At 43.5% G+C, this 72,089-nt stretch overlaps 1 long non-coding RNA gene and 1 pseudogene across 1 annotated transcript; both read left to right on the forward strand.

Moving 5' to 3' along the window:
- Positions 1-7,184: 7,184 nt before the first annotated feature.
- Positions 7,185-40,714, forward strand: LOC144762035 (uncharacterized). The gene is made up of 3 exons (XR_013596013.1): positions 7,185-7,294; positions 22,852-22,995; positions 40,181-40,714. It is a non-coding gene; the product is annotated as an uncharacterized LOC144762035 (long non-coding RNA).
- A 157-nt stretch (positions 40,715-40,871) lies between these two features.
- Positions 40,872-42,331, forward strand: LOC144762999 (basigin pseudogene; annotated as a pseudogene).
- Positions 42,332-72,089: the final 29,758 nt, after the last annotated feature.

Raw genomic sequence — 72,089 nt, forward strand, 5'->3', positions numbered from 1 at the left:
CTCAACCAAATTCTTCAAGCTCCCTCAGGAAAGCAGGAACAGACCGCTGGGGGAGGTGAGCGTCGCCAGGATATCGTCGGCATATAAGCTAACTGTATGTTGTTCCCCCCAAACAGAATTCCAGAAATCTGAGGGTTGTCCCGGATGCGCTGCTCTAGGGGTTCGACATACAACCCAAAGAGCAGAGGGGATAGGGGACACCCCTGCCTTAAACCCCATCAGATCTCAAAAGGTTTGGAGCACAATCCGCTGACCCGGATAGTCGCCCTAGGTCTATCATAACTACTCGCCACCCAGGCCTGGAAGCGCTCTCCCACCCCGAAGTGGGCTAATACAGTATCCAAGAACCCCCAATCCACACAATCGAAAGCTTTCTCACATCGATCGAAAGCAGAGAAGCGTCTCATCCTACATAATGGGCCTTGTCGATTAGATGCAGGATTCTTTTGGTATTGTCACTGCTTTGTCTGTTAGGGACAAAGCCGGACTGGTCAGGCTCGATTATACCCGGGAGGAGCGGGCTCTATCTCGCTGCTAAAACCCCTGTGAATAATTTCAGGTCTAAGTTCAGGAGGGAGATCGGCCTATATGCCGTGCATTGTGTAGGATCCTTCCCAGGCTTAGGAAGGACAACAACGTCAGCATCCAACATGTCCGCCGGGATCGAACCCGGCCCCCTAAAGGAATTGAACAAGCGCCACAGGCGCCAGAATTTAACAGAAGGTCTTGTAAAAGCCCACTGAGAACCCGTCGGGCCAGGAGATTTCTGCGGTTTGAGGTGTGCTATCGCGGAAATCACTTCGTCCACCCTGATGGGGGCATCCAGCGTCGCCGCCCCAGAAGCATTAAGAGCCGTAACTGCAGCTCGGCCAAGGTAGTCTACCCCTGCTCCGACTACAGTGGGGTCCAAGCTGTACAAAGAGGTTTAGAACGTCCAAAAGGCCTCCGCAATCTGTTCATCCCATTCAACCCTCATCCCGTCGGGGGTATGGACCGCCGCTACCTTGGAGCGCTCTGCCCGTGCCCGTAACTTGCTAGCAAGGAGCCTCCCGGTCTTGTCTACACCTATATATAATAGGAGTGCTTGAGCCGGAGGTCGATGTATTCCGCCCGGTGGAGGTCAAAACTCGCCAGCTGATCTCTGGCTGCTTTGAGTTGTCGCCACATATGCGGGGCCCCGGTCCTGCTGTGGACACGAGTTCCAACACCTTAGCTGCCAACTCCTCCCATTTTTCTTTACGCGCACGGTTGTCAACTACCGGAATTGCAATAAGCTCCTCTCACACTACTGCCTTCAGGGCGCCCCAAAGTGTTGACAACGGAGCGTCACCCTTGTCATTAGACTCTAAGTAATCAGTCAGGCATTTCTGCACCCGTCGGCAAACGTCCGGCCTTCTGTGAGTCACCGAGCGCCAGTCGATAGTCAGAGTAATCGCATCATGGTCCGACAGTGCCGCGGGGGTGATGTCTACAGATCTGACCAGGACGTGGAGCTTGGAGGACCCTATAAAGTAGTCCAGGCAAGCATAGGTATGGCGGACATGGGAGTAAAAGGAGTATTGTGTGCTATGGGGATGGGCAGCCCTCCAGATATCTACCAGTCCCCTATCTCGGAGCCAATTCACCCCATCCCTGGAAAGAGCCCCAGTGGCCCACTGTCTATGCCCCGACCTGTCCCTGTCCAGGTCCATGACTATGTTGAGGTCTCCCCCTAATAAGACCCGCCTGTCTTGATGTCGCAGTGTATCCGAGGGGGAGTCTAAGAGAAATGGCTCCTGTCCAGAGTTAGGGGCATAAATGGAACCAATAACCGTGTAAGCATCACCAACCCAAAACCTGTGGACCAACAGCCTACCTTTCACCTCCGCCACCTTATCCCCCACCATCCCCTGAAAGTGTCGGGCAAGACTCGCTTGTCCGGTCCGGATGAATAAAATTGCTGAGGAAAGGCTCTGGATCGCATTCTATGCCAATCGATAGGCAGTAAGTGTGTCTCCTGTAGTAGACAAATAGTTGGCCCCCGATTGTTCTAAGTACCTAAAAATTGCCTGCCTCTTAATTGGATTATTCAACCCCTTTACATTAAGTGATAAAACCTGTGTCATCAGACAGAATGAGGGTCAAGTGCTAGTGTAAAAGGTTGCCCGGCAGGGAAAGAAGCTGCAAGATGCACCCTCAGGGGACCCTTTGGTGCAAAGGATCCATGGTACTCAATGTCCAACACCTGCTCCCCTAGTGCACACCGGTTACACCCTCCCCCTGCTCTCCCAATACCAACACCGCCCCCCCTCCCTCCCCCTTGACCCCCCTGACCAATCCCTCCCTCCTCCCTAACCCAAACAGAGCCACCCCACCCCAATACAACACCCCCACCCCCGCTCCCCCCTCCCTAACCCCAACAGAACTACCCCAACCCAGCATCATAGTCCAGCGCCTGACCTCTCCAGATGCCGGCAAACAGAACATAGACATAAAGAGGGGTCCACGCGGAGTCCAGGCATCCCCGCTCCCACCCTCCCCAGCTAAAGCACAGTGCCGTATACACCCCGTGAACTGTCACCACGTCACTCCACAGGTGAGGTATCATGCTTCACCGCCTCTAGGGCGGCTTCTCGCTCCTGGGTCGATGTGAGAGTGTCCAGTTTCATCGCAGTTTTTGGAGACCAGCCCTCCCTTGATGCCCGCTGTGTGGGAGCAGGAGAGGACTCGCGGCTCGGCCCCTCGATGCCCAACAGTTCGCAGGTTTCTTGAAGAGATCGCAACTGCTGCAGCTTGCCATTCCACTTGAAACTTATACGAAAGAGATGGCCCCAGGAGTAAGGCACCCCCTTGGCCTTTAAAAAGGACGTTGCCACCTTAAAAGCCTTCAGTTTTTGTAATGTTATAGAGGCAAGATCCTGGTAGAGAGCTACCGCGTGACCCCGATATTGAAGAGACTGTTTCTTCCTGGCTTCCCTCAGGATACGTTCTTTCAACACAAAGTCAGGTAGGAAAGCCAGAACATCCAGTGCCGGAGCTGGCGCTTTCCTTCCCAAGCCTACTCGGTGCACCCGGTCAATGCGAATGTCAAAATCTGCATCCTCGCCCAGAATGTCTCGAAAGAGGCCTTGTAAGTAGCCCACCATGTCCGACCCTTCTTTTCGCGATGGGACACCCCTGACGCGAATGTTGTTACGTCTGGACTTGTTTTCTAGGTCCTCCGTGTGGGCTTGAAGGTCCAGTTGCTGGTCCTTTAGGCGAATAATCTCCTGTTGTATGGATTCAATTTCCTCACTGGTAGAGTGTGCACTCTCTTCCACCGCTGCGACCCGTTCTCCCAGACCGTCAACGTCGCGGTGGATTTCCTTTACCTCCCCTGACACTTCTTGCTTCAAAGACCGAAAGTCATCAAGGAGGGTATTGAATAAGGTCTCAAGGAACTCCCTCGTAACGGGGGACTCCGTGGGCGACAAGACCTGCTGGGACCGAGCGTTCATCGGAGGCGCACCGCCAGCATCGGCTGCCGAAGGTGATTTGCAGAGCATCTCCTTAAGTGATCTCTCCCCTTTCTTCTGTGTAGTTGCCATGGTGAACCAGAGGCGCGGGAGGCGGAAGGCCCACCGGTTTGTATTGCTGCAAGGGTGGTGCTCCAGGGTTCACGCCGTCGGCGCAAGTCAATATGTGGCCGGACACACTATGCCCGCGTTGTGGCCGATGGCCTTCCCCGCCAAACTCTGCGCTGCGAAAGACCTCCAAGCTAATGCATGGTCACCACAGGGGTCAAAAGTGCCGCTAGCACGCTCCGCCAACACGCATGCAACCTCCGCGCCGGGCCCCAAGCCCAGGAGCCCTGGCGCCTATGCTCAGTCCAGCCTACCGGTGCTATGCTTTGTGAGTGTCCTGCCGCCCCAGTGTCCACGGCCATCGGGCATAAGTGGTGCTGGTCCAGGGTGCAGCCCAAGCACAAGGTTCATTGCCCCCCCCGGGGCCGTAAAGCTGTCACTGCACACCCCCAGTTCCTTATGCCTGCGAACCTCTGCTTGGGACGGGATCACAGGGTGGGCTGGCCTAGGTGCCCCAGTATCAGCTCCCGCTCTGTCACCAGCAGGGCCCTCCGGCAGCCCCGCTCGTGTACACCAGGCTCCTCTCACCTCCACGACAGCCGCCCCCCTCCATCCTCAGTTCTCTGCCTGCTGCTGCCTCCAAAGTGTAGAGCCGGGCCCAGCGCCTAGTTGCTTCCAGGGGGCGGGACTGGGACTCCAACCAGGCCTGGGTGCACAGGCCCAAGCCCCGGTCCTCGAGTTTCGCAACCCTGGACGCGGGCCTCCTCACTGCCACCAGCCGCGCTCCGGGCCGCCACCACACCTCACTGCCGCCGCTCCAGGCTTCCATGCCTCCTCGAGGGCCGTCGCAGTCTGCCCTATACTTCCTGCTTGCTGCCGCCTCCTGGGTGAAGAGCCAGACCCGACGTCTATAGGCGTCCAGTGTTCACGTCTGGGCCACTAACCAGGCCCGGGTCTGTAGGCCCAGACCCAGAGCCTTGATTTTTGCGACCCCAGCTGCGGGCCTCATCCTTGCCGCCAGTCAGGCTCCGGGGTCACATCCGCACCTTGCCACAGCCGCTCAAATCAGCAGATGTCTTCCAGCCTCCAGTAATTGGCCGCGCCGGCTCACCTCCCTAATCTGGCCCACCCGGGGACCAGGCACTCCGTCACCGGCCCCCAGCTCAGGCCGCCGCCATTTCGCGGCCGTCAGCAATGATCCGCCACCTCCAAGCGCCCAGCGACCAGGGAGCCCCGGGAACGGCACCAGCTCTCACCCCCCTCTCCTGCGCAGCCCCCGGGCTCGGGTTGCTGCACAACCTGGGTGTTAGAGCGCAAAAGGGGCCAGAATAGTGCGCGCAGAGCGGGGAGCCTCAAGGATCTGCAACCTGCTAGCTCGCCATCTTGGCCACGACCCCATAGTTTTTTAACATAAGTTTAACTATACCTATAACTATAATTGATGAATTTTCATAGTTTTGTTGTAAAGCCATGCATGGTAAAGGCATATGTATAGTAAAGGCTTGCATGGTTAAGGAAATGTGTGGTAAATGCATTGTGTGGTAAAGGGCGTGTGGTAAATGCATGCGCTGTAATTACATAAACCCACAGATGTTCAGTCTCTGAAGTTCACTTTGCAGTTATCATTGCCCATTCACTGTCTCCTGTGGTGTGGAGGAAGGGTGCTGCAGTGTCCAGCTTTACTCACATCCGATGTTTGATACCTCTGCAGGACACAACTTTAAAGATAAAGCATTAGCACACTTACAAAGAAGACACCGTCTGCTGTTCAGGCAGCACATGTAGATCATAACGCAGGAGTGTTTATCCTTTGGTTGACCATGCTGGAATCCCCGGAATTTCAATGAAAGCATCGTTTAAAGGGGGCAGAGCTGGAAAGACGAAGAAAAATTGTGGAGGTGAAAGCAAAGGTGCTATAGTATGCAAGGCATAGGGACTTGAAATTGAAACAAACTTAAATGTAATCCTATGTAATGTGACAGAAAAATGTAACTTCTTTAAACCCTGTGGTGGCCATCAAGAAGCTACTCCAAGGGGTCTCAAAGTTAACAAAAATGAATGTGTGCAAAAACCCAACTAGATATGATCAGATTGTTCTATGAAATTACAGCATCTAAGGTGAGAAGTGAAAGAATCTTACTGAGGCTGGAATTGAGAATACAGCAGATCCATTGTGAAATTGTTTCTGAATTTGAAGAAAATAAATTGTACTTTACAAGAAGTACCAAAATAAAAAGGTTCTGAAAGGTAGTGGCATTTGATAGCGTACAAATCGGGTACAAAGTCTCCACAAACAGACGTAACTATACCTGGTATCATCTGGAGCGATTATGTGAGAGAACTATAGGCACCCTATACTGCTGAGAGTAGTTCACTCTGAAACTTGCATGTTTGATGATACCGGGCCCGAAGAATATGTTAATCACTCTAGTAAATCAAATGCCCAATGTTCTGATCATTATAAAACATAATAAATATTGGGGTAAACTATTCTTGCCTGGTTCAAAGAATCTTTTTTGTTGGTTTGTAGAAAGGAAGTATGTTGCTACCTCTATGTGACAAGCAGTGGCTAACACAGTAGAGGTCTAGCTTTGGCCGCTTGTCTGATGGTTCATTATTCAGTATTACAAACATATGAAACAAAAACAAAAGGAAAAACATGCCACCACTTAATTGTGATGACCATGTTCTTGTAACAAGCAGTCGAGTAAAAAAAATTGATAAAAACATATTATTGCATATGGCAATTTTATTTAAAAAATGGCATACAGTATGAGGATATTGCAAGCCATGGAGAAGTTCCATGGTCATACAGACAAATGAGACCAAAGGCAGAGTTCCTTAATAAGGTGATGGAGCTCTGAAGTGACTTTCTATATCCTTCTCATGTACAGCCGGGCGGTACTTTTCTAATGTTCAATACAGGGCCACACGATCACCTTTCCCATAAGCCACTTACATTTTGGTGTGTAGCTCTTTTATATGAAAGTGAAAGCATTTTTGCACATATAAAGAACCCTTCCATGTAATTACGGTAATAAAACGTGTTTTATTTCATTTATTTATTTAATCAGAATAGTGTTCATTGCGCTGCTGAATCTATTTATTTTACTGAGCCTAAAGCTCCAGTCCCAACTCATTGGAAGCTATAGAAAATAAGCAGTTTTTATGTACATACTGTTTAACTTCTTGAATGATTTTGACAGAGGTTGCAAAAGCAGTGCCAGGGGTCGCAAGGAGAAAGTCGATTCTTTGTGGTTGATGGCCCCTGGTGCAATAGTCCTGTGCTGTTCTGATCATAACTCAACTGTTCTGACTGTGTCAATATGTTCAATATGTTCTAGAACTGATGGAGCACACTGACCAGCAACAGCACATAGCTCATAAACTTGTCAGCATTTATTTCACAATCAAATCCTTTGAGGCAGTTCCAAAGTCACATATTGTAGTCAAACATTTATTTTGTTTCTAACTAGGGGGGGGGAGCAAAGGCACCCAGTTTGGCTGGGAGTGTGTATGATGGTGTAGCATGTGATAGGTATAGTTCTGACATGCCCTTGGCTGGTGTACATTCTGTCTTTGGTAGCGTTATCCTTCCCTCCTTCTCAACTCATGTAATTCTATAAATCCCAGACACCCGTGAAGACGGGATTCAGAAATTGCTGCCCGGACCATCATGAAGACTGCAGGTGTCATCTTGCTCCTTGTTGCCCTCCTTGGGCTCTGGGAGTCAATTCCAGTGGTTGAAGGAGGTGAGTAGAAATGGATCAGGCCCTCAGCATCTGACTGCCCAATTCATCTGAGGGGTCGTTGCTGTGTCTCTTTCTGGAGAATCACTGCAGAAATACCTGAATAGTCGTGCATTGTGTGAGAGAGACACTACAGTGACTGTCAAGTCTGTAAATTGTTGGGAAGGGATGAGTTGGGAGAGTGAGTGTAAATTACAAATGGGTGTAAACTACATCTATTAAAGTGTTTTCCCTCAGGGGTTTAAAGTTTCTATGGTTTCTATGGTTTCTTCTAAGAAGACTCTCTCACTCAAAGGTCATTGTATGTTGATTATTTGATAGGTCTCAGGGGGTCCTCTTCACGTTTTGCAGTGAGGAAAGGTGAGCCACTGCTTTCCTTTATGCCAATGATGTGTGAATTACTACTTAAAGATTCCTCCAGGATCAAGCTAAGCAGGGATTGGCTGAATCCTTTACTGTTTCAAAAGATTTCACTTCGACACATCCAGCAACGCCAAAGTATTTCAGAATAAAACTAGAGAATTATCGACTGGAATTAACTGGCAACATCAATGTCAGTGATGACATTCTGGTACACTCCAAAACACTACACAAACATTACACTTGACCTAAGTGTGGTGTTTGAAAGACTAAGTGAATGTGGCTCACACTAAACTAAAAGAATTCCTGAAGTGGAACATCAATTTCTTTGTCTACTAGTGTTCAAAAGACAGAGTTGCCCATGATTTGGTGAAACTGGAAAACATCAAGTCAGAGAGCACCCCCACCCACCTAAGTATCTGAGGTTAACAGCATTCTTGGTCTGGTAGCAGTTTATGGAAGCTTCATCAGAAATGTTTCCTCCCTGATGGGACCTAACAAAGTCAAAAATTTCAGGGCCTGGAGTGAAACTCAGCAAGCAGCACGCAGCAAACATCGATGTTCTAAATCTCTGAAAAAAAATTATCGACTGCAAAAATATCAACTCCAATACATTAACAGGTAAGTACAAAAATATTGAAATTAAAAATATAAATGTAAAAAATATCAATCTAAAAATATATATATAATAATATATAGTAAATATATTAAATATGTAACACAATTAATTACATGTAATATACAGTTTAATTAAATATAACAAAGAAACTTAATTAAAAAAACATATACACGCAGACTCATACAAATGTATACATATACATATATTTACTTACAAATAATTTACTAACTGTCATCTTTATTAAATTTGTAAACTTTAAAATTATATTAAAAAAAGAATATATATTTATACCAATAATTTTAAAAAAACGAACATTCTACAATAATTTAAAACATTAAACTATTAAAAAAGATTTAAACTTACATTTCCCAATACAATATGCACAACAGTAGTGAAAGTTTTGAATAGCAGAATCGTTACATTTACTATTTCAACTTCAGTGAGTGCAATAATAGGGAAAGTGTTGGATAGCAGAGGGATACAAATTACTATTCCCACTCCAGTGATAGCAACAGTAGGGAAAGTGTTGAATAGCAGAGGGGTAAAAATTACTATTCCCACTCCAAAGAATGCAACTGTATGGAAAATGTTGTGTTGCGGAGGGGTAAAAATTAGTATTCACACTCCAGTGAGTACAACAGAAGGAAAAGTATTGAATAGCAGAGGGGTACAATTTACTATTCCCACTGCATTAAGTGCAAAAGTAGGGTAAGTGTAGGATAGTGGAGGTATTCAATTTACTATTCCAACTCCAGTGAGTGCAACAGTAGGGAAAATTTGGGATAGCCGAGGGGTATAAATTACTATTCCAACTCCAGTGAATGGAACAGTAGGGAAAGGGTTGGATACAGGATGGGTACAAATACTATTCCCACTCCAGCGAGTGCAACAGTAGGGAATGTGCTAGATAGCGGAGGGGCAAAAATTACGATTCCCATTCCAAAGAGTGCAACAGTATGGAAAATGTTATATTGCGGAGGAGTAAAATTCCCACTCCAGTGAGTGCAACAGTAGGGAATGTGCTGGATAGCGGAGTGGCAAAAATTACTATTCCCACTCCAAAGAGTCCAATAGTAGGGAAAGTGTTGAATAGCGGAGGGGTAAATATTTCTATTCCCACTCCAGTGAGTGCAAAAGTAGGGTAAGTGTTGGATAGCAAAGTAAATATATTTACTATTCAACTCCAGTTAGTGCAACAGTAGGGAAAATATTGGATAGCGGAGGAGTAAAACTTACTATTCCCACTCCAGTGAGTGCAACAGTAGGGAAAGTGTTTGATACCAGAGGTGTAAAAATTAGTTTTAGCAGGCCAGTGGGTGCAACAGTAAGGAAAGTGCTGGATAGTGGAGGTGTTATAATTACTATTTAAAGTGCTGGATAGCAGGGAGTTAAACATTATATTCCCACTCCAGTGATTGCAACATTAGGGAAAGTTATGGATTGTAGAGAAACGAAAATTATTAATAACACAAACAATTGAAAAAAAAACCAGATTACAACATTTTAAAGATCATAAAATAAATAAAAAATATTGTACAAATAAAAAACAATATATTAAACATATAAAAACATAATATAATAATAATTTTACATATAACAAAAACCTACAAATAATATCTAAAATAAATTAAAAAATACATGTATAAATGATCATTATTTAAAAGTAGTAAATATTAACCAGTTCCATGCTGCCGTCGGCCGTTGGACGTCGCGCGAGCTACCTCCCTGGTGCTGCGCACGTCCAACGGCCGACGCGGCCTCTCCCACCCTTTAGAACACCAGCACTGCGGCGGAAAAACCGCCGCGGTTAAGGTGTTAAGTAAAACAAAATTATTTCAAAAATAAATGTATTTTGTTATTTCATACCCCATAACAATATACCAATAACAAAACACTTCAACATTTTTAATACATTTATTTCCAAATTTAAAAAAATCGTATTAATAAATAAAAAATAATAAACATTCATTGAGTACACATGCTTTAACTCTATAATATACACCACACACTTAAATAAACTATAAAATACTAAAACACAATTAAATATTATTCTTTTGTTTAAACTATTACTATTAACAACTATGAATGAATTAATTAAACATTTATTTAATACTCACCATTTACCTCTTTAAAAAGTGAAAAAACACACACAAAATTAAAAATAACACAAAATAAATATCAAATATTTAACATTAATTAACAACTATATAATAATTATTTAAACACAAAATACATACCACCCTTTACTCCTATAAACACCCCTGCACACACCTAAAATTAATTACACAATTACCATAATTAATTACTAATTATTTCATTACAATTATTTATTAACAACATATTGAGTCATCCATCATCATAAACTAAATCACTTCCCACCGTTCCCACCCTTTAAACCTATAAACACAACAACACACACCTAAAATCAGTTACACAATTACCATAATAAACTGCAAATTACCTAATTAAATTTAATTTACAACCATTTATGAATTAATTAATATTACATTATTTTACACATTTATCAGTATAACATCTCAATTAAAAAATAATATTAAATAAAAAATATTCAATAAATGTATTATAGTTACATTACTTCCCACCCTATTCCCCTATAAACCCACAACCTGCTACAGAAATAAAAATGCAAAATTCTAAGAAAAAAATATTAATAACTACTAAGAATAATAAATTAATTTCATATAATTAAATTACTTCCCACCCTGTTCCCCTATAAACTGACAACCCGCTACAGTGCTAAAAATGCAAAAATCAAACAAAAAACAATTAATAGATACTAAAAATTTAACACATATATTAAAAACAAATCTTATACAAAAACCATACATCACATACATGTAAAATGTATTAATAGACCTCTATATTTTTGCAAACGATATTTTACACTTCGATATTTTTGACATCGATATCTAAATTAGATAATCTTTCCCATGATAATTTGTATGTCTTAATTTCTGACCCACAATATTTTTAACTGTATATTTATGTAATTCGATATTTTTTATTCCATGTTCTGTCTCTTCACCGCTCTGTCAACTGAGATAACTCTCAAGAGCATTAACCCATCAAAGAATATAGAGTTATCAGTCAACAGAGGCTCATCAGGGTTGGGAGCAGAAATCTCTCAGGGGCAGTTGTAGGGAGCGTTTCCACCGGTAATCTGGGCAACCTGTGTCTCTACTCCGATTGAACACAGTTATACCAGCTTAAAAAGTAGGAGATTGTGATACCCTGGTGGTGTAATCACTTCCACCTGCATCTTAATGGACATTCTCATAGGGTCAACATACACCACAAGATACTAATTCTCCTGTCCTGTGGGTTATTCTCTTAACCACCTCCTCAAAATGTATTAATGTGCTGAAAGAATATTCTTTTTCTGTAATCAACTAAGTAGGACTCAGATCCCCATAGACTACTTGTTGAGACATCCTTGGTCAGTAAAATACCATGAGATGAAAGATGCTGCAGAAATGAAAGAATATTTCAGTTGAGTGTCTCGTAGTCCAATGTCGCTTAAAGACTTTCAAATCACTAACACAATGATTTTTTGCAGTTTGCCATCCATGAAACTGAAAAAGTAACTGGAGACTTCTGGTATCAGACAATATACCTGAAAGCCATAAGCACACTGCAGACTCAGTGGTTGCTATACAATGTAAAACATAAGCTATCAGTTTAGTTGGGGGCTGTCTTCTGTAAGGCATGCGCCGACTCATTCCTCAGGCCCTGATCCAGTGAATTGTGAGCAGCAAGAGAAAAGAGGAAAGTCTAGTTCCCCAGCTTAAACTAAATTGTGGAGAAATTTTGGGACTTTAGTCTTCATTACCAAGTGCCTAGTGTTCCCGATATGCCACACCCCGTCATTACTGAATAAATCCAACGTTATCCATTGGAGACAGCCCATGCACACTTTGAGACTCTTCTGGATGGTCATCATCATCTTGTGATCATTGGCTAAGTATCATGAGGGAGAGTTTGTGCGATCCATGGTAGCCGAAGAGCTGATTCAGAAAATGGGAGAAAATTAAGGCTAACCACAAGGGATGAAAGATCTAAGAACTGATAACTCACTAACATTTGAAAGACAAGATTTATCAAGGTACCTTGCCTCTTCAAAAAACAAGTGTTTTATGATTAGTGCTTAATTGCTACAGGCAAACGGGGAAGCTCAACACTTCTTTAAAACCCATTGCAAGGCCATATTAATTTCTCACAAGGGGGAACAGAGCAAACAGTGGGCCCTCTTTGTCTTCCTTAGAGGTTTAGATTGGTCCCACATGCCACAATTTGATGACATGTGGGGGTCAATGAACAATCTACATCTAGTAGGACGGCCAAGAATTCTACCATTTGTACAGGAGATCTAGTGCTAATGAGAGTTTGCCTTACTGGTAGCAAGTTTTGAAGTAGGCCAGTGCAAAGATAGTGCATCATATTTTCATATTTTAAGAAGTTCAGGAGTGAGGTGCAAGAAGAAAATTAGTGATTTTGTCTGTCTTCCAGGAGAGTATGAAACAACGTTTATTCAGTTATTCCTAACCATAAAGTCCAGAGCTTACGTACAAAAATACATTAAAACTCCATGTAGAGACTAAAATCACAATTTGTAAGAACACAGAAAGCCCTACAACTGTTAAAATATGTGAAAAGTAGCAGTTTATTTGATGGTAAAAATTGATTATAGGAATATTACAAAACTCCAAATCATAGTTTCTTTCTAGTGTGTCCTGCACTGGTCAGTTCCCAAGATCCTAGGACTACCAACCAGTATTTTAAATTATGCGCATTTAGGGCTGAGCAAATCGTTCCTAGCTTTTGAAACATATTGTCAGATGTTATAGTGTAAAGTGGCGGGTTTGCGAGTCATTTAGTCATAGTCATAGTCAAAATCTTTATTCGGTTATTCATACAAAAACAACCATAAAAGCACAATTTAATAAAAACACAAGTAAAATCAGATATCTAAAAGTCACATATCCAGAGTTTACAATCCCGTTAATCAGATACAACATTAATAACAGTTCGAAGCAATTAACCCTCCATGCTATTTCTAAATTTTATTGCCAATTTTAAGAAGCCAATTACAGATAAAGTGCATTCGTGAGTTAGCAGCTGTAAATAGCAAAGTGCAGGTCTAACTTGGTTAAAATTCAGTTTTTTAAGAGGAGGCTTAAGATAAAACCTCCGAGGTATATCATAAAAAGGACAAATAAATAAAAAGTGTACCAGATCCTGCGAAGACATGTTGTCGCAGCCGCAGGGTGGTACCACTTGACCTCGGTGGCTGCATTTTGGGACGGCTAGCAATAGGTGGAAAAAGTCCAGACGGAACCTGCTTAACAAAAAACGATCAAAGCCCGACATCGGCCAGGACAAATAGTGTTCCATAATTGGTGTGGATTTCAGAACAACATAATTCCAGACACTGCATTTATTTAGTTCCACCTCCTCACGGTACAGATGCTGTGAGAGGGAAACATTTTTCCTCACATACTGTGAGTCATTTATATTTATTGACCCTGGCTTGGCCTGTCCTTGCTTCAAAGTGAAGTGTGCAAGTCCGCTCTTCGGAGAAGTTGGTTTACCAGATTTAAAAAGTTTACACCTCAACATACCAGAGAAATTGAGGCACCACCCAACTAGCCAAATACTGCTTGCCTGCAGGTTTGAATGTTCAAATTTAGGAAGGTTGGCTTGAGGAGTGTCTTCTTTTAGACCATGACTGTTGGGCTCGTACACACGAGGTGACTGGTTGACTCCAAATTGTGGCAGCATAAATGTCAATTTAGATCTTGCTTCCTGCCCTTCCTTGCTGGGAGCAAGTCTTTTGAAGTAAAAAAAAAACAAGATTATAAAGCATGAAACTCCATTTGAAGGAAGGATGAAAATGTGCAGTGACTTATGCTTGTGGCTTCATGTTATTATAGCAATTCATCACTGGCCAGGCATACCGACGCTTTGCAAGTATGTTCTTATTATGTAAGGGCGACTTCTTTGATGAAGATTTGCTTATCCGGGCGAATGCTGTTTGTACCATCTTGCTATCACATGCTCCTTGTATCCCGATTTCTACTAATGCTTTCCTCAGAAAAAGACCCCACAATTTGGATTGCTTTTTCTCAATTTCTCAAGCCAACGTAGATTGTTCAAGGATACTCTCTCTAAAGCATGGAGTGTCCAGCACAGTTTCACAAAGGTGTGCATGTTTTGGAATTTCTGACTTTGAAGACAGAATTCCAGACACACCTGGGCTGGGGAGTATGCTTTCGGCAGACTGAACACTGCTTTGTAAGCCTTTGCTTGTAGCTCAGTTGAAATGGCTATCTCCTGCAAGATTTCCAGACCGTACGCCAGTGATTGCAATTGATTGGGCTACCATCACAGCCAAGAGATGAAGGGCAACTCCATTTCTTTTTCAAGAACTTGAAAGTGAAGATTAAAGACTGGGATTGTGCTTGTACTGCAGTAATATGGTTAGTGACCAACTGTTGGTGCCCCAAAGGGATAATCCAGTACTTGGAAGAGTGGACAGACTCGTTCCCCCCTTGTTAAACCACTTGTACTTGCAATCCACTTGACGCTCTTCTTTGGTTTTGCACAAGTTTAGCTCTAGCTATTGTTGCTCAATATAGCTTGATAGAGTGTTGATCAATCTTTGCATGCCGATTGGTCCATGGATCAGGACAAATATGTCGTCTGCGTATTGCAGGCATAGTATTTTCTCATTTTCCATTATTGGTAGATGGCTAGCTACTTTTTCAGATAGCTATTCAGGTCGGCTATTTGTTGAACAAACCCAGAGCCAGAACACATCCCTGTTTCAATTAGTTTTGATGTTATTTTGAAGTCCCTCTACTGTTGTCTCCAAATGTTACCTGTGCCCAAGTGTCACTGTATAATGCTATGATTGCATTTAGGATCTTCCCTGGCATGCCCCTTTTTTCCAGTTTAGCACAAAGCAAGTCCCTCAGCACTCAGTCAAATGGCAATTTGAGATCTATGAAACAGGCAAACAGCTGGGTTTTCCTCCTTATTGCGTTTTCCATCAAAATGGCCAATGTTGCTAGGTTTGTTGTTGTTGCCATACAGAGCCTGAAACCGGTTTGGGTTATCCACTGTCTCTCCTTCATCATCTGTTGTTGGAATTATTTGTTCATATCAATCAAACAGGGATGACAGGGGGAGGAAAGGCAATATAGGGCAGCCCCCCACTCAACAACTATGAAACAAAAAGCCCTAATCAGCCTGCATGGTTAAAGTCACAAAGCCCTGTAACTACTGGGGCCATATCTTTTATTGGCTCACCTAGGTAAAATTAATCAATGTTGTGTTACAGGTCAGACCATACCTTCAAACGTAAAAACCGTGTACAGCTACACCCACAAAGAAAATATGTGAGAAAGCAAGGAAAGTACCTCACGGACGTAACACCCAAGGGGGTTCCCGGTTTGATAATTACCGGTATACCCACTTCTCATCATCGGTTACTTTCCTTGCTGAGAGGATGAAGTATGTGCAAAAAGGATGTGCTCAAGAGAGAATCGATAGAGACAGATAAGGAGTGTACACATCCACAACCTTGTAGGAAAGAAAAAGGTGTTTAGAAAGAAATACCAAGTACCTACACCCAACAACCAACAAATATAAAACAAGTGAGGTTTGGCTGGCTGGGTAGATTTTATTCTGGTGCTGCCAAACTTCACTATTAAAAAATGGTTAGGTTAATACCATTGATTCATTGTAACTGGACCGACATGTTTCATTGCCTTGTCATTGGCAACTTCGTCAGGGTACGTAGTTGGGTCTCAATTCTCAATCCTCCGTATTTTAGTGAGGACCTGTACACAGACAAACATAAAATAGAGCGCAGCAGTGGTCACTAGGTGCGTCAATAGAGGGAGGTCTATTCTGAGCCAAACTCAACCACCCAGTCAGTGCAGGTAGCTGCAAGGCGCTTTGTTTACCTTTTGCTCGACTGTGGTAATCGTACCATCGAGCATCAAAAGACAACGTGTCAAAGATCACGTGTCCGTCGTGGAAACTCCTAGAAGTGAGTAACCTATGTAGGGAGCAGATAAAAAACACAGTTGGTTCACCGTACTACAATCAGCCCTGAGTCAAGTATGTTATATGGGTGTGCTCCTGAAATAAATTCCAAATGTGAACCCCCTGCTTGTGTCACCGCTACAAGCTGCAAGTCAATGGAGTGTACAGCAATGACACAAGGTACAGTGGTGGGAAAACGTGGGAGCTTGGTGATGTTATATTGCCAGTACTCCATGGTCTTAGGTTTCTAAAGCGGCGGGTAGCTGCTTAGTAATCATTGCGTTGTCAAAAGTGATCAGTTACTACCCGTGCATAAGTGCCTCAAACTTCCCATCATGGTTCAGGAGGACACAGAGGCTTACCTCCAACATGGATCATATAAATAAATGAACCCCCAGCCCATGCGGTGCATCAGTCAAGAGCCCCAGTAACACGGAAACATCCTACCGTTCTAGCGGGGTTTTGGATCGACTTAAAAATGCTCCCATTGCCAGCTACCAATTCTTTGTTCAACCACCAGCCTCTTTTGGTGTCTATTTGCAAGGTCGACACTTCTTTTTGTTGGCTTTCAGGAGAGTGATTCCTAAAGTTTTCATCACTTGCACACCAACGTTGGCCAAATATGCAACCTCATCAGGGATGTCACAGGAGGCATGTCTTGGGCTCCAGCTGTGTCATACTGTCCTTTAAAAGGGGTAGTGCATCTACTGTTGATATTCTTTGAGAAACACTCCTTCCACATGGCTGTTCTGTGGAGCCCCCACAAACACTAGCAAAGACGAATTCGGAAAAGGAAGAGCAAGGCACATTTGTAGACATATTTGCATGACATCAAAATGGACTATTTTGATGTGAGTAAAAGCAAATACCTGATTGTGGATGTCAGCCTGGTTGAGTTAGAAGAGAAGTGGAAAGGCATCAGCTTTGCCAGGTGTGTCTTAAAAGCGATGGAACAAGTGGGTTGTGGCACTTTTCAGATTCATGTCTCTTGCCAGCCTTACAGAGTGGTGACTGATCACCAATTAGTGATTTAAGTCTATGTATTATGTAGGAGAAAAATTTGCATTTATATTTACAAGAACCCAGGATGTCATGAATGCCAACTGACCTCCTCCTATAATTATGTGGATCTTTATCTATATATTAAATGCTGGACTTTGTATGCTGCTATAGACAATGGCACTGTTTATACTGCATTGTAATCTATATTTCTATCTTTTAGTTTACTGTGTGTTTTCTGTACAGGAACTGTTCATGGTTTGCAGTGTGATGTGTTAGGTTAAGAACTTTTGAATTTTGCCTGTAACATATCCTAAGGCGTGTGCTCGAAGCTCATAGGTTGAGTGGAGTTGAAATCCTCTGAGCCTGTATCGCTGGTTTTGTTGCAAACAGCAGTACTTGTTTTGTCACTGAATATGTATATGCTTGATTATCCCTTGGTGCGAGTTCAGAGTTATGTTTGATTTCTGCTCGTGCCAATGGCATTCCCTGTGTTTTGTCATAAATGCAGGATTGCACTGTTGAGCCCTCACTGTTTGTGTGTTTTATCTTCTTATTCAAACACGAAAGAGGGGCGAGGGTCAGATCAGTTTAAACTCTACCACCCCAGACCCCCAAGAACCTCAAATATACGCACATGAGGGGTGTATAGAGTAACATAAATGAAATATACAAACAGAGAGGGCCCCAATAGGGCAAATCACTCTATTTGAGAAAACTGCCCTCACTCACATACCAAGGTATGTGACATGCTTCATCATCGGGCCTGCTTACAATATGCCCTGGTGTATCCCACACAGGGCGGAGCATGAGGGAGGGGGAAAAAAATTAATTTCTCTTAACACGACATATAGTCAGGACAAGTAGACATAGACAACACGTGAAAATTATGCAAACACCAAGTGATCACAACCAAAAAGTGCGACGAAAAGTGCAGTATGAGGAGTGATTAAAACTGATTAAAGGTGTCAACCAGAATGCAACCTTTATTAAACTTTTCTTGACACCCCTACCAGGATTAAAAAATGAAAGAGGATGGGAAAAAGCCTCAAAGAGATAATTAGGAACCTCAAGGCTTCCCTCCTACCACTGCCAGAGTCAACATGTTTCGACCACTCTGTATGCGCCTATAAGGTCACTCCGGTCTTCTTCAGGACCGTCTCATTCAGTGCCACACTGGGTTCCTCCGTACTTCGGATAATAGTACCCCAAGAGGGGGGTAGGTCTAATCGATCCGTACCTCTCCTGTATTATGTGTGAGGAGTGTCCCCTCAAATGCGGGAGAACATTCACTATAGCAGAAAGAGAAGATGGTGCAACCCCTTATTAGTATATACATACTCTTTCTTTCATTATCTTCATGTCACATCCATTATGTACCCTTTAGAGCTCATTGTCTAGTGTTGAGCCAGAGACCCCGATAACGTATTATACACGGAATCCTGCTCAACTTGTCACTTGTCCATGTATAACCAGATATATACAAGAAACAATTCCTTGCACTTATCCATGTCCCTGTAACAGCGTAATCACTCGTACCTAGTACCTAGCCCCACTCCATGTTCGGGGGACCATCTTTAAACTACAACCTACCACTCTTACTGTTTAGGTGCCCCCGCTCTAGGTGGTATATATTATATAGTTCACTTACCGAGTTTATATATATTACAAACTCCAACTGGTGTCCGGTGAGAAGGACGCCAAGGAGCACAATCTGAAAAATAAATGCGGGTGAAGATGTTACCTTTAAAAAACTCCACCTCTCGATGTGCACCTTCTGTTAGAGATGTCAAGGCTGCTGTTTAGCATTGCGGTGCCTACATCGGGTCTTTGCAATCACCTGCGCTGTAAGCGCTCACCCCCTAGAGCCCTCTCCTTACCGTTCCGTAGGCCCGTCCTGGCTTAATCACCCACAAACCGTGACACCGCGCAGATAATACGCGCCGTGTCTCTCTGTTCAATAAATGTCGGAAACCTGTTTGGGCATCCCACGTGACCGCGCCAATGACGTCGTCACGTTGTACGCTCTCCCTCCCACTCGTACTTGGTCCCATGGGAAATGTAGTTTACTCAAAGTGTACTGTTACGCGTTCAGAGTTCGAGACTCCTGTCGCGCTGTATAATTGGATAAAAAATTATATATTTCACATTTTACATATTCCTGTAGTAGACCCTGATCTGACAATGATAATTGGTAAAGGGTCCCGAACACAAACAGCTGTAGGAGCTTACTAATAACGCCGATCTGTGGAAGGGGAACACTCGCTCAGGGACCGGGCATACCCCAGGCATCATATCGGCCTATTGATTAGTGATGAGTGATACAACGAAGCTCCTGAATATGCTCTATCCGTAGGGGGTAATAATATCTAAAATACAGGTTGAATATCTGCCGTTTTAGCAGGGTGTACCCCCTATACAGTGCTTCACTGTTGACTCACTCACGTTTTTATTAACACCCCAGGGTCCTATATGTGGGTGTTCGGGTTAGTTGTCAGATAGACCGAAAAAACCACTCAGAATTATGGGGAGGACATGATACTGAGATAATCAAATGTCATGGAAGCCTCCATTTAACATTAGGGGCTAATCGTCATTCTCAACTCAATTTGTTAGGTGATGGAACTAGAACGCCTGATTTATTAGTGGCAATCTACTGTCTGCTCAGTGCCTGCCATGGGATGTCATCAATAAGTCCTACCAAATGACTTTTTAATCGATACACCCATCTTTGCTCCCGCCGGAGCATGAGATTTTGATCATCTGTTTGGTATCTACCTAGTTGGATTTTTTTTATGACGGTCCACTCCAAGTCATCTATGCCATGTCCTTATTCCTGAAAGTGAGCTCTGAGTCGAGTGTTGGTCTTTCCACATCTTATTATACTGCGGTGTTCTGTAATTCTCATGTGCACTTTTCTACTTGTCATCCCCACGTACCTTCGTTGGCATGGGCATGTAATCAAGTATATCACTCCCTGGGAATTACAGTTGGTATGGGATCTCTGTTCCCAGGGAGTGCGAAGGCCAAGGCCAATGGTTTTAGAGTTGCGTGTGAGGTGACAGACGCTGCATGAGCCGCACCTAGTGTGACCAGTCAATCTTGGTAAACCAGGTAGTATGTTGGTTTCCCTCATTCCCCCAGATCCCTGGGTCTGGTATGTACCAGGAGATCCTTCAGGTTTTGACTGCGCCTAAATGAAAAAAGTGGTGTTTCAATGTTCATCCGCCCAGTATTAAGTATTTTTCAATTCTGCAGGACTAGGCGTTTAATATTGTGTGAAGCCGTATTAAAGGTTGACACAAATACTGGCTTTTTCATTTCAGATCTAACATTTTTTGTGAGTAGTAACTCACGATTGGCATTGAGGGCCCTTTTCTTAGCCTTTTTGATTACTTTTTGTGGATAACCCCGTTGTTGTAGTTTCACAGACAACACTTCTGATTCGGCCACAAAATCCTCCCTATCCGAACAATTACGACGGATACGGAAGAATTGTCCCACTGGTAAATTCTCCCGTAGGGAGCGAGGATGGAAGCTCCCAAAATCCAATAACGAATTCTTGTCCGTCGGTTTATGGAAGACCTTGGTCTTTAAGGTGCCATTAGAGGGTTCAATCACTAGGTCCAAAAATGGTAAATGGGTTTTAGAGACTGTCGAAGTGAAATGGAGGAACGGATTCTGGGCGTTGAGCCACTCCAAAATGTGGTCAACAGATGTTTTCTTGCCCCAAATAGAGTGATTTGCCCTCTCTGTTTTATCTTCTTCCCTTTGCTTCATTTGTATTTATGGAAGCTATCCTAATCCTTCACTTCCAGTACAAATACCGGAAGTTGTCTCAGCATCTGCCCTCTGTTGAAGTTGCTGCCAGCATGCTAAGGTAGTAAGCTTGCCTTCTGCACACAAGCTCTGCTATTGTTGTGGTCAAAGCACAGGCAGCACATGAGCAGAGGCCAGAGGGGCTTAGCATGCAGCTCAGCAGAAGTGCGGAAGTGTGCCACACTTTCAGGGCCCTCCTGATTCCAGACCACCCAGAAGACTCTGACAGACTTGGTATGGTGAGGAAAATTGGACAGTCTCCAGGAAAATTATAACTAATAGAAAGAAGGGAAATCAAGGCGGACCCGGGAATGACCCGGGAATGATGTCTGAGAAGCTCAGATGGCACTTGTACATGGAGTTACCCCTGGCAGGAAGGACCATATGGGCAGGGTTCCTATATATACTTTGCCAAGAAGACTGCATGATAGTCAAATAAATCGCACTTTCTGAAGGTAAGGCACATGATAGCGACTAACAGGGGACATGTCTCCCCTGACATCTGGATTTCAGCCCGGCACACGAAGGGGGCAGAGTCAAAGGCAGGAAGCAAGATCATTGGACCATAGCAGACCTATTCAACAAAGTAACAATCGCAGGAATGTAAACACATGTAAGTTATGGAGTAACAAGAGGAAATATTCCTTCTCGAAACATTGGATACAACACCTCCTGAACAACACAGCAGCGACCAACTTGGGTTTGATCAATTCATCACCATCCACTTGGTTAACAAAGGACTGACTTTTGTTGGTCAGGAGTGCACAAGACCATTACCAAATAGTGAGGCTACTCGACAAGTGGTAGCATTTCTAGATATGGAAAGAGGCATGGGCACATGAGTGGAGGAGAGTAATAACACACAATAAAACAGTGGCATACAGTATCTTTGAAATAAAATTATGATGTGGTAGTACACTACACCAGATAAAATACACAGGGTGTTCCCAGGAAGCACAAATACATGTTGGAGAGGATGTGAGCCCACCTACACAACTGGTGGAATTGACCCAAGGTGTAAATATAGGTGAAATAAGACCTGGCCACCATATAATATAAGGGGATTCCCAAATCCAAGAGACACAACTGCCAGTATTAGGAATTATGCCTAAGACAAGGTAAGCAGTGAATTGAGGAGTTGGAAACTACTAGATACCACGGGAGGGGTGAAAGGATTAGATGGGATGGAAGAGCATTAATTGATTTTATATGGAAAATATTTGCACAAGACATTCGATATCACTCTGGACAATGGAAAAGTGAGGAGTGGTGACTACTCTCGTGATTGTGAAGATGAAGTAAGAAATGAAATGTTGATTCCACTGTACTCGTTACATTGACAACAAAAAGTACAAATAAAAAAGATGTTGAATTATAAAGCATTCTACAAATATAATATTGCATTGTACTGTTTGAACTGGTGACAGGGGTGTGTCTAGCTGAGAGTGTGATGTGTGTGTCTTGTGATATACACATCTCTTCAATTACTACGCTAGTAATTTCAATCAGGGTAGTAAATGAATAAGTCGCTCTTTAGTAAGGAGGCCTATAGGATGCTTTGCTACTGAAAAAGTATGTGTGAGGACATTGTTCAGTTTTCTAGTAAAGTTCCCAGTTGGTGATTTTGTTCTTAATGGTGATTCTTGATTTGCATCATTGACTCATCTGATATGTGGTAAATGTTGTTTTACAGTGAGGCCTGGTAAGTGTCCAAGGTCTTTCTGCCCGAATTTCCTGATTGCGAATTATAAATGCCAATCGGACTATGTGTGCGAGGAACCCCAGAAGTGCTGCCGGGTCTTCTGTGACTACGCATGTGCTAATCCTGTGTAATAAGGTATAGTACTTGTAAAGGTTTGTCTATGAACAGAACACAAATTACAGCTTGTTATAGAATGTGTTGATGCGCACACCCTTGAGACCTGTTTGCAAGATGCAGACCATGCTTGGATTCGGATGGTCCAGTATCCGACCTTGAAAGGTCGTAGGTTTCGAGAAGAACATAAACATTGTACATGTATTGCTCAAATGCACACTTCATCGTTCCAAACAAGTTGTCAGTGGATGCCAGGTGTTGGGCTTTTCTTAGAAGGAATCAAGATGTGTATCTTGCTGTACCATGTCCACCGTGACTGGAAGACTTGCTCCTGGTGTGTGCATATGCCCAATAGCTATGAAAGTGTCAGTACTGCAGCAAAGAGCTGCACTATACAAGGCAGGAATTTAGTAAATCTCCTTGAATTTTAAACTTTTGGACTGCCCAGTTTTTGACATTCATTGTGAGTAAGTCTCACAGGGTGGGACTACCAGACCAGTATCTGCTTACAGGTAGCCTTATTAATGATACAGCACCTTTGAGTGCCTTGCTTCTAGAACTTCCCAGACCACTTAAAAACCCCTATATGCAGGAGAGATGGATGAGAGTAAATTTGACCTGAGAGCTACAGTGGAGGGAGGAATGCCCAGCTGGAATGAGGAGCCACATCATGCCACAGAAAGAATGGGCTGAAGAATTAGGATGGGTCTCTCCATGGTCAGTGGTGCTGGCCCCTTTATGAACCCTGCGGAGCAGTTGGAGGAATGGGCCTGCTCGGGACCCCAGAAGGTTGGCCTAAGACTTTTATGGACTAGTCCTACAGCTACTTAATCCCTATCAGTACGTTTGCCACTCACTCCACTGACACACAGGCATCCTGAGAGACAACTAAAGCCTTGGGGCCAGGGGAGTACAGCAGAGAAGGTGTTGTGTTTGTTGCTTCTGACCAGGCTGTGTAAGATGCTCCCGCAAGCAGGAGAGAGGACCAGGGTTCAGTCACAGGACCAGTCTTGTGCAAAGAGTCTGGAAATCCTCTAGGCGCCAGAAGACCTGAAAAACAACCTGCTGGTAGTTAGAGCTGGGTACCTGGATTGAAAGGACCCAAGAATAGTCAGAATCAATACTTCGGGGAGAGTAATATCTGTATTTAAAGCACAGTCTCCCTGGGGGACCAAGCACAAAATGGAGCTTGTAACACTATACATGAAAACTGAAGGAAGTGACATAAAAATCAGTCACACTCAGTGGAGTTCAATATACTATGGTGTCCTACTACAACTCCACTCTACTAAAATGTAACCCACTCAGTGACACTCCACTGTACTCTAATCTATGACACTTTCCAAGACTATACGACACATCAGAACGCTTCACTGTATGACGTTATGTTAAATGTTATGTTAAATTTTTTTTATACCGCGCTCGGTCACCAAAACGGTTTCATGGCGCTCATGACACTTCATGACACACCATTCTGATACTTTACTGCACTGTATGCTACACCAGGCCACTCTACTCCATGTCATGCCACTCTTCTCTGCAACATAACACTCCAGTGTATTACAATTACCTCTACGTGACTCTACTCCACTCCATTTCACCCTGCTCCACTATACAATACTTTACTCCATGCTACGCCCCTGTTCCACATTCCACTATACACTGCTGTACTCTAAGGTACTCTCCTCCACTCTATGCAAGTCAATCAATCAATAAATCAATCAATCAATCATGTCATACTTTTAAATCGTTGCTTGTCACCCGAAAGTGTATTCAGGCACCAGGTGAAGGCCTCAGTGGAAAAGTAAGGTCTGGAGCACCTTCCTGAAGTCTGTCAGTGTGGGTGAGGTGCATAGGTGGAGGGGTAGTGTGTTCCAGACTTTTGCAGCGAGATCAGAAAAGGAGCGTCCTCCGGCATATGCATTGAGATCTGTGTGAGGGTGAGGTGTGTGGAGAGGATGGCATGTTTTCCATTGTCGGGAAAGGTGGCAGTGATTAATGAGCTGTTGAGGTGGTAAGTTGGTGGGTGATCTTGTCTCGTCCAAGGTTGAAGAGTCAGTGGGGTCAGGGGTCTGTCGGTGCCCCTGAGTGGATGAAGTTCATGTGGGTGGCTAAGTTTGGTGTGCTTGGCTGTTTCAAAGTGGAGAGCGGGTGGTCAGCAGCAGTGGTCGATCGAGGGCTGAGGGGGTCAGAGGGTTTGGAATCATAGTTTTTATAGATGCTCGCTATCTTGTAGTGGAAGTGGCTGGCACGGGCTGTGCAGAGTTTCTGTGAAGATGGGTTGGAGTTTTCCTTGGCTGATGGGCAGGTGAACCCTCTGATGATGGTGAAGAGTTCCTTAGCATGGTTGGACCTGGTGTCAATCCAGTTGGTGAGCGCCTCCCTTATTGCAGTTTTGATCTGTTGATGTTAGTTGTTGAGGGCTGATTTGAAGGTGACTCTATAGGTATACGATATTAAGTCAGCCATAACATCCACTAGCAAACTGTATTAGAGCATGCACGACCAGCACTGGGGACCGGTAATTTGAGCAGGTGGGTGTCAGGAAGGCCACAGAGACACATACTCACAGATCTACATACAAACTCACTGACACTCATAGACACAAGCATGCACAATTCACCAACCATTTACAAGCACATATACAAGCACACACCCATTCAGAGCATGCACACACACACGCACCAAACATTAAAAAAAATTAAAATTAGCAGGCTGCAGCTGTGATTTCGGGATACAGGAGGGAAGCCTCAGTGGTTCTGGGATGGTTGGGGAAACTGCCTCCTCTCATTGGCTGACCTTGGGACAGGCAGTAAGAAGAGGGGGCATTCCCTTAGTGGTCACAGTGTGGGATGGAGTCAGTGACAGTTGCTGACCCCACCCCAATCTCTGAGGAGGCATCACTAATGGGCACTTGACCCTGGGCTCCTCAAGGCTTATAAATGGGGCCATCAGTGACGTGCCCCACATCATGAGAGGGATGACCGCAAAGAACATTGCCAGGCTGATAAGGTCACACCCACATGAATGTGACATCTTCAACCTGGCAAAGTTCAGCTCAGACAGCTAGGGATTTACTGCCAGTACAGTGTCTTGCTGTATGACCCGGCATGAAGTGTAGCTGTCAGGATTAGCAATAGTTTGGAAAAAGGTGGAGGGAAGGGGTCTCTCTGCCCTTAATACTGAGCCATGCCTATTGACAATTGAGACACCCACAGCCCGATATAAAGTTTGTTGGTCAGGGTACTCAATTGTAAATGCGACAGGATACCATGCCCAACAAACATTCAGTCAGCCACGACAGAATTGTGAGAGCAGTACCTCTGATACAGTTGGTTTCAGCAAAACTTTAGAGTAGTCTGTAAAAGTAAATTACATCCCATACTCTCTCATGTAGCTTTGGAGAGTTTAAGCTGGCTATCCCCCAGTGTTTCATAAAAGCAGGCTTTGAATGCTTGTGTTGAATATAGGAATGTCTATTAGTCACTCAGCAGTGCCCGGCACTAGTATGCATTAGAATCAATCCATACCTTAACAATGCTTTCTATCAGATGAATAAACTACTGTTTGTGAATGAACAACAATCCTTTGCAGTCACATTATGGTTCCGTGTCTGAAACAGTATTGATTGGGTCCTTTCTGTTTGCACTATAAGTGGGTTGTGACCATGGCAAGGCTGTTTTCCTCCATGGTATATTGGTTACAGCATTGTATGAGTGCTCAGTAATAATATAAGTTAGTAGTTATATGGGTATTTATAGTGCAGAATCATATGTTTTTAGCATCCATAATGTGAACTGCTTAGAAATGTCTCTTCCAAATCCTACACATTTTTAACTTATTCACTGACCCCTGGACAGGATATAGCTATTCCTCTCCAGCTCTCCCTGAGAGGTGACCAGTGTGTCCTCTCTTGTCACAACACCTCCCTTCAAACCATTGTGGTCTCTACATTATGATCATCTTCATACTTGGAATGGGAAAGCAACGAGCAGGAGAGATATAGTCAGGGAGAGGCATAACCATTGCTTGCCATCCCTAAAACACACACCTCAGTTCACTTACTGATACAGTTCTAGCACGCTCGACCCAGCAGAATAAGGAAAAGGACTAAACCTCAGCACAGTTCTAGCAAATAAGTAAGCTGCCGTGGACTTTTTGCTGGATCTCCACTTTGTGTTCTCTGCGATATGTCCCTGCGTAGGATGTTATTCATTCCTCTAGGTCATTTTAAGGAATATGTGAAATGACATAACGGAGGTAATAATGAGTTTTCCATAAATAGTATACTTTTTATCAATAATATAGCACTGATTATCCTAAAATGTTGAAATTACTGTTTTTAGGATTTACCTGCACAGCGCTTGTGGTATGTTTGTGACATTTATTGTATTGACTATATATCTGAAAAGGGGCTGTCATCCCGCCCTTACTTTTCATTGGTTGGTGGGCTTGCCACTTACTTATCTTCCATTTTTATTGGCAGTAGACTATTATTTCTTGTTGTTCCTCTCATGTGTTTCTCTTATCATTGTCCCAAGTACTATTTTCACCGGATTTTGTCGAACTTCTTTGCGTGCATTAACGCTATTGTATTGCGTACAAACTGGCACATTCACAGGGACAGAGTCTGTTTTTTGGGCAATTTGCCCTCCTCACATTCCTTCAGCATATTTACTTTGAAAAAGGGCCTCTTCCTCAACGTTTTTGTATGTTCCAACCCCCACACACGTACACTGTCATGCATTGCATGTTTTAACTTTTATGTCTGTCCAGTGACATAACATGCACATGCAATGCACAAACAGGTGAGGGACGGCACCTGATAATGGGCAGAGGAGCACCACCCTTACAGGTTTAAAAGCTATTTTGATAATTCAAATAAAGCAATTCCCATCTACGTTTCCTTTATAACTTATTTGGCTGCCTGACTGACCTCACACTGGTTGCTCACAGACGTCAGAGAGGCAGTTTACTCAAAGCACATGAATTAGTACACATGTCCCAGCAAAATAGTTTTAGTGATGCTGTGATTTTTTTGTATGGAACAAGCAGTTAAGCTCTATGGAGCGCATTAGTCACATGACCCTCACGTCCCACAATACCAGAAAATAAAAAATGCCGCGATTGTGAGGGAACAACCTTCCAGATCATACCTCTTTCTGATTATTATTTTGGTAGGCCCTATACTCTAGAATCTCCTGCCTTCTTTTAATTGTGTCAACTTGTTTTTCAGATGTTCATTTGTTTCTGTTGAACCTTCAGTTGCATTAAGTTTTGTTTCCAGTTTGTTTTAGATACTAGTGTGTCATGCACTTTATAGAGCAGCTAATGTGGTGGTCCATTTTTATTAACAAGCATGCCTTTGCCTCACATTATGACCCTGTGTTTTAACACCCATTCATAATATTAGTGCATCAGTGTGGTTTTCAATTATGTCCATGTTTCTGTTTAACAGTTAATTCTGTTGATTTGTATTGCCACTTTGTTGACAATACCAGTGTGTCATGTACTTTAACATACTGGTCCACTTTTATTAAGGAGCATATCTTTGCCTCACATTATGACCCTGCGTTTTATTATCTAATCACAATATTAGCTTATCATAGTTACTACAAGTGGCCAATGTGCCAGCCTCATATTATGACTCAGCAGGGCTTTGCCTCATTTTGCACATTTGCAAATCAGTAATCTTTACTGATTGTTCATGTTTTAATTACACATTCATATTGAGTGTTTTATATACAGGATTATTTTTAGGTTGCGCTGCTGACATGTCTGTACAAAACTTACATACCTTTCAGCTACTCTCAGACACCGCTCACCCTGCACACCTACCCACCATTTGCTCTGCACAGTCTCCCTGACATTGTGCTGTCAGGTAGATGCTGCTCACAGACCATGCGCACAGTGCTAATGCTGCACTTAGACACCATTAATCACCATGCATTGAGACATATAATCCCCCTGCATCCTGACTCTTATCAACCTTCATTCATGCACCAGTCACCCTGACCTCAGACCATTATCCCTGCAAAATTGTACAGAAATGCTCACTTCTGAATGTTTGTGTTTGCATGCCTTGCAAAACATGCACAAGGGTGAATCTATGTGGTGCATTTACACAATAGTTTCTTCTGAATAATGTGCATGCAAGTTGTATACATACTCCTGTCACGGTTCCAAGTGCCCACAGGAGGTTTGCAAACCTGCCAAGCAAATAAATGATAAACTTTACAAAAGTGAGTCACACTGGACTGAAGCAGGCAGGACCACTTCTGTTCTGGCTAGTCCTACAAATGCCTCTGACCACCCAAGAGAGAAAGAACACAATTTAACATCTACTTCTTCAACCACTCTTCACCCATGCAAAACCTATAGGCTTTGTCAATGGTGTTTCTTTACATATTGCAGATCACTTGAGCTGCTGTACAACATGGTTTACACCTTTTAAAAAAAGCGTTATGACACCTTTTACCTCATCTTCTCGTAATTTCAACAATTCACCCTTCCACCACTTAAATCACAACAGCACTAAAATATGTTTGTCACATTTTTATTGGGAGAACGTTTTGAGCTGAATTTAATTTTAGTTCAATTCTTCGTCCTTAACCTTATCTCCTCTTGTTGTCCTTACTGAATGCATATCTTTACTGTATATTGTACATTAAAGTCATAGACTTTGCAAAACTTTATTGATGGCTGTATATAATTCTTCTAATCTCCCTCTGTTTGTACGCCTTCACTCAATACTAGTTAACCACTTCACAGACAGTGTAGATATTTCATTAGAACGGATTATGATTTGCGTTCTTTTCGGCTGCATGTTTTTATTGTCAGCACACATTTCAAGCATGCTTGCTGCCTGCATATTTTTTTCTTTGTCCTCTGCACTATACATAGTTTCCCCACTTTATATTACTACCAGTTACTATACAATATATTGCCTTTCTCAATAAATAAGCCATGGCAATTTTATGCAGTTTCTGGAACTTATATGGCATAACTACGCACCCTACACACTCGCCTCCACAATGCAGGAATCCAAGGCAAAGCACTGGAATGGACCACCTCCTTCCTCTCCGGCAGAACATAAAGCGTCCGTCTCCCTCCCTACTGATCAGAAGCCTCCAAGATCATCTGCAGCGTACCCCAAGGATCTTCCCTCAGCCAGACACTGTTCAACATCTACATGGCCCTGCTTGCCCACGTCGTCAGACTGCATGGCCTCAACATCATCTTCTACGTCGATGACACACAGTTCATCCTCTCCCTCACCAATGACCCTCTCACCGCCAAAATCAAACTACACGAAGGCATGAAAGCCATCACCAAATGGATGAACAACAGCCGTCTGAAGCTGAACTCGGACAAGACGGAGGTCCTCATCCTCGGCTCCACCCTATCAGCCTGGGATGACTCCTGGTGGCCAACGATCCTGGGAGCAGCACCGACACCCACGACCATGAACACAACCTGGGATTCATCCTTGATCCAACACTCTCCATGACCAAGCAAGTCAACGCCATCTCATCCTCATGTTTCAACAACCTCCGCATGCTCCGAACGATCTACAGGTGGATCCCCACTGACACTAGAAGAACGGTCACCCAGGCCCTCATCAGCAGAAGACTGGACTACGGAAACGCCCTCTACAGGGAGCCCTGGCCAAAATACTGACACGTGCGCAACACATACAGAACGCCTCTGCACGCCTGATCCTCGAGATCCCTCACCACAGCCACATCACACCCCACTTGAGAAACCTACACTTTTCTTCCCGTCAACAAGAGGATCACCTTCAAGATCCTCACCCATACACACAAGGCACTTCACAACACAGGACCAGCATACCTCAAGAAACAACTCACCTTCTTCCTCCGTTTCTTGGACGGACTGCAACCGATTCAAAAGCTAATGGTGCTTCGTGGGATCAGCGTCCTTTCAGCATCGGAAAAGCTTCTGTGCTTGCCGCTTCAGGCATTCCTCGCGGCATCTGGAGAGAGCGGTATCAGCGGCCTCAGCTGGCTGTAATTGACCGACCGTGCAAGTGTGACGCCCCGAGGCAGTGACTGCCCAGGTCCCGTGTGCTGGAAAAACCTTGCTTACTATCCCGTCGCCTCTGGATTCCTTGTCGAGCGGCTGCATATTGTGCTCGGCTCGGCTTATTTGTCGAGTTAAATGAGCTAGAAACTTTGTTGCAACATCTTCCCAGCCCAGTATTCTACGGAATGCACCGAAGATCCTTGCCGAGGAGCCGAGTGTTTGTGGCGTCTTTCTGAAGCACCCTTGAAGCATTGAAGTATCAAAGGTAAAAGGGGCTCTAAAGAATCTAGTGAGCAGTGAACTTTTTTGCGCTGGGCTGTAACTAAGTTTCTTCTTGTATTTCATATAAGATTTGTAATCTGCAATAGTAAGAGACTTTGTTTGACGTCAGGATGGCGCCGAAGGGAAGGGGCAACGCGAGGAACAAAGCTGGGGCAGCGACTGAGACGCCGGCTGGGACCTCAATGTGCGGGGAGGAGAGCACTCATTCTGACCCAAGTGGCAACGAAACTAGAACGAGAGGGGCATCCTGCAAGTCAACTATAGCTTGCGCTGAAAGCCGCTCAGCTAATCTGGCCAAAGGAGCAGGAGTGGGAGGTGAAAACATTAATGCCCAAAATGTGAAAATGCAGTCTGGACCAGTGGCTGGGTCAGTGGTTGATCCACAGCTACAAGCGCAAGGGGGGCAAGGTGCACTAGGAGCTCTACAGAGCCATTATAGAGACTCAGCAGTCCAACAGACTCAAGAGACACCTCTTAAACAAAAAACAGTTGCAGTCGCAGCGAGTTTTTGATAAAAAGCGGGGTACCAGGCCGAAAGAGAACTTGGAGCTGACTAATGAGCTTATCGGCAAAAATCATACTATGGGAGCTGGTAGTGAAGAGGGCTTTTCAGCGATAAAAAGGAATCCGGTCCAGACAGAAGCACACACTTTTGCAATGGTTGTAGAAGATGCTATTTCCCAGTCTGGTTCAAATGTGGAGCTTTCTACTGTGGCATTGGATAAGGGGCTCCAATCCGAGACAGATGGAACATTTTACTCAATGTCGGACTTAACGACTCTGTCTGACAAGGATTATGAATTGGATAGCGCCAGCAATTTGGGGCACTGGCGGGACCTCCAGGACGATGAAGAAGGAGAAGACCCTGAACAGTCTCAGTCCCAAGATACGGTGAAGAGAATAAAGAATATTAGTGAAGGAGTACAGCGTGATCGAATACAGCCCCTTGTGCAGATTAACTTGGACGAAGAGCTGGAAGAGGATTCAATTACGCTTGCCCTGATCTATAAGACTCTTATGACACATCGTAGCGAAACAAAAATGGAGGGGCATGGAACGCAAGGTCTGTAAGGAAATTACAGAATACCATACGGCGGTTAATAAAAACATGTGCCGAAGTAACATCACGTGTGGTGGAAGTAGAGGAGAGAGTATCCTCTGCAGAAGATACACTGGCGAAGCAACAAACTGCAGTAGAGTCCTTACAGAATTCAAAAGCTGAGGTGAACTGGAAGCTCACAGACTTAGAGAATAGATCACGCCGTAATAATTTACGTGTGTTAGGAATTGCAGAAACAAGAGAGGGGTCCGATCCTCGTAAGTTCGTTGTTCAGTTGTTCAAGGAGGTGTTCCCAGAATTGACTACATGGAATTGGGAAAAGGAAGTAATTCGTGCTCACAGGTTCCCGTTTGCGGTGCGACAGCGTGGGAGAGATAGACAGGGTGACCAAAACTCACCCCAAGGGCAATTTTGATCTGTTTAAATAACTATTTGTTGCGAGAAGCTCTTTATGACTTAGCAAGACCTGGCAAAAAACGAACTGGTATGGGGTGTGAGTTTTTTGTTCGTCCGGATTTCTGTCCGACAACTGTTAACGAACGATGGCAAATGCAGAAATGATTTGCTCCTTTTCAAGCAATAGGAGCCCAGGTCTTTCTGCTCAATCCCTCCAAACTAAAGGTAAATATTAATGGCCAAACGAGGTTTTTTACATCCGGCAGGATGGCGCAGGACTACTTATCAGATCTAACAAAAAAAGGTTAAAAGGCTAAAAAATGCTAAAAAATGTTTAAAAAAAAAAGAAATGGGCTTCTTAGTATAGAAGTTAGATAACGAGAACTTACAACCTGTTATTCGTTTCTAAGATATCAGGAATTTTGGGTGGTGGGTAGGGTTAATCACAATGTCTGTTGTTTGCTGAAATATCATTTAGTGTATCTCTCCTTACAATGGTATGTACTTCTCGATTTATGTTTATGATATAATTGGGTACTTCACTCGCTTGGTAAAAAAATATTTTTGGCCATGGGAGATATTGATGGCAGTCATAACTGCTTATAACCATAGGGAGAATAGGAGAAACTGCTTTGTTATTATTTCTTTCCTTTCTTTTTTTCTCTTATGAAACCTTAATTGTTGGGTTTCTCTCTAGCTATGCAATCTATACTTTCTAGGGATTCTTGAGTAAAAATTTGGTACCCAAAAGTGATTTAACACTGTTAAGAGGAGTTAGAAATTGTGTTCGATACGGGGGTAAGAGAGTGCAATATGTGTGTTGTGGGGAATTTGATGGGGTGGGGGAACGGTTGTTGCACCGCAACATCACTGAGGACAGTGTCCTTAAGCCTCTTTTTGGGTGGTGAGGGTGTGGGGGGAGGGGGGGTGCCGTAGGGGGCGGTAAGGGGTGGGGGTGAGCCAGTGGGGTTGCTTTAAAAACAAAACATTTTGAGACATATTTTGCAGAATTGGCAGTACAGATTGGTCATATAATGGTAGGCAGGTACTATGGTATATCATATAGGCTGAGGAAAGCTTATCTATGTTTTATCTTTTTACGCTTTGATGGGGCAGGATAAACTTGTTATAGGTACTTGGAATATTTGTGGCCTTAACGATGCTAAAAAGCGGGCTCTTTTCTCTAAAATTGTCAATTCTGTGCGTGTAGATATACTTTGTATACAGGAGACACACATTCCATGGGGGAAGCGGGAGTGCTTAAGGCTGCCTGGGTTTGAGCTGCTAGTCTGTTCTAAACAGACATCTATGATCAGAGGGGTCGCTTTTTATTTAAAGAGTGGTGTTCGTATATGTAAAAGGACACTGGGGGATAGAATGGGTAGGTGGGCTATAGCGGAATTGCGCATAGGTGGTAAATTGCTAACAATTTGTAACGTATACGGTTCGAATTTAGATAACCCGGAAGTATTCAAATATTTAGATGTTGAATTGGCAACTTGGCCCAGTCCACTTCTTTTCTGTGGAGATATGAATATTAATATGTTAAGTGATCTTGATCTCGCCAGTGCTCACATTTATGTGGGGAGAAAAACAAAAGTCTTTAGAGCTCTTCAGGCTCTTCTTCAGGAGCATGGTCTTGTTGATTTATGGTTTCTCCATAACAAAACAGAGGATGGATTTACGTTCTATTCTATACCCCATAGGAAAAATGTTAGGTTAGACAATTTTTTTTGTCAAAACAAGTTGCAGCTGCCAGTGTTATCTTTTGTTTACCGCGGCTCCTCTCTGACCATAACCCATTGATCGCTGAATGTCCTTGGCCACAAATTAGGAAACCACCTAGAGACTGGACGTTTGAAAGGAAGCTGTTATTTGACGAGGGGTACTGTTCACATATTAAAAAATGGGTCGTCCAATTTCTGAATATCAATAGGGTCTCTGCCACAGGCCAAGTGGTTTGGGACACGATGAAAGCTAGACTAAGGGGCAAGACTAAAAGCTTCTCTTCCTATAGCTGGAATTTAGAGCAGATGCGCATCGGGGTTAAAGAGCTTAGGGATGCAGAAATTGAAATGACTTTAAATATTAAGGATGGGAATGATATAGTCTCCTGCCTTCAAAAAGTGGCGATCCTTAAGGCTTGGCTGCTGGAGTCTTTCGGTTAGGATCTTGCGTCAAAGTACCTACAATATCGTACAGAGATGTTTGAGTTTGGGGAGAACTCGGGCAGGGTCCTGGCCAAGAGACTCCACCAGCAAAGTGTTCAGAGTCAGGTGGTAAAAATTAAAGATGAACGTGGAGTTATACATGATACCCAGGAAAAGGTTAATGAAGTTTTTCTGGACTTCTACTCCCTCTTATATCGAGAGGATATTTCTGGGCTTAATGTAGAGAGGGCCGCAGAGGACTTTTTAGCGGATCTTGCGACTGTCGTTATTTCTCCTGAACAGGCTGAATTCCTGGCCACCCCCATTCAATGGGAGGAGGTCGAAATCGCAGTAAAATCTTTGGCTAATGGCAAGGCTAGTGGCCCTGATGCAGTCCCATTAGAATTTTATAACGTGTTCTTAGCTGAAATTTGCCAGATCTTTCTTGAGGTATTAAGAGCAGCCCAGAGGGGTATAGGGCCAGAATCATGGCAAAATGCAACCATAGTTTTGTTTAAAAAAAAAGGGTAAACCTGAGTCATTGCCATCTTCATTCCGGCCGATTTCTTTAATTAATAGGGATTCCAAAATGTACTCAAAAATAATGGCCGTCCGACTTGTGCAGGTGATAACCCCTCTGGTCTCTGTGCATCAGCATGGATTCACACAGGGCCGGGATACAGCTGACCATGTTAGACGTTCCATTGCATTACTGGACTGGGCCCATGCTACTAATTCTCCCCTCGGGTTGATCCTGTTGGACGCCGAAAAGGCGTTCGACAGGGTCTCCTGGGGGTTCATGTGGGCCGTCTTGAAGTGGAAGAGATTTCCAAAAGAATTCATACGGGCAATTTCTGCGATGTATATTTCTCCAAGAGCGCAACTTCGCATTTCCGGCAAGCGGACAGGCTCTTTCCCCATCACTAGGGGCACACAACAGGGGTGTCCCTGTTCACCCCTGCTGTTTGCCCTGTATATTGACCCCTTCCTCTCCAAAATCGAGGCTAACCAGGGTATAATACCGATAAGAGCTGGTAATACGTCGTATAATCTGTTAGCGTATGCAGATGATATAGTTATTATAACATCAGACGTTTTATCTGCTTTTAGGGAACTTAAAGAATTAGCCGGGCACTTTGGGGCAGTATCGGGCTATAAGCTCAATGTTTCAAAGACCCAGGTGGTTCAGACTCCGGGTATGCCAATGTCAGATGCCCCAGTTGTTCCGGATGCCACGTATTTAGGTGTGTGTATAACCTCTGCAGTGGATACCATACCGGATTTAAATATCCTACCGGTTATAGATGATGTAAACTCTAAATTAGAACGGCTAGGTAACCTGCATCTATCTCTAAATGGACACTGTAGCGTCATCAAAATGTTAGTCCTTCCTAAGTTTTTATATTTATTTAGGACCATCCCTCTTTTGATTTTCCAAATAAGTTTGACAAAGGCAGATAGGGTCTGTCAAAGGTTTTTGTGGGGTTATAGGCGTTCACGTAGGGCAGCCAAATGGATGTGTCTTCCCCGTGATCGAGGGGGTTGGTCGGTTCCTAGTCATGTTATGTACTATTGGGCTGCAATTTTCCAAGCAATGGGCGTGTTGCTTTGTGGAGATAAAGCGAATGCACTAATATGTAATAGTCCAACTATTTTTGAGATCGGGTTGGGGTCCGCTGCAAAAGGTATTTTACTCGAGGTCCTCGCAGGGCCGGTCCTAGAACATCTGGGGCCCCGGGTGAAAGTCAAGATGTGAGGCCCCTCTAATTTGCATGTAACATCACAAGAAGTGACATCACAGAAAGTGACATGGCAGGACTATTGATCTTATTTGGCATCACTGAAGAGACCTAATGTGGATATCAGTAACATGGACAACAAGCATTTGCAATGCAATAGGTCTCGCATTTGCGAGAGTTTAAGCTATTGGCATTGTGAATGACAATGCCTGTTATTTATCTGTTTTGATAATTAACACATAAATAAGTCATTGTCATTTACAATGGCAATAGCTCAATCTCCTGTAAATGCGGGACCAATTTCATTTCAAAGAAGTGTCCGCAAATGTCACGGGCTGCTTGTAAAGTAAAAGCTTGCATGGTGAAGAATGCTGCAGAAAAGCATGTTGAGACTCCAGTAGGAGAAACTCATTAAAGAAAATAGTGCTTACAGATAAATATGAAGTAAAAGGGCCATCCCTCATGGGAGGTTACAAATGAAGACAAGGAGATACTAAGGAGGGACTAACCAGCCTATTAACGAATCCGAAGCCAGCCTTTACAAATGACAATGAAGCAAGCCAATGAAAAATATGGGTGCAGAGTGGGCGGAGCTTCAAGTCCATACTGCATTGCTTCAACTGGGTATGTCTGTGCCTTCCCTGAAGTGTGGGGTTGACAGAACACAGAAGCAAATCTGCACATAGCAAACACCTGGTCCGATGACTTCTAGAAGTTATTCAAGGTATCAATCAATTTCTGACAAAAAAAACATTATTACTAATGTGCTTGCATATTCATTTATTTGATGGCTTTTTTGACAGCACATGAATTGTCTCCCGCCATTGATTTACCCCAAACTTTAATATCTTAAATGGCTAATGTAATAGATAATGTGCTGCCTGGCTAAAAACTTATAAGGTCCCAAAGGCGAGACCTATTGGCTATGCCAATGCTTGTTTTTGTAGATGCCATATAGAGGAGATGCCTAATACCATGCACTGAAGAGGATGTGGCATAACAGCATCATCTCTGTACTTTGGTGCTGGGGAGCATAGTTCGAGTCTTGACGTTATGGTCGTAACTTCCAGTAGTTCTAACAGTCAAAAAATATTTCCTTTACAAATTGAACAGCTGCTTCTAAAAAGCGCTCCAATACTATCTGATGTATATCCCCTTTAGGGCATTGTTTTTATTTGTAACCATGTAAACATTTATAAGCACAGGCACGGACTCGTGTTCACACAGACACACACATTTAGATACTAGTGCACAGCGGGTAAATGTGAATGCACGTTTCCATAGCGTGAATCACAGCATCGCCAAAGCAATAAATAATGAACCTGGGAAATGTGTTTAAAGGTTTGCTTTGCAGTAATGTTTCGTTTCCGTCCACGCCATGTTCACGAGATGTCCAGTAGCACAAACTCAAGAGGATACAGGATGTGGCATTACGGCCACATCTATCTACTTTGGTGGTTGGGAACAAGGTTCGAACCCAGTTACTACAAGAGAACCCGCTTTAAAGTCTTGTTCGCTGCATGTACTATTTGGCGGTTGATCAGGAGGAAATTAGTTATTCCAAATATAAATTTATATACGCCTTTTAAAGCCACTCGAATTTTCCCTAGCATCTTTCAGGATCATGTTATGCATAGATGGCAAAGCAAAGGTATTTATGGGTTGGGTGATATGGTCGAGGACGGAGTAGTCCTATCCTACAGCGATATTAGGGATAAATTTCAGTTATCTCCACGTGATTTTTTTAAGTATTTACAGATCCAAAGCTTTATTCAAAAATACTTGAAGAAAACTCCTGCTATGCTGGAGAAAGTTCCATTTATTGAATTGATCAAGAAGAGAAGTAGAATAGGTATATTGTATCAATATTTAGTTTCAACACTTCCGGATGATCTGACAGCCCAAAGCTTTAAGTGGGAAGCTAAATTAGGAAGGGCCGGTATCGATTTAACCCCAGTGTTAGAACTCGCCAGTCAGGTTATTGTGTTAGGCTCACTTAAGACTCAAAGCTATATGGCAATGCTAGATTTATATTACACACCTGCTAAGATAGCAAAATGGGGTGCCATAATGGGCAATGCCTGTGCACGATGTGGACTGCTGGCTGCGGATGCAATACATATGTTCTATTCTTGTCCATCCCTCTGGGGGTTTCTCGATGATATCGAGTGCTTTATCAATGTTACACTCAAGATCAGATGTATTATGACTCCGGCACTTGTGATTTTTGGGGTGGAGGTTGGTAACACACTAGTTGGCAGTAACACCTTAAATGAGTTAGCCCTCATATTTATTGCCATGTCGCAGGTCCGTCTATGCATAACTTCTCAGTGGCTTTCTCCGGAAGCTCCAACATTTGTGCAGTGGGGTGCAAGACTGTTAGCTATACATCGGCTAGAATTCTCAGTTTTTTCATGTAGAGGGGGGAGTTGGCGGCAACTGGCAACTAGGATTTGGGCGCCAGTGGCGGAATGGGTTGGATAAAGGAAAAGCAATATTCAACCGTACTATCATTAATTATTTTCTTCTGTCTCTGTTTTGCTTCCTCTAGTCTCAAATTGTTAGGAATGTTTTTTTTGCCTTGTTACTTGTCTAAATTTGTTTAACGACTTTTTATTTTATTCTGTATTAATAACTAATTCTGCTGTATAAGTATTGTTTATTGTCTGGTCTCAATAAAATACAATAAAAAAAAATGCTGTGTATAACCCCATGCTACATGCTGATTTCGCTACTTGTTCCCTCAATGTTCATATGCCACAGCAAACTCTTAATTCTTTTCAGTTTGCTCCATTTCTAAAAGTTTCTGAAATTCGTACACCTAACCTGATATTCCCAAACACTCTTAATGGAATCATCAGTGTGTAAATAATGGACCCTGTTCAGAAAGAAGATGTAAAAGTATGGGCAGAGATTCATCTCTCTGCTTGAATAGATTCAACTTTTTTTTCAATTCACAAACATTGCCTGCAGCACACCGGGAAGGCAACATCACCTATAGGCTCCTATGTCCTCTGAAGGGAATTCTAAATTTCACATCATTCTGCATGGGGGAAAGCATCCCCTGTGCCATCACACATGTGTGCCTGTGAAGAAATCCTTGCACCAAATTTGGGGATGTTCCATAACCCTTCCCATCACAGAAGGGGATTTAAAGTAGACTTTACTGGAATACATTTCTGACCACTTCCAAGGTGGGAAAAGGTCAGATGATAGTTTGAGAATGGTCAGAAATGTACGTGAGTGTGGACATTTCTAAACTTGTAACTAGGACTTGGGATGCCCTCTTTCATCTCTGAGTTTAATTAGGCAAATTACTTAATACAGCCCTAAATAATCTTCCACCAATAACCAACTGTTGCAGGCTGTTCTTATTATACAAAGATTGAGTCTCTTTTCATATTCATTCCAACATATAACAAGTGGCTGTGCATGAAGAGTTTTACGCTGGGACCCTACTGTGATTTGTCTGGTCAGTGCACATATGGTGTCTAACTCACTGTGCTCTTGTTTGTTTCAATATTCCCTCATAGCGCCTGAATCCTGTCTCACATGAAGCTCCTGCTCTACTCCTGGCATCAGAAGGATTGTGGTCCCCAGCCTCCTGCTGCTCCACCTCTGAAACAAGAGTCTCCTTCCTTAGTTTGTAGCAATGGCTCTCTTGGGATATTGAGGCCGGCTCTGTTTTACTCTCCGCTTGCATTGCTTCATAGATTGACATTCTGTAGGGAAAATTATTAATTATGATTAATTTAATATCAAATATTATCCTTTGGTATACTGTTTCAAACATACAGCACACCTTCAGTGATAAATATTGTTTTATGCAAACATTCACTTGTGTTGAAATGTCATACAATCCATACAATCATTATTATACGTTGTTATTTTTTAACATCAAGAAACTTTGTATTTCTAATGAATCCTCCATCTACTTCAGTGCCTTGTTTCCCTCTTACTTTTTTACCTAGTGTAGAAGCAAGGCCTTGGTGGAGGTGTTCACAATGTGATATATAGAAGGATGAATATTGCAATGCATCGAAAATAAAGCTCTTATAAGATTACAATTTTTTTGGCTTTTGTTAATGAAATCCATTGCACTTTGAATCACAGTCAATGTCATCATCCTTTGATTAAGTAAAATACTATTTTGTATGAACTCTATGCACTGTAACACAGACAGACAGACAGACGCGAGAGAGACCGACAAAAGGAGCGAGCGCCATGGGGTCACCGCTGTCGCTCACCGCCTGCCTCCTGCTGCTGCTCAGCGGGGCCTGGGCCGACCTCTCCCATCCGGTTTTGTTCACCAGCCCTTCAGAGCTCACTTTCGGCAACAGTGCTGTTCTCTTCTGCAACATCACGTTGCTGCCATCAAAAATCACCGGCCACAAATGGATGAAGGGTGACAAGATTCTCCGGGAGGATGACTCCAACGACATTAGCACCGCTTACAATTAACCCTGGGCGAAGCACAACGCTACGCTCGCGTAGTTTGCGAAGTTTGCGCAACTTCGCACTACGCGCGCTGCACGTAGCACAGTGCGAACACGTGTAGCGCAGCGTAGCGTAGTGCAGCGGTCAATTTTGCTTGCTCACGGTCCTCAACGTCATATTCGCGGCCGCGAGCAAGCAAAATGACATCCCGGCGGGATTCTCAATGTGGGGTGGTCAGATTTCTCATTGCGAGTGGTCGCGCATGCTCGCTACTGCTCGCAATGAGAAACTACCAGTCCGCGTTGAGAAAGCTGGCGCTCGAGTAAAAATCTACTCGAGCAGCAGAAGACTACAGCTCGCACTGTGCAAGATGCCGTTTTCAATGATTGCACAGTGCCAGATGCTTGTCCGCACTGTGCAATCATTGAAAATGCATCTTGCGCAGTGCAAACATGCTAATACGCAGTTCGCGTAGTGCTACGTGAAGTTTGCGTAGTGCGAAGTGCACTTCGCATAGCTTCACGTAGCGCTACTTCGTGAACTACGCCCACCCTTACTTACAATGTGTCTCAAGTGAATTCAGACACTTCTGGTGTGTACACTTGCCACTTCAAGACGGACCTACCTGTGTGTGGAACCATCGAAGTTGCAGAAGGTGATGTCGGGGTCATGACCTGTAAGAGCAAATCTTACCCCCCAGTGGAGAACTGGAACTGGTACAAGGTGATGGACGGTGCCAACGAGCCTGTATTGAACGGCACCGGTGATCGCTATCACATCAAATCCAATGGCACGAAATCAGAACTGCGGATCAATGCCCTCAGCATGGAGACCGACCCAGGCACCTCAACCTGCAACGGCACCAACCTGCTCGGCAGCAAAGGCGCCACCGTCTCCCTGCGGGTGCGCAGCCGCCTCGCTGCCCTCTGGCCATTCCTGGGGATTGTGGCCGAGGTGCTGGTTCTGGTGACCATCATCTTCATCTATGAGAAGAGGCGAAAGCCAGACGAGGTTCCAGGTGACGACGATGGGGGAGCAGCGCCTCTGAAGAGCCACTCTGGCACAAACCATCAGGACAATGTGCGGCAAAGAAACTCCAACTGAGCGATAAGTTGATTCAAGTCTGAAGAAAATCAAAAGGAAACGTCCCATCGCTTTTAACATACCACCCGAATAATCTGTTTGCTTTTTTAAATGACACTAACCTCCTTTTTAACAAACCGAATTGGTAGGCTTGTAATAGAAGCGCACAAGATGCCATCCGTGAATTCTGCTGCAGTTTTTAGCTGAGGTTGTCTCGTCACATCTTGCATGATTTGGTGAGGGGCTCCCCGTCGCAGAACTCATCCCACCCATATCCTCCTTGTATGCATGCGTCCCACTCTAGACAGTGGGGCCAAGTCATTTGTCGTTGTTTGTGTTGCATAGTGATGTTCACAGCAGTCCTTGCCTCAGTCCTAGTGTCTGTGGCCTTTCGTCCGCCCCAGCAGAGGATCTGACACCTGGCATGCGATGAAATCTATGTCCAGTCTCCACCAGAAGTGTCAATCCCTCAGTCCTACTGTTTGTGTGTATGTGGCCCATGGTGCGCCTCAGGACAGAAGCTGACAAACTTTGAAGTGGGTGCCCGCCACCATCCAGAAGTGTCTTGGTGCAGAAGCAGATGTCTTTGTGTGTGTTCTGGTCAGTGAGATCCCTCTAAAGTCTGCATCAGGCATAATGAAGATATGGGCTGAGTAATTTAGTAAGTGTTGCATTTGTCAGATAAGTATGAAGTCTCTACCTTAAAGGCTGTTTGTAGTCTTGCGCTTTCCCTTGCTTAAATGTCTTGTTCTGGCTAAAGACCACTTATCTGAAGTCGGGTATGCTATAATATTATAATTGTCTTTCTGCTGTTGATGTCCGCTTGGGCAAGGGATAGGCATAGCTAAGTTGCAGAAATAAAAGGTTTGTGGATATTGAGTGTGAAGCTGAGCTGATAAAGGTGGGTTGCGTGCTCGCTCTGTGTCTGGGTGAGAGCCATACCGTCTGTCCGTGTCTTGTAATTTACATACAAATATCACTGTTGCAGAGTGGCACAATACATATTTATGGATTCATGGATGTAGAAAAAAAAAAGAAAGTTTGTCTTTCTATTGACTCCTCCATCTATTACAGTGTCTTGTTTCTCTCTGACTTTATTACTTAGTGTGGAAGCCATGCCTTTGAGGAGGTGTTCACAATGTGATATAAAAGGATGAATATTGCAATGCATCATAAATAAAGCTCTTAAAAGATTACAATTTGTTTGACTGTTGTTCATGAAATCCTTTGCACGTTGAATCACAGTCAATGTCATCATCCTTTGATTAACTAAAATACTATATTCACATGAATTCTATGCACTGTAATGTATAATAACCTTTGGTCCTTTGTAGTAAAGAATGTTCACTTACCAAAGCCTGTGCTGTTAAAACTAGCAGGCTCTAAAATAAACAGAATGTAATGTACTGAAGTTTGTGGCACCGAGCAGCACATCAAGTCTTTTTGCTGTGCTTCCCTGTGTCAAAATGAAAGAGCAGAAATATACTATTTCTATGATATATGGCCATCCCTGTCCTTTCAGCCAGGACCAGTGCATAATTTGGTGCCTAGTGCCAGTGCAGGCCTCCTTGCACGATGGTGGAAACGTGTCTTCGTTGTAGTCAGGATTGCTTTTATGTAAGCAGGGACATGTTTTCCTCAGTGTATTTCTGCTTCATGAACAAAGAAAGAACAATGAGAAATTAAAACTTTTCTCCTCGTTGCGCCTGCTCTGGGGAGGTGTAAGGTTTTGGCGCTGCCCAGGTTTATGTTGTTTTGTAAATCCTGGGCAGCATTAAAATCCATGAATGTTGTGTGGTAACACCCATCTCAATGCCCATGGAACACCTCCTTGATGCACAGTAAGGCAACACAGTACTTTGCACAGCCTTGCCTTACTCCATATCTATGAGGCTATGCAAATCCACACAGACTGGCTTTGCGTCACCACATAGATGTGATTGATGGGCCTGTGCCACAGGAGCCTAAAAATAGTGACTCTCCGTCAGCGCAGGCCGCTTGCAAATAACCCCCTTTGCATGAACAATTTGGGAGGCTTTTGGCCAACAAGATGGCCGATTGGACGCCCAGAGCTAGTGCTCCTGGATGTTAATAAAGAATCCTAAATAATCCTCCTGTCCCAAGTGGATTACAATGCCTGGTAACCGGGTGTTGCCGTTTATGAAGCCCTAACACAGCTGATTGTTCCAGTTGGACCCCAGGTGCTTCCTTCTGCAAAAAAACAAGTGAGGCAGTGACAGGCCTGCAAGGGTTGAGTTAGCCTCGCTGCCTGAAAGGCTCTGGGGAGAGGGGGGGGGCACCCATAGGAGACAGAGAGGAGTGGTGCCTGGAGATGTGGGAACAGATCAAAGGACAGAAGTCACTTTGCACATGACCAGGGGAGATCTACCGGAATTGGCCAGGACAGAGCACTACCCCTCTAATGAGGGATCCTGTGCTGGAGTTACTGGGCCTACATTTTTGGATTGGACTGCTCTACACGGACGGCTGCCTGAAGTGACAGACCATCAAATGCAGCAACAAAGCACAGTCCCTGGGCCCGCTGGTTGGTGCCGAGCATTGCTGTAGCTGATTGAAGGATGGGGTGGCTTTGCAGGAGACCTAGAGAGCACTGTTGCTGTCGTTGTAATGGAGGTGTTTCCCCCGTGCCATGGAGGCCTGGTGAGGTGAGTGTAGGACTGTGCTCTTATCCTGGGCCTTGTGGTGCCAGGGGTGTCTGGAGAGATGGGTGGTTGGCGACAGTGGTATAGCATGGTGCCTGGAGTTGCTGTGCCTGACCAATGGTCACTCAAGCTGTTGCCTGGAGAGGTCCACAGGACTGATCTGACTAGGGGTCTGCATCACCAGCCTGGGTCGTTGTGCTGTGATCCAGGGTCAAGATGGCTGCTGGAGGCAGGCCCATTGGGGTTTCAATACAAATAAATATAACCTCCCTATTTAAGAAATGCCCACAGGAGTGGCTGGACCCTGGGAAGATTGTCATTATTGACCAGATTCCTTAGGCATTGTGGGGTGGCTGCCACACACAAATAAGGAGGGGTTGCTATGGTACCTCGACCCCATCAGACCACGAGGCAGTGGTGCGGTCTCGGAGTGAAATCTGAGGGGCGTGATGAATGAGGATGTGGTCTGCCCCTGTTTGGCCTACGATTGCGGAGCTACTGGAGGTACTGCAGCAGGACTCTTGTGGACAGTGTTGCATGCCTATTGGCGATGAGGTCTCTCCCATAACACCAGAGGCTGGAGGGACTACAGGCCGAGTGCCGTGAGGCCTTCTGTTTGCTGGCAGGGTGCGAACCCTATGGCGGGTTAATCTTTGTCTCCAGTGGTGGCCCCCCTCTCTTGGAATTGCCGTTGATGGACATAGTACAGGCACCAAAAACATAATGCTGCCTTCATTAATCTAGGTAGGTTGGCACAGTGTCTGTGATGCTAATATAAACTGTTTGTGAGCTGCCACTGTGTCTTCCATTGTTCCAGCAATGGATCACTGTGTTGCTTTTACCTTTGTGGACTCAGGATGGTTTGTAATAAGAAACCGCACGTATTTCAGCAGGCACGATGGATCAGAAGGTGGCCGCTGGTGCAGAATGGGCCCATTGGGTGATGGGTGCTGATGCTCTACAGACCTCCAGGGTCCTACTGGAGTCCAAATCCTGGTGGCTATCGAGACCTCCAGCGCAGGTACACAATATAAATCTCACAATATTAATTTTATTCATGCAGAAAAGTAACAGAATGCTCTGTTAAAACTAAACACAATGTTTCTGCACTGCAAGCAGAGATGAGGATACTAAAAGCCACTGTGTTTACTCTGAAAGCTTCACGCGAAGTTGGAACTGTGTGCCGAAAATGCAGAAGGTAGATCCCGGATACGCAATCTGCACTTCATGGGGTTTCCTGAGAAGGTGGAGGGATCTAGTCCTGAATTGTTCCTATTAAGGTTGGTCCATAAACAAATTCCAGGCATTGGATTGTCCTCCATTTGTGCCCACAGATTGCTGGTGCACTGCCATCTCACTGGGGCCGCCAAAAAAGCCATCATAGCCAAGATACTGAATTACAGAGATCGGGTTAGTATATTGCGGGCTGATCCTACCTTCGAAAATCACGTAATACGTATATTTTCAGACTGCAACAGGTCTGTGCAACAGCAAAAACAATAATTGACTGGAGTCAAGCAGAAGCTGTGAGCCATGGGACTGTTGTATATGCTCGTGTACATGGCCATGTTCCCAGCTAAATTGAAAAGTTGTCCATGGAGGCCGCACGCATTTGTTTACATCCCTGGTACAGTGAGGGGCTGGTTGGAGGTATGTGGAGATGACTGGATTGCGTTGGGATGATGGCCCAAAACAGTGTGAGGAACGGGGGACACCTGAAGAACACCGGCAAAAATCATGAGGTACAGAGGATGGAGGAGACACCTGAGTCTGGGTCACATGTTGCGGTCTGAAGGGATGGTACTTTGGGCCTTGAACAGCAAAGACAAGAGCAGACACAGGCCAGGGCCCTCATGAAATCAGAGCAAACAAAAACTTAATATAACAAAGACAATATGTTTTAATATGCAAAAGCCATGAAACAGGCCAGTAATTTACATAGTTTATTCATCTAAGATATGAAAATATTTGTATATATGAGTCCTTTTTTAAAAAAACAAGTCATAGTACATATGGTTATATAGTAAAATATACATAATTTGTGAGCACCCACATCAAGGAGCAAACAGTAGATATATTCAATCTAATACAGCACAGAGAAACTAAACATATAATCAATAACAATACAGTGATAATAAAAACAACATATATCAAGAAAATATACATCACAAAAAGTCACATAACAAACATCAGAGAACAAGGAAAAATTAAAAGAGATAAAAAATTGTTGCTCATTAAGCTAAATATTTTAGTGTAATGAGTATTGTCAGACATGGCCTGATGCGCATTTCGGAAGTTAACAATAGATGTGATCATCCTTAATCAGGATGCTGACTGTGCGGATTGATTCTGTGGCAAAACACCATCCAATTCAAGTTAAGATCAATAGAGGTGTGCACTAGGCAGGCGGCTCACAATCTTTAAAACAACCGAAAAAAACAATAACCCTGGATTGCAGAGATTTCTAACTACCTGTTTTGAGTCACGCTCATAATTATATTGGCCACTCCTGACGGGAAACGACCTTTACAACGTGGTCGTTACAACGTGATACATTTACATTGCGGTCATTACAACGCATGTCGTTACAATGAATTGCGCTGGATGGCACTCTACACAAAGGAATAGTATGATTTACTATTCCAACACCTTCCCTGCTGTTGCACACACTGCAGTTGCAATAGTAAATCATACTATTCCTAAGTTCAGCACCTCTAGCACAAGTCGCGATGTAACATATCGTGATCTAAAAAATTGCGTTGTATTTTCACATATTTCTCATGACTGCGACTCTCTGCGATCCTTGTTTTGGGGAAGATGTGCATCATTTATAAAATAAAAGTATTAAAGATGTGTTTTGCACTTAATTTATCATGAAAAATAAATTAATAAATATGTTTCATGAGAGGAAAAAGAAAAGGAGGGCAGCTCTCGCCCATCTAGAATCAAACTGATTATGATAGCAAACTCATGGGAAATTGCATGTCTGGTTTCCGAGCAATCCTGAACAACCGTAGGAAAATGAAATGCACGTAAACATTTTCACACATCCATTGTGACCGACAAACTCCTTCAGCTACTCTGCTTGTTGAATATCTGATGTTTCAGTTACTCTGCTTGGAGATTATAGTCACCTATATCAGAAATTGCCTCAGCAATATGTTCTGGGGCAATGGAAAGTCAAAGTGAAATTTCATTATTGTCACCTATGTTCACATCTCCTCCCTACATCGTGAACAATTAAGAAACAGTGTCTTTTGGTCCGCATTTTGGCACCTGCTGGGCAGTATCAGAGTCTGACTCGTATTACAGGCTGCAGGTCTTAACCTCTCTGAGCCATGGAAGCCGAGACGTGTGCTTGCTTGAAGTCAAAGAGCGTTTGCAGGAGGTTATCGGTCATGTGATGTTTTCGTCCTGCAGCAGCTGTAGATAAGTCCACTGTGTTCCAGCTGCAACAAATACAAGAAAAAGCTCACAGATGACCAGGAGCACCTGTGAACATGTAGTGATGGCCAAACAAGGTAAACAATGAGTGAAGCCCCTTGGGAGGGAACCAAGCACATAAAGGCAGGACAATTACAATGAATGCACCAATAACAAGCAAATATTTTGGAATGCCACAGGAAGTAACCAATGGCAACCGGTGGGTTTGCCCAGAGCCCGCAGAAGACAATACAACAGATCGATTGAGGCTCGACCTAAAAAAGGAAGGGCTGATGATATTCCTTAATGCATTCTTCAACGGTAGGGGATCTCCATTTGGCTGGCACCTGGTTGCCTGTTCCTACACCTGGGTCATTTGGCTTATGTGGAGGGGAGATATGTATTGGCATATGGTAAGCTAGACGGGGTAGAATTGGGCCACGTAAATGTCTATGCCTCGAACGTGAACAACAGAGTTTTTTACGGCTGCGGAGATGGAACTCCTTCCTTATGTGGATATGCCGATAATTTGTATGAGTGATTTTAAATGTTGTTGGACCCGGCCTCGTGGCGTGGTCCTACCCCTCCCGCATGGCGGGCCCTGGACGACATCGGCCCTCCATCGACCCGCTGTCGCCCCTCCGGACACCACCCTCAACGAACTCTCGACGAGAGCCTCCCTTGGCAAACCCCGGCTCTCCCCCTCGGGAACCCGGCGAACCCGACTCGCCCCAACTCTGCAGGTCCGGTCACCACCCCGGGCCACCCTCTCAGGCCCGACTCCATCTTGGGCCCATCACGTCCCGAGCACGTGGCCTCGGCCCGACCCCGGCCGCGGCTCCAGCGAAGCCCCGACATCTTTGCACCAAGATCAACCCAGGTGGTAAAGTGGCCACTTGACGGATCCACCCCCCTGCTGGGTGTCTGGACACCTTCATCCCGGCCCCTCTGACCCCCAGGCGCGAGGGTCCGGACATCAAAGGACTCCAGTCCTATATCTGGGCCAGCCCTGGATCAGGAAATCAGTTGTATCTGGGAGTCGAAGCCCTGTTGACCTCGTCACGGCTGATCCTGATAAGAACTCTGGAAACTGGAATCTGGAACCTCTGAGCCCTGTTGACGCTGTTGCGGCTCTACCAAGCTGAACCATCCGCCGAGCCCTGCTGACGCTGTCGCGGCTCTACCAAGCTGAACCATCCGCCAAGCCCTGCTGACGCTGTTGCGGCTCTACCAAGCTGAACCCTCCGCCGAGCCCTGCTGACGCTGTCGCGGCTCTACCAAGCTGAAACCATCCGCCGAGCCCTGCTGACGCTGTCGCGGCTCTACCAAGCTGAACCATCCGCCGAGCCCTGCTGACGCTGTCGTGGCTCTACCAAGCTGAACCACCCGCCGAGCCCTGCTAACGCTGTCGCGGATCCCGGCACCCCCCAGCTCGAGGATTGAGAGCTGTGCGCAGGGTTTCCTACTACCAGCTGGTACCAAGACTGTCCCGCTACTCCCTTACCCCGGACATTGAGACTTTGTTGGGATCCCCCGATCCCCCTGTACATATTGCTGCAGAACCTTGCCTTTATTCCTGAAATAAAGACTCTTAAACCTACTCTTGTGTGGTGTCTCTCTGTGGTGGTGTGATTGCCCGGCTGTTACGATCATAGGAGAGGAGCCTCGCCAAGGAGGCCTCTCGACGGCGCTTGGCCAATTCCATACGGAAAGGTGGGTTTCGGGGCGGCAGTCAGACATCTTCTGTCTCATTCTGGAATCGCCTTTCTAACAAATGTGTTCTTGACAGTGTCTTGGATCACCATTCTCAATGTGAGGGCATGAAGCCTGCTATGTCAACTGGCCTTGCGGAGACTATGCACAGCTTACAATAGAGGGATATTTTGAGAGACCTACTTCCAGCGGGGATTGAGTACTTCCCCAACTACTATATCCATTTTAGACTAGATTGGTTTCTTATCACCATGGGGAGGTGCTGAAATTCAGGAATGCATCCTATCAGGTTTGGTTTCATCCTGATCATGCCCCCCACTACTTGAATGTGATATGAGTAGGAACCGCATGCTGATTCCGCTGTGGCGGCTCTGTCCGGAGTCGTTGGGAAACCTGAGTTTCAAGTTGGCATACAACAGGTCGTACACGGCTTTTTGAATACTACAGAATACTGGGGTACAGAAATGGCGTGCCGGTAAAAAGGTGATCAATGGGTAATGCCTGGGTAAACTTTACAGGTCAAAGAGGAAAATTGAAAAGGAGTTGGAGGGGGAGGCATGACTTCCTCATCTACAGTTAGGATTGAGGGGAGAAGAGGAAGATTTGGGGTTCACGTGAAAGAAATATGGGATAGGCGGTTCTGACAAGTGCAGCGTAACTATCAACAGCGACTCCACAGGGAGTAAGACCATTCCGGTCGCATGTTGGACTGGTTGTTGTGCAAGAGAATCCCCTATGTGATACTCTTCTTGACAATGATAGATGGAGGGATTTGGTGTTGGCCAATTCACTTTTAACTGGGTTCTGAGAGATTATTTGGCTGAGGTTTACAGAGCCAATCTAAAAAGGTAACCCCCTAGTGAAGTACTTCGAGATCTAGGTGCAGGGGGGAAGAAACAATAGGGAAGAAAGAATCACCTACTTGATCTGTATTTTTTCAACTAAGCTAATTTATGCTGTTGGTTCTGTTTCATTTATAATAAAATATTTACATATATACAGTTTTTCATAAGATCACGTTTATTTTGTTCAAACTGTCTCTTAATCCATATAAGTTAATTGGAAAACAGCACACTTATTTATACAGTCTACAAATAAATTTCAACAATTCCTCCAATGTATTGTGACATACCTGTTGTATCAGAAATAATAATACATGTTTTGTTGTTTCTATAGAAACAGAGTTTCACCAATACAAAAATGAACCACCTCTCTTCATAACCAAACCTCTCACTCAAACAAACATTCAGACTGTAACACTAACATACTAAGCATTAATACTAACGTCCCATCATACTACACATACATGAAAACACACCTCAGCAGAAGTACAGAATAAATTGTTATCCACTGTGGTGTTGTGCACTGAGATCTACTTTCTAAGAATAGGTCAACGCACGTTTTGATGTGGACATATGATACTACCTATCACCTTGTTCAGGACAACACAACAGTTTTATGGTACCATCCAGAGGATGTATATCTACTCTACATACCCTTTATAAGGTCTAAACTGAGTAGGAATCATATGTGTGATAGTGTCATTATCCTTGAGGTTCAGATCAACTTGTCAGGCTCCTAATTTAGATAAGGGATGCCCTATTAGTATATGCATTTTAGTTCCTATTTTACTTGCATAGAGGTCTGCACAGGTGTTGGCATTTGGGGTACATTGTCGCTGCACGTAGAAAAGTGGAAGAAATAGACCGGACTTTCATGTGTTGCAGAACTATTGACAGTGACTCAAAAGTGAGGGAAACCATTCCGGTCGCATGTTGGCTTGGTGATTGTGCGAGAGAGCCCCCTGTAATACTCTGATTGACAATAATAGTTGGATGGGTTGTGGTAGGCCAATTCACTATTAACCGAGAACTGAGAGATTTTTTGGCTGAGTTTTACAGAGCACCCGCATGGGATGAGACATTGGACTTGGCTTAGTTCTTAAGAGTGATTTCTATCCCATATTTATTGGCATCTGATAGAGAGGACTTGGAGGAGGATATTCAGCATGAGGAGTTGAAGGTTGATCTCCAGTATATATCAATAAGAAGGTCTCCTGGCCTGAATCACCTTCCAGTAGAGTTCTATCACTTGTACTCAACTGAACTCTTGCCCAAACATTTGGGAACAGTCCAGGAGACGGTGTATGTGAGAATCCTACCGGAACATATGAGGGAAGCCCTTATAACCATGCTGTTGAAACCATGTAAGGACTCTAACAACCCAAGTTCTCATAGACCACTTTCTACATAAATGTGGATATTAAGTTATTAGCAAAGGTTCTGTCTATGCTACTAAGGCAGGTGGTCCCACGATTGGTGCACATCGATCAGTGTGGTTTCATGCCGGGTAGGGGAGCACACATGAACCTTGGAAGGCATTCACAGGCCATCAGAGGCATGGTGGTGATTTAGAAAAGGCCTTGGGCACCTTATCCTGGACTTACCTCTGGGAGGTGTTTAGGCGCATGGGACAGGATAAATTGTCTCAGAGGTTTCTGATATTGGGCGTGGCACCCATCAGAGCTGCCCGTGGACACCTCGGTGAGTCACCTGCAGTATAACCTCAGTGATAAGGGGATGCGTGTGGGCTACACAATGCATATAGTGTTGACGTACGCCAGCAACATGTTACTTTATGTGACAGACCCGACTTGCTCAGTCCTGATATTTTTACAATTTTTGGCCAATTTTGGAGGTGTGTCAGGTCTTCTTGTGAATAGTCAAAAAAAAGTGCTGTGTTCCTTGGCTGCATTGGCCTTGTGCCCAAGACATGTCCTTCTGGTGCTGGATTTTCTCTGTGAGTCTAGAAATATTAGATATTTAGGAATCCAGGTGACTCATGATAATACTCATTATGACCTGATATTGGGCCATGTCCTGGTGGACCTTACACTATCCATAGAAATTTGGAAGACTCTACCACTGTCAGTTATGGGCTCTGTGGCACTGAGCAAAATGTTTTTTCACCACAATGCTTATATGTGATGCAAAACTCTTTTTGCTTGTACTCTTTTATGCTATTTAGAAAATTGCATGGCCTCCTACTGTCATTGGTCTGGGCAGGAACATGCAGACCAACTGGAGACCCTGGCGCAAGATCAGGATCAGGGTCAGTTGGTACTCCCTCACCTCCAGATGTACTACTTTGCGGGACTGATTCAATATGCCGCTTTGTGGTGTGAGGAGGAATCCAACTTGGAGAAACAGCTTCTGGAGAGATTGGTGCTGATGAGGAGATAGCAGACCCCAGTTGGAACAACATTTATAGTCATACATGTGGCATTTATTTGGGAGAGGGCAGTGACATATGTGCTGAAGTGTGCACCGTTCGCTACTATGCTTCCACTTTGGTGGCTTAGGTCCTTTGAATGCCTAAAAGTCACTATGAATGTACAGCCCTGGATTGAAGGGAACTGCTGAACCGTGGGTGATTTTTATCTTATTGGCACCTTCATCACATTTTTGGAGGTGGGTGAACTGTTCGGATAGGCCAGGAACACTTCTTACAATACGCTGCCCAGTCGCATATGGCCTGGGTGGTGTATACCGGATATCCAGATGAGCCAATGGAATCCCAGACACAAGGGTCTGGATTACAACTTTTTTGCGGTGCAAGGCAGGCGGCTGACCACTGGTGTGCCTCCAAACCATCAAGCCTCGCCACTGCCCGCCTACACGTTTTTTGTAGTCTGGCAGGCAGACGACGTGGCGATTCCAACAATGCCTATTTCAAAGGCGCTAATGCCTTTAAATAAGGCACCACAATGGGAACGCCTCTGAAAGTTCCTGCATAGCACGGACTTTAAAGTCCATGCCATGCAAGAACTGTTGTGCATGAACTAAGGGGGGTATATGTTATGCCCCTCAGTGTGCCTCCATAAACTTAAGAGGCACGTGGGGCTTGTAGGGCCCCCTTTGTTTACTCTCTGAAAGGGTTGACATGGAGGAACATCCACCATGTCACTGTCGGCGAAGGTAAAACTTGCAATATACTTGGCAAGACTGCAAAAGTCCCACCAAGCATATTGCAAACTCTGACCGCATTGCCATCTCCTGGGAACGGCGACTCTCTGGCGGAGTCAGCAGACCCAGGGAGGCCAGGCTGCCCAACTCGTAATAGGGCGGTCGGACTCATAATAGAGGCCTAGGTGTCCAGTTGGAGCCAGGTTCACAGAATGGGATGGTTTCCATTCTGTATGCGGCCATGAAAGTAGATAGGTCAACTGATATAGTAAAGATGTATCATAACTGGGATGTGGATCTGGAGGCCCCTATGGCTGATGCAGAATGGTGTAGAGCAAGGACATTGGTGCATGAGACTGTAAGTAATGCAAGATTCAAACGTACACAATTTTATTATGTCCTTACAGCTTACTTAACACCTCAGTCGCATTTACCCTACTAGAGTGGTAGATTGTATGAGACGTGGGTTTTCCTGAGCTGAATGTACCCATGTTACATGGGACTGTAGACTGTTGAGGTTTATTGGGGGGAGGCTAGTTCCAAGGTAAACAGGGTAACAAGGGTCTGATTGCCTCTCACCATTAAACACTGCCTATTGGGTCTCCTACCTCTCCCTAGGGAGGGACACAAGAAGGGTTATAAATTTGCACACTTAGCCCTAGTACTCGCCATGCACTGGATAGCTAATCATTGGGCTTGGTGGCAGCCCAAAAACACGAAAAATGGAGATCTCACCTATCGGAATGGGCCATTGCAGAGGCCATTCGTCTCTACAGTGTCCGTACAGATGAGAATACGGAGAGAGATCTTGATCTGACGATTAATCGCATGGGTGGATAACAGTGAGGAGTCAATGTACTCTAACTCAAGCTACGCCTGCTCTTTCATGGGATCTCAGCACTCCACTGCTTCCTCCAGATTGTGATTTGAGATGTGGGGGGAATGTGGATAATTTATGCTTTGCGGTGGCAAATATATACCTTGCTCAGATTGCAGGATTTGATCGAGGGTCCTGGGCTGGTTTGGGTTGCATTGGACCCTTTTTGCTCTTCTGTGTGGGCCTTTTATCTGGGCCACAAACTGCATCCTCTCTCTCCCCCCATGGTTGACTGCATCCTCTCTCTTCCCCCGTGGTTGATGAATATCATGTGACTGTTTCTACTGATTCGGTGCCCCTTTTACCATTTCTTGTCCCTCTCCTATGCTGATTTGATTTCTTTTCTTGAAAACTGAAGATATTGCAATGCATACTTACATAAGATTATTGGAGAAATCTGCAGTCACCAGCTGATGTATTTGTGCTGTTGTGTATTGTCCAAAAATTTAAAGAAAGACATACCAAAAACAACCAATTTTGGATAAAAAGAGCTAGTACAGTATTTTCAGACATTCTGTTGTAGTTCTATCTAGGACCCTAATTCGATATTCCTGATTTATGCCCTTATGCGGTTATAATAGATAATATCCTTATAAAGGCATAAGAATCATATCAATATTTAGTCATAGCCCATGCAGTCCAAATTAAGCAAGGCTACCTCCCCAGGCTCCTAGAGAGTACAACGAGTTTTCTAAACAAACCAAGCCTCCAGCAACCTGGGAATTCCCCATGGCTTTTGTTTTGATTTGTCCTAGAACTCCTGTGAGCACTGTAAGAACGGCCAGTTCTTAGTGACATCTTTATTGACATCTTATGTCCACCCTTACGTCAAACCCGGCACCTTTCAGGTATAAATATACCAACGTTGCCTTAAGCAAACACACGGTGGTTTGGAGCAGAACGGCTATCTACTTGCCCGAGAGCCCAGCTGATGCGGAGAGCCCACGGACGCTGCCCCTCCTTTTGACGCACTGAGAGAGACGCTGTCTTTTCTCCTGGTGAGAAATCCAGCTCCGGTGTTCTCAGCCGCCCTTGCGGGTTGCTGGGATATCGAGTCCTGAGAGAGAGATACCAGACCTCCTGCTTTCTATTACGCAGGTACGGAGCTGACTAAACCCTTACAGAGAATTCTTGAGTCAGATTCTTGGCAAAACAAACTTAACTTAAACTGCTACTCACTTACTCCCTCCCACGTATTAGGCTTAGGTCAGGTACACCGGGGTAGGCGTATTTAGAAGCACCAGTTGAGTACGATTAGTCAATGTATATTTGTATGTATATATTTTATCCATTTTAAAGTATCATATGGCTAAGAAACCATATCAATGCTTTTACAGTATTATTTTATAATACTCCTTTTACTGTACGCACTTTACTTTATGCTGAGTATTGCAATTGTGGCAATTCATTTCTCTTGCATGAGAAAGAAGACTGCTCAATAAATAATACCTTTTATTGAAAACGCCCGTCTCTCTATTCTCTGCACTCTGGTGAAACTAAGTATGCATGATTGACTGAGTAAAACAGCTGTCTATTGTTTTCACACGACTCTAGAGATACACTCTTATTCTGAGGGAGCAAAGTTGTCATGTTATATGGTTGTCAGAAGCTAATCCCTTCTTGTCTATCCAGGGAAGTTAAACTCCTCCTTGTTTATTCGAGAAAGTTTCTAGTGACCTCTGAGCTAGCTGGCAAAACTAATTAAGTCTAATATAGTCAGTAGAGACCTAGTCAACCTCAGTCCTACGTCTACACTGCTGTTTATATTATTCCAATGCGCAGAGCCTATTGGGAATATAGGAACTACACTACAATTCAAGCATTCAGGTAGATGATGTGACTGCAGTTTTAGATTACCTTATCAAGCGGTTTCTTTCACACACTGCTTTCATCAGCAACATGGTTGTAGTTAATTCGTAGACAGTAGCAAAATTGAGACTGAACATGATGGACGAGGATGACAATGGTCTGGCACAGTTAGCATGGCTCCCAGTATTGCTCTCTTAATACTACTAGCTGAAAGCATTGTTTGCTCTGTGTAGCACCAATCCTTTACAAATCTATCTTCTACATGGCGTAGCAGCAGTCTCCTGTCCACAAGGGAAAGGTCAGAAATGTAAACCATGTCAAATAAGCACTTGGCGAATGACTGAGGCAAACTCACCTGGTTTCAACGGAAAAAGGGGAAAAAATAGAAAAAATAAGATAAGGGGATTAAAAACCAGGAATTGCAAGTTAAAATCAAGAGATGTGGATGGAGACCAAGGACAGTCATCCACATTCGAAGTGGTTTGATAAGACAAGTGACGAGCAATTGTATATACATGGTGAGAGCCAATGACTGTCATACATATTCTAATTGTTTAGGTAAGATAACTGATGACTAATCGCATTGCCGCATGGTGATTTCTCTTTCCCCTTCTTCCCATAGATCAGCAGGCATTAGTCTGAGGTATACATGTCTATGTCCTGATGATGATCCCGGCTTGAAAGGGCTCGAAACTTTGTCGACTTTTTGACATCTTGACACTGTCATATGAATTATCTAATTTATTGTGCTATGGTGTTTGACTTCATATTTGCTTGACAATTGTTTACTCCTTTTCAAACATTTAGAAATGCCTGATCCCCCCTTTTTTGTTTCCTTTTAAATATCACAGTGTTTGCGTTCCACTTGATGGTCTTTTTGCAAATATAATATAAGAAAGAATTCTGGTCCGGGCGGACAACTTAATATAGATCTCATTATATTGCTATACTGACCCTTTTTCCTAATCCTTTGTGTGAGGGACCGCTGTTTGTATAAAATACACATACCCAAGGTCCCTGACCTATCAAATTGGGTTCCCTTATTTACATATTACACAACTTTTTTAAAGTGGCAATACTAAAGCAGTATGTTACATCCAACTTCACCAGCAAGGAGGGTTATCAGTACCATTCCAAAGATATAAAACATGGGACTACCAATCCTTTCTAATGAGGAATTACAACTTAAAAGCATATTAAGGAATACCCAATGTAAACCAATAAGCAGCAGACCTCACCGTAGTGAAAAACAAATTTAGCTGTTTGTCACTACCAGGACATTGCAAAATATAAAAGTACATGCCCTACCTTTTACTTACATAGCTGTCAGACGAAGCCTTCCTCGGAGTCTGGATGCAATGACAAAAGGGCCCACCTCTCGATACCTTCAACTCTGACTGTATTACTTACACAGAGCATTGAAGTGATCAAGCGGTGGGGGGAAAGGGAATTAGGAAGGGAACAGCTGGGAAGGAGAACTGCAAAGGAAAAGTTAACTACAAATAACAAACAATAATGCAATTTGCCTTTTGCGTGATAACGCCACTCAGAATGTCTCTATACATTCTTGCTCAATATTGACCACATTAATGAGGCTTTGTTTCACTTTGAGTGCATAGAATAATACATTTTTTTTAATAATGCTGCCCAACACTTAACTCAAGTAACAGCAGATTCTTCTCACTAGATGGCTAACATAGCATTATACTTAAATTAACCAAGATTTCTATTGTAGTATAACATGCGCACAAAATCCACTCAGTTTAGCATCAGATACATGTGGTTCATAAATTGGTTTTTGCTTTCTCAGGTTATTTGGATATAAACATTAGCAGTATAAAACATCTGTGAAAACTTAAATAAACACTCTGGTCCACAAGCCAAAATACGCTTTAACAATCACAGCACTCTCTGGACTGATATGTGCTCAGGTAAACGAAAGTATAAGCTGGTCAGGTCCTACCAGGAGAGTATGACCTACTCTACGCACGAAGCGATGTCTGCACTGAATGACTATAAAGGAAGCCCAGCGGAATGTCAGCCATTGTAGTAAGAGCCGACCTGGGGAATCTGACTGCTCCAGAATTAGCCTCCGTCTCTGATCGTGCAAAGACTCCTGCGAACAAGCTGGCGCTAGAGGACTCACCACCACTGCTTTCTAAGAGCCCCAAAGCCAATTGAAGATCAGAGCTCCAGGACTAACCTCCTTCTTCTCCTAGAACACCGAATAGTGAGCACGGGAGACTGGGCACGGCCGGTGTCATCATCGTAGGCACGCCCATGCCAAATCTCACGCATCTCGCGTGAGATGCCAAATCTCACGCATCTCGCGTGAGATGCCATATCTCACGCATTTCACATGAGATGCCAAATCTCACGCATCCTGAGTGGGAAAAAGTTAGTAAAGAGAACAAACATACTAGGACACATGAACATGCACAAAAAAGGATATGTACATAATGGAGACCACAGATTAAAATTCAACAAGGTGTGGTTTGCCTCTTTAAACATTTACGCGACCACAATCCTCCAGAGGCTACTCTATGGCTTTTACCACATAAGGGTTGATCGCACAGGAACAGGAGTATGTGCCTACAGGATGGAGCCGGCCCTGGACCGCAAGCCGCCCTATTGCCCTCCCTGGAGCGGTCTAGGGCCCGGCTTAAGAGGGTTTGGTGAGTGGAAGCGTCGCAACAAGTGGGAGGCATGCATATTCTCAGCTGTCTCCCAAGAGTCATTCTCAGGTCCATATCCTTTCCAGGAAATCAGATACCATAACTTTGAACCTCTACGTTTGGAATCCAATATGTCTTGTATCTCATACTCCCAATTTCCTTGAACCAAAAGAGGTGCTGGCTTTCTGGACATGTGTCGTCCAGCAGGTTTTGAAAGGGAGGTATGAAATACCGGATTAATCCGCAAACCTTTGGGTAAGAGTAGTTTGTATGTTACTGGATTAATCTGTCGAACAATTGGATACGGGCCTATAAATTTTGGATGAAGACAAAGTTCTTTGTGGATAACCAAACATGATCCCCAGGAACATAATGGGGACCTGCTCGGTGATGTTTATCATATTGTTCTTTATATTTTTCCTTGGCTTACAACAACCGTTCATGAATCTATTGATGAACTTTTTGCATGAGACGAACTGTGTCCTGCACAGCTGGTGTGTCACACTCTATTTTGGGTGGAGTCAATGGAATAGTGTTTGGTACGTATCCATACAGCCCTTCAAATGGAGTAGAACCGGTGGATTAATGAGGGGATGCGTTATAGGCTATTTCTGCCATCCATAATAAAAGATCGAACCACGATCTTTTAGTGTCAGAGACATAGCACCGTAGGTATTGCTTTAAAGTCTGATTTAAACGTTCAGTCTGGCCGTCCGTTTGTGGATGGTAACTAGTCGACATGGTTGAACCTATCTGTAAAGTTTGACACCATTGTTGCCAGAACTTAGACGATGTAGTGTAGTTCCTATATTCCCAATAGGCTCTGCCCATTGGAATAATATATTCAGCAGTGTAGACGTAGGACTGAGGTTATCTAGGTCTCTACTGACTATATTAGACTTAAGGTTTGCCAGCTAGCTCAGAGGTCACTAGAAACTTTCCCGAATAAACGAGGAGGAGTTTAACCTCCCTGGATAGACAAGAAGGGATTAGCTTCTGACAACCATAAAACATGACAACTTTGCTCTCCCTGAATAAGAGAGTATCTCTAGAGTCGTGTGAAAACAATAGACAGCTATTTCACTCAGACAAATGTGCGTACTTAGTTTCACCATAATGCAGAGAAAAGAGAGACGGGCGTTTTCAATAAAAGGTGTTATTTATTGAGCAGTCTTCTTCCTCATACAAGAGAAATGAATTGCCACAATTGTAATGCTCATGGTAAAGTAAAAGGAGGATTATAAAATAATACTGTAAAAGCATTGATATGGTTTCTTAGCCATATGATACTTTAAAATAGATAAAATATATACATACATATATACATTGACTAATCGTACTCAACTGGTGCCTTTAAATACGCCTACCCCGGTGTACCTGACCTAAGCCTAATACGTGGGAGGGAGTATGTAAGTAGCAGTTTAAGTTAAGTTTGTTTTGCCAATAATCTGACTCAAGAATTCTCTGTAAGGGTTTAGTCAGTTCCGTACCTGGGTAATAGAAAGCAGGAGGTCTGGTATCTCTCTCTCAGGACTCGATATCCCAGCAACCCGCAAGGGTAGGCTGGAAACGCCGGAGCTGGATTTATCGGCAGGAGAAAAGACAGCGTCTTTCTCAGCGCGTCAAAGAGGAGGGGCAGCGTCCGTGGGCTCTCGCATCAGCTGGGCTTTCGGGCAAGTAGATAGCTGCTCTGCTCCAGATTCACCACCGTGTGTTTGCTTAAGGCAACGTTGGTATATTTATACCTGAAAGGTGCCTGGGTTTGACGTAAGGTTGGACATAAGACGTCAATAAAGATGTCACTAAGAACTGGCCGTTCTTACAGTGCTTTACATGAGTTCTAGAACGAAATCAAAACAAAAGCAAGGGGGATTTCCCAGGTTGCTGGAGGCTTGGTTTTGTTTAGAGAACTCGGTGTGCTTTACTAGGGGGCCGGAGAAGTAGCCCTGCTAAATGTGACAGCATGTGCTACGACTGAATTATGGATATGATTATTATGCCGTTGTATGGATATTATTGATTATAGCCGGACAAGGGCATAAAATAGGAATATCGATTCAGGTTTCCTAGATAAAACACTACACCCACTCCACGAATTAATGTCCATCATGACTAAAACTTAAGCAATAGTAAACATAAAAGGTGCATGTGTATACCAACCCACCCCAAAATACATTTTTGCATTTGAAATGGTGTATCCGAAATACATGAAAATGATTATAGGTACTGTACGCTTTTCAAGCAGTGTAATCATTCACTAAAAAGGATGCATATATATATCGGCATGAATGATTTGCGAACTTTACACATGAAATGGCTCTTAGTACAGAAAAAAGGGTTGAGACCATTCCATCACATATAAATACAGTTGCTGTAAATGTGCTAGAGGCGGACGTGATATACTGTCTTTAGAGTTCCTAAAATAGAAGCTCTGTTCTCTAAGAATAGTTCTACTTCAAGCAGAGTACATGTGCCAGAAAAAGGTAAATATTTTGGAATCGGGAAAAAAAATAATTTCGCTTTCAGGGGAGAGAGAAAAAATATAGTTCCAAATATGTTCAGTAGCTTTTGTTTATCAAAGCCAAAGGCCGAATTCAGAGTTCAGGGAACGCTGTGTACTAGTTTGCTTAAAAGTTATTCTTTTTGTTCGGGGGAAAACATCATTTCAGACAGACTTTCAACAAAGTGGTTTACCGCTTCAGGTGAAAGTTCGACCAAGTTGGATAATGCCGCAACTGTGCAGTCGTGAGCATGATTGCTATCATCGATGACACAATCAGCGTGCTCACAGAAGGTCGTACATGGGTGATGTTGCTCTCATCTCGTACTTCACTACCCTTTAATCGCAGTGGTGAAGTCTCAACGAATGCCGTCATCAGGATTGGTAACCGCTGGGGACAATACGATGCATGAGCCGTTACAGGACTTAGCAAAGTATCTGTATCCAATGGTACTGCTGATTGTAGTGTAAGACAGACGTCCAACACGCATTCTTCTCCGCATAGCATACATCGAAGCACAGGTAAGATGCAATTCTGCCAGATGGGTCTGAATGAAAGAAACCAGGTCATATTCAGATCTCTTAGCCGGGCTAATCCAAGGACTTTAGTTATGCGGTCCCGATAGCGTATAGCTAGGATCGTTTCTTCCATTGTTGCTGGAGTCTTGTCTGCATTTTGGCTTGCCATAACAAAGCAGTAGTATCAAAAATAAAATGCCTGCTACGAGTCCCAACAGGAGCGGTAGGCCGCCAAAGACAGAATGGACAAAATTAGGAAAAATGTCCAGAACATTTGTGAAGTGGGTTAACAGATACCGAAAAAATTGTCCTAAATATATGTGGGATACCGCTAGTATCGGACACATTTAGGATTTGGCTTAACATTTCTGCGAAATGTAGGGGGCAATTAGCTTATAAAAGGCTATGTATCTCTGCCGTTGTCCTTGCGACTTGCAGATCATACGTTTCTTTTGATTACGTCAAGGGCACAGTTGTCTGCAAAAGGACAGACTTCATTCTGCTTAAAGTATCAATTCGAATAGAAGAGATATTCAAAAATGGCCAAATGTTTTCCTCCCTGTCTGGAGTGCTGTTTGGAAACAATACTTGCATACAGCAAGTGACCATGGAACTAACGCTAACTAGATAAGCTTTTCCTGGCACCATGCCACAACATCTGCGGTCCACTATTAGAATATAGCTCCCGTTAGAAACCCGTCTAAAGAATGGCTCTATTCGAGTTGCAGGTGTGCCATGCTGGTGACATGAAAGGTTATTTGAAGTCCCCTCACAGGCCCCATGCAAGTTAATACCTTGACACAGAAGGATACCACTTAGTGATCTTTTACAATTATTACCACTAAGAAATACATTCTGTTCCTTTTCACTATAACATGTGTGTGTGTAAGGTAATTTCCATGATGACTTAATGTACCCTTTACCCAACCTTTCATACTGGCCTGCTGGTATATATTCTTGACAGAATTTAAATTTGAAAGTTGTTATCGGAATAGTTATTATTCCGTGTATTATCCATTCAATGACAGGTCGTTCTGACATTGTCAATGGTAATCTCTCAAGTTTTTCAATGCTCAGAATTGTATACTCTGCGCCTTTCTGTGCCAAGCTGATTTGTGTATCAGTAAGGTTAAAGATAGAGAATAATGACGTTGTGTTGATTAAACGCCAAGGCACGTAGCCTGAACGCAGATTTTGTAACGTCCAGCCAAGCTGTACAATAGAACGTAATTGGGACTGACCATGTTGTAACATTAGCAAGTCCTGCTCTATTATATCTATAGCAGATGATACAATACTGTCCAGTGAATATATTCTGGAAGACAGAGTCATTAACCCATTGTCCACAACAGAAAGTGATTTTTCCCAATGAATACGGTCAATTTCCCATATTTTTTCTGCTGTTTCAATTTGCATTATTTTCCAAGCTTCGTTGTAAGCTGCATATATACCGGCCGCTATGAAACGTTTTTGACGCTGTTTGCGTGGTCCCATTATGAAATCACGCAAGTCAGCACCATCTTTAAGTAAAGTCAAGTGTTGCTTAATTTCTGCCAGTGTGGATTTCTGTAGCCATTCGAGGCAGAGTTTTCCTACACTGTATGTTGTAACTATCCCTGGATGTTGTCTCTGGGAGTATCTAGGGTCTGGCCTGGTCGATTTGAATCCCTGTAATTTGTTCAGGAATCTGTCTTGACAGTTATTTGTGTCTGTGGGCCAGATCAACCATTTTTTCCAGTCAGGATGTGTTCTGTTTTGGTTAAAAATATGGGATACGTCTATCTCAACATCTGTAGTGCTATTACTGTCAGGTGTTGGCTTTGGAATAGACGGTTTGTTCAAGTCTTTAATTTTGGCTAGGCCAAGACAGGTTGTCTGTTGAATGGTATCATTCAAGAATATAATTTGTTCTGGGATCATGCAGGCTCTGAATAATGATTCTATACCTTGGACCTGCCAATCTTTGGTACCCCAGATGGTTTTTGTTTCAATATTGTTTTTCCAAAAATCAAAACCAAATGTATTCATTTTTTCATAAAATGCTTCTGAATAGATTAATGTAGTGTTTGTCAGCATTGTTTTCATTCCTGTCTTATTTAACTTTTTGAAATAAAAGGCTTCTGCTTCACTTGTGTTAAACCCTGAGAAGTACGGGAATTTCTCATAAAATGGTTTTGAACTGCCTTTTGGTGGAGTTGCACAATGTTGATTATAGCTTAAAACATTTCTCGGTTGAGCAGATTTATGCAAGTAGTGATGTGCATAGTGGTTGTAGCAGTACAATTCTTCATAATTAGATGAACCCTGCAAGTAATCATGTTCTGTAAATTTTGCTGACATTACTAAATCTGACATCATATCATTAATACTTTCAAAGTCCCAATCATCATAAAATGTGCTCGGTTTTACAAAGTCACTCAATGAAATCTTAAACTGGTGTGGATACTTCAAGAGCTCGACCGGGCCAAAAATATCGTAATCTGTTTTGTCCCAAGGTACCCCACCGGGTATTGGATTGGCTGTGACATTCACGGATGATAGTTCTCTTTTCTCGATGTAAGATGACTTGTGTGGCTTTAGGACCAAGTTGATGTTCTGACTTGCTGTGTCCATTGTACTATATTTTCCCTCAATGAATTTTCCCAAACAAAGAACCATGATGAGCCAAAGCAGGAGGAAAAGTACACCTAACACAATCCAAAATTCAATCCATGGAGAAATCAGATAGGTTTCTTTGAGTTGATGAAAGAGTTCTGTTACTTTGTTTTTAAAAGATTTAGTTGTTGGCTGTTCTTCAGGCTCGCTTGGATCCTCAGAAAAGTCATCGAAATTGATGAAGTAGCCAGATGCAGTTCTGTCAATTGTTGGAATCGCTTCCGGATTTTTATTTGCTTTTGGAATTTTCTTTGTTTCATTAGTATAGTCTGTGGCTACATCGTTGTAGACAGGCGTTTCTTGATGAACTGTTTCAATTTGGGCTTCAAGAGGCACAAGTTCCATGGCATTACTGCATAGTCCTTTTTTAATCACTGCAGGTTTATCAAATGTGATTAGTCTCTCAGTTTGAACCTCTTGGATTGTAGCAAGATTTGGTCTTCTGCTATTTCTTGGGAGTCCACTGGGCCTACTACTTATTATCGGCCACATGATTGTGGTTTTACCAGGTCGATTAATACAACTCGGTTCTCCTTTTTACCAGCAAGGGGCGGTAGTACAACTGATCTTGTTCCGTTGACAGCTAAGACAGGTACTGCTTTTCTGTAAGAAGGCCCAAATTCCTTCTTCACTGCGATCTTCTCTCTGACCAGATCCCCAATCTTTGGAATCCAGACAGGCCTTGCTGGGACAGGTGGTTTCTCTTCAGTGGCTGTTGGCTGCTGTTTTAGCTTTACGTTGCTCAGGTCTTTTCTTGTTTCATTTAAGTCCTGTAAAATAGCCAAACGATCTTTAAAATCAAAGCATTTTTCTTCTACCACTGAAGTCTGACTATCTAAGTCCTAAATATGCATTCTAGTCCCGAACAATAGTTCATACAGACTGAAACCTTTTAGAGAATTTCTTGTCAGATTGTTAAGACTACGTTGGACACTTGTTAAATGTTGGACCCACCCAGTACCCGTACCTAATACCCTCACCGTTATAGATTGCTTTATGTCTCGGTTTTTTCTTTCCACAATCCCGTTTCCCTCAGGATGGAAGGGACAAGAGTACCACAATGCAATGCCCATGCATGGCCTCCTTATAAGCTCGAGAGCTAAAAGCAGGACCATGGTCAGAATGTAGCATGCCAATTGCGTATGTGCCGATATAGACTCGCAAATCTTTTATAACAGTTCTGGCGTCAGCAGAGCGCTGGAGTCTACATTTTAAGTGAATCTAGTCTTAAATAATATACATAGGGACGCATGTTTCCTGTTTAATCATGCGTATAGATCGCCTTATGCTTTCTACTAGGTGTTCTGGCACTACTTCGGTCGGTTCGCCATTGCGATCTCTGTTGCAGTTTTGACAGCTCATTACAAATTTGTAATGTTGCAGGCTCATTCCCGGCCACCAGTATTCTGATTTTAATTCTGTCAGAGATTCCTTGATCCTTCGGTGCCCTAGACCTTCACCCATGTGTGCGTCTGCTATAAGCAAGACTCTCCTGTTCGTGTTTGGAATCACTCTATCCCCCACTCCAGGGATTCGAGCAAAAGGAACGGAGTTTTCATCGATTATGTATGTATAATTGAGTGGATAGTTCACGGGTAATGCTGCACAGTCGCCTTTTGAGGACGTTTTTACCGCCAGCATGGTTTCCCCGTCTATGTATTTTTCTGAACCCTTTTTTGTGGCTATGGAAGCCGGATTAGTTGCTTCCGCTGTGGCTGTCTCAGCCAATGAATTCCCTGCAGCGTGAATGCTATCACGCTGATGACTCAGTGTATGTATCACGTGAGTCTTTTGTAGTTCTTTCTTTACAAGAACTACTTGTTCCCAAAGCGATTTTTGCTTAATTGTGGCAACTGTGTCATATTTGTAACCGTTTTCAACCCATTTCTGCAAGTCTTCATTATATGATTTGACGCAGGAATGCGAATCGCACACTATTAGTGTCGGGAATTCAAGATCGGTAATGTCGTGCGCCATATTTAAAGCTATTAATTCAGTCTGTTGTCCTGAATTGTCTCTTACAGATTGTGACATTGTTACCAGTGGTCTCAATTTACCTCCGCGCCACCGGCATTTGACAACTTCGCACGTAGCGTTATAAGCTTGTTTTCCCCAAACTGAGGGTTCTGCATAACTGTTTGTGTATATTACACAGGCGTACTGTTGTAGGAGCAGAATGTCGTTAGGCAGAGGATATTCTTTTTCATATGTTAGATATTTCAATTTTTTCATTTCCGGGTCAAAATAGTATTTCACTTTTTCTGTAGTAAGAGAATTTTCCCATTGTATCCATTTTGGATCTAATGCCACGGTAGTTAAATTACATGGGCTTGTTAATGCCTCGAAGGCTGATTCTGCTGTTAAAACAGTAATCCGTCTGCTTTGGGCCTGGGCTCTTTCTTTTGCTACAGCTGTTTGAACCGCATTTACAGCATTTTTCGCAAGACTGAATGTTTTTTCAGCTTGTGAGTACAAGTGTGATTTGTATGCTATTGGTACCTTTTCTCCCTCATTAGAGGTCAGGTACGTGAATCCGCATCTTCCTGGGATAACTCGGATTACAAGGTTGCGTGTGTTATCGCGAGTTTGCAATTTTGTTTTTGCTAACATGTCTGTTTGCAATGATCTCAAAATTTCTGTGTGTTTTTGAGTGCAATTGATTGGTTTAAAATCTGGTTTTATTAATTCATAGAGAGGTTTAACCCTCTCTGCATAATTTAGAATGTATTTTCTTCCGAAATTCAGGAAACCTAGTATTGATTGTAAGTTCCTCAGCGTTTTTGGTGCTTGGAGTACAGCACACTTCTCTAAGAAATGGTCTGCTAGGCTTTTGCCTTTACTTGATAATTCATATCCTAAAAACAGGACAGTTAGAAGGGCAATTTGTGACTTTTTAAAGTTGAATTTGTAACCTTCTGCTGCGCACCCAAGTATTATGGTGTTCACTCTTTTCAAGTGAGTATCCAAGCCATCATCTGTTAGATAGATGTCATCGACATAAGATAATGCCTCATCATCATACATTTGTAGTAACTCTGCTACTCTTGCTGAGAATAATCCTGGGCTATTCTTGAACCCCTGTTGGAGTCGACAGACATTTTCCTGAGAGCCCATTATTGAGAAAGCGGTCAAATACCTGCTTTCAGGTGCAATGTTTTGACAAAAGAATCCATTAGAGATGTCTAATGTTGTTTTGTATTTTTTGCGCACGATGTTATCCATTAGTGCTGCACTGTGTGAGTTTTGTACTGCAAATGTCTTGCAACATGAGTTAAGGTGTCTGCAGTCCAAAACTAGACGATATGAATCGTCTGGCTTGGAGACAGGAAACAAAGGATTGTTCATTTGCGAGGTGCATGTTTCAATCACCCCCTGGTATTCAAGTTGATCTAAGATCTCCCTGACCTGTTTTTTAGCTTCTTGCTTAATTGGGTACTGCCTTTGTGCAGTTGGTTGACATTTTAATTGGATTTTGTGAGGAGGAGAGTCCTCATCCCATCCTACATGATTTTTATATAATGCAGGAGCTTGGGTTACTGCCCACTTTCTTGCAAGTGTATATTTTTATGAATTGGAATGTGATTTGAGAAGGCAGGCATAATCATTTCTTCGCCATGAGGGCACTCCCTGACAAACTCTGGTGGCCAGTCCTTTTCAGCTAAAAGGATGTCATAGCCTTTGGAAAGGTTATCCCAAAATAGACCCCTTACTTTTCTAGTCTTATCTCCCTCTATACGTAGTGTTATCTCGTATATTTTATGAGGTTTGCTAACTCTGCTGTCTGCAGTTTTCACTTGAATGTATTCATTCGTGTCCACTGTCTCCAGATGATTCATCAGGATCTTGCGAGCTATGGTCACTTCTGCTGCGCTGTCTAGCACTGTCTGGTCCCACTCTCCGTTTTTCAGCTGTGTCCTCAGTATCCTCGACATGTTTGACTATTTTAATGCTGGCTACCTTCTTTCTTGGAAATTGTAATTGTTTACTTTGATGAGCAGGTTCTTTGTCTTTGGACTTGACGTGCTCTTCCCTTTGTTATGACCGTCCTCTTCTTTCCGATTTCTGCGAGGAAGTCTGAAAAGATCGAGATGGACGTGTATCAATATCTTGATATCTATCAGGTTTTTTAGATTATCCCTATTTCTAAGGTTGTATCTTTTCTCAGAGGGCTCCCTCTGGGGAGACTTGAGTCCTTGGTCCGGAGATCTTCTCTCCGCCGAGGAGACTTTCCTCTGGACTGGAATCTTTTTTCTTTGGGAGTGGATTGTTTATTTCCATCCCAGCTCTTTTTTGGAGTGTTTAAATTATTTTTAATAAATATTTTTTCAGGATTTTCAGTTAGTTGGGCTTTTACTGGTTTCCCACCCAAACTATCTCTTCCCAAGTCTTCATAGGATTTTTCTATGATTCTGGCAAGTTCAAATGGCTGTTCTGCTATATCTGTTTCTTTCAATTTCTGGTGGATCTCTACAGATGCTGCTTCCCCTTTTATGTTGGCTAATAATATAGCCGTGACCTGCTTGAAGTCTTTTAGTAATTTCATACCCAGAGTTAAAGCAGGTTCTGGACTGTATTCGTTTTGAATATGTCTGAGCACATCGGGTATTACCGCCATGGACGGAACACCATGTGTTTTTCTGTAAATGGAAGCAAAGACTGTGCCCCAAGTGTCACAGTCCTCCACATGTAGTGCGATCCCCATTGGAAGACAGATAGTCAGAATTCTGTGTTTCTCAGTAGGGGTAGTATCCGGAAATACCGCCTCTATTTGAGTGATTTTTTGTGCTAACCAGAATGTTCCCGTTTTATTGGTACTTTATCCAGACATGATTGTATATTCTGTGGTGTAATTTTGTTTGTGTTCCCCTGATGAGGGGTAAGCTGTGGAATGTTAATAGCTGGTTGGACTGTTGTAGTCCGCATTACATATTGGACTTATTGTCTATGAATTTTATTCAGTTGTTTTAGCTGTGCTAAAAGTTCTGGTATTGACATTTTTTCAATGTCTGGATGTGGTGTGTAGCTGGCTAGAACCGGCCACGTTGCTCCTGGTCTACCTAGTGGACCGAGCCTGGTGATGTGATTATTATGTTTTAGGGCGCCTTTAAACCAGAGCAGGTGCTCTTGGTATTTTAATGGGATTTCCACCTCCTCGAAAGGAGTGTATTCATCCGGAGGTTCCTCTATTTTGTAATAGTGGAATTCGTGTGTGACAGCGTTTGCTGCTGGAAAGTTTATCCATGAATAGAATACCTCTGTCTGCCGATATTCATGTGCCTCAATTACGAATACGACTATACAACCTCTCGATGTTAGTCCATTCTCTATAAGTTTAAGAGTTATAGTTTTTCTTATGTTGACCGAAATGAGTATAGCATTCGGGCCGGTCTGTAGGAGACTAGTGTCATCCTCTAGAAGTCGAGCTGCTATTCTAGCTGCCTCCGTTTCTTCTTCACTTTCCGTCATTTTACTGGCAGAAAGGTTTTTGTTGCAGATCAGGTTTCAAAGAAACAAAGATTAGGTGCACAATATTTTTGGAACACTGTATCCTTCAATGTTGACTAAACCAGAAACTATACATAGAAATCTCTTCCTACTAAGTTCCGGCGGATTTTTACCTTTTACCCACTCCAGACGTCTTTTGGAGTATTTACGGTAAAAAGGGTCTGTGTGAAAAAGCACGACTGAGTTACTCTAATGTCTTGCGTTAGATTTATCGCCTTACCAAACGTTGGGCGCCATGTAGTGTAGTTCCTATATTCCCAATAGGCTCTGCGCATTGGAATAATATATTCAGCAGTGTAGACGTAGGACTGAGGTTATCTAGGTCTCTATTGACTATATTAGACTTAAGGTTTGCCTGCTAGCTCAGAGGTCACTAGAAACTTTCTCAAATAAACGAGGAGGAGTTTAACCTCCCTGGATAGACAAGAAGGGATTAGCTTCTGACAACCATAAAACATGACAACTTTGCGCTCCCTGAATAAGAGTGTATCTCTAGAGTTGTGTGAAAACAATAGACAGCTATTTCCGCAGTCAAATGTGCGTACTTAGTTTCACCAGAATGCAGAGAAAAGAGAGACGGGTGTTTTCAATAAAAGGTGTTATTTATTGAGCAGTCTTCTTCCTCATACAAGAGAAATGAATTGCCACGATTGTAATGCTCATGGTAAAGTAAAGTGCATACAGTAAAAGGAGGATTATAAAATAATACTGTAAAAGCATTGATATGGTTTCTTAGCCATATGATACTTTAAAATAGATAAAATATATACATACATTTACACATTGACTAATCGTACTCAACTGGTGCTTCTAAATACGCCTACCCCGGTGTACCTGACCTAAGCCTAATACGTGGGAGGGAGTAAGTGAGTAGCAGTTTAAGTTAAGTTTGTTTTGCCAAGAATCTGACTCAAGAATTCTCTGTAAGGGTTTAGTCAGTTCCGTACCTGGGTAATAGAAAGCAGAAGGTCTGGTATCTCTCTCTCAGGACTCGATATCCCAGCAACCCGCAAGGGTAGGCTGGAAACGCCGGAGCTGGATTTCTCAGCAGGAGAAAAGACAGCGTCTTTCTCAGCGTGTCAAAGAGGAGGGACAGCGTCCGGGGGCTCTTGCATCAGCTGGGCTTTCGGGCAAGTAGATAGCTGCTCTGCTCCAGATTCACCACCGTGTGTTTGCTTAAGGCAACGTTGGTATATTTATAACTGAAAGGTGCCTGGGTTTGATGTAAGGTTGGACATAAGACGTCAATAAAGATGTCACTAAGAACTGGCTGTTCTTACAGTGCTTTACAGAAGTTCTAGGACGAAATCAAAACAAAAGCAAGGGGGATTACGCAGGTTGCTGGAGGCTTGGTTTTGTTTAGAGAACTCGGTGTGCTTTACTAGGGGGCTGGAGAAGTAGCGCTGCTTAATGTGACGGCATGTGCTACGACTGAATTATGGATATGATTATTATGCCGTTGTATGGATATTATTGATTATAGCCGGACAAGGGCATAAAATAGGAATATCGATTCAGGTTTCCTAGATAAAACACGACAGGATCCACGATCTGACAAAAGGACGGAATGCAAACCATGCAAACGTACAATGTTTTGTAGAAATATCTGTGCTAATTG

The sequence above is a fragment of the Lissotriton helveticus genome, chromosome 6, assembly GCF_964261635.1.
Source record: "Lissotriton helveticus chromosome 6, aLisHel1.1, whole genome shotgun sequence".
NCBI lineage: Eukaryota > Metazoa > Chordata > Amphibia > Caudata > Salamandridae > Lissotriton > Lissotriton helveticus.